At 49.6% G+C, this 60,948-nt stretch overlaps 2 protein-coding genes across 2 annotated transcripts; both read right to left on the reverse strand.

Annotated features, from left to right (window-relative positions):
- Positions 1-14,226: 14,226 nt before the first annotated feature.
- Positions 14,227-18,413, reverse strand: LOC132529294 (plasma serine protease inhibitor-like). The gene is made up of 4 exons (XM_060165623.1): positions 17,807-18,413; positions 16,198-16,468; positions 15,691-15,838; positions 14,227-14,415 (listed from the first exon to the last, which is right to left on the reverse strand). The coding sequence occupies exons 1-4, from the start codon at positions 18,411-18,413 to the stop codon at positions 14,227-14,229; spliced, it is 1,215 nt and encodes a 404-aa protein (XP_060021606.1).
- Positions 18,414-30,131: 11,718 nt separating this feature from the next.
- On the reverse strand, positions 30,132-56,056 carry SERPINA4 (serpin family A member 4). The gene is given in 6 exon segments (XM_060155864.1): positions 30,132-30,216; positions 30,218-30,312; positions 31,118-31,297; positions 32,162-32,436; positions 36,299-36,961; positions 55,960-56,056. Coding segments are annotated over 6 exon segments (1,395 nt in total).
- Between the last annotated feature and the right edge of the window lie 4,892 nt (positions 56,057-60,948).

Consider the following 60,948-nt stretch of genomic DNA (forward strand, 5'->3'; position numbering starts at 1 on the left):
AGACTGGCAAGAGTGGACATTCTTGTCTTGTTCCTGATCTTAGAGGAAATGCTTTCAGTTTTTCACCATTGAGAATGATGTTTGCTGTGGCTTTGTCATATATGACCTTTAATATGTTGAGGTAGGTTCACTCTAAGTCCATTTTCTGGAAAGTTTTTATCATAAATGGGTTTTGAATTTTGTCAAAACACTTTTTCTGCATCTCTTGTGATGATCATATGCGTTTTATTCTTCAATTTGTTGATGTGGTGTATCACATTGATCGATTTGCAAATATTGAAAATCCTTGCATCCCTGGGAGAAATTCCACTGATCATGGTGTATGATCCCATTAATGTGTTGTTGGATTTGGTTTGCTATTATTTTGTTGAGGTTTTATGTGTCTATGTTCATCAGTGATATTCGCCGGTAATTTTCTTTTTTTGTGATATCGTTGTCTGGTTTTGGTATCAGGGTGATGGTGGCCTCATAGAATGAGTTTGGGGGTGTTCCTTCCTCTGCAAATTTTTGGAAGAGTTTGAGAAGGGTAGATGTTAACTCTTCTCTAAATGTTTGGTAGAATTCCCCTGTGAAGCCATCTGGTCCTGGACTTTTCTTTGTTGGAAGAATTTTAATCACACTTTCAATATCAGTGCTTGTGATTGGTCCATTCATATTTTCTATTTCTTCCTGGTTCAGTCTTAGAAGGTTGTACTTTTCTAAGAATTTGTCCATTTCTTCCAGGTTGTCCATTTTATTGGTTTATAGTTGCTTGTAGTAGTCTTTTATGATCTTTTGTATTTCTGTGATGTCCGTCGTAACTTTTCCTTTTCTATTTCTAATTTTATTTATTTGAGTCTTCTCCCTTTTTTTCTTGATGAGCCTGGCTAAAGGTTTATCAATTTTGTTTATCTTCTCAAAGAACCAGCTTTTAGTTTCATTGATCTTTACTATTGTTTTCTTTGTCTCTATTTCATTTATTTCTGTTTTGATCTTTATGGTTTCTTTCCTTCTACTAACTTTGGGTTTTGTTTGTTCTTCTTTCTCTAGTTGCTTTAGGTGTAAGATAGGTTGTTTATTTGAGATTTTTCTTGTTTCTTGAGGTAAGATTGCATTGCTATTAACTTCCCTCTTAGAACTGATTTTGCTGCATCCCATAGGCTTTGGATCATCGTGTTTTCATTGTCATTTGTCTCTAGGTATTTTTTTATTTCCTCTTTGATTTCTTCAGTGATACATTGGTTATTTAGTAATATATTTTTTAGCCTCCATGTGTTTGTATTTTCTACCATTTTTTTCCCTGTAATTGATTTCTAATCTCATAGTGTTGTGGTCAGAAAAGATGATTGATAGATTTCAATTTTCTTAAATTTACCAAGGCTTGATTTGTGACCCAAGATGTGATCTATCCTGGAGAATGTTCCATGTGCACTTGAGAAGAAAGTGTATTCTGCTGCTTTCGGATGGAATGTCCTATAATTATCAATCAAGTCTATCAGGTCTAATGTGTCATTTAAGACTTGTGTTTCCTTATTAATTTTCTGTCTGGATGATCTGTCCATTGGTGTAAGTGGGTTGTTAAAGTCCCACACTATTATTGTGTTACTGTCGATTTCCCTGTTATGGCTGTTAGCATTTGCCTTATATATTGAGGTGCTCCTATGTTGGGTGCATAAATATTTATAATTGTTATGTCTTTTTTTTTAATTGAACCCTTGATCATTATGTAGTGTCCATCCTTGTCTCTTGTAACAGTCTTTATTTTAAAGTCTATTTTGTCTGATATGAGTATTGCTACTCCAACTTTCTTTTGATTTCTATTTGCATGCAATATTTTTTTCATCCCCTCACTTTCTGTCTGTATGTGTCCCTAAGTCTGAAGTGGGTCTCTTTTATAAAGCATATATACAGGTCTGTTGTTTTTGTTTCCACTCAGCCATTCTATGTCTTTTGGTTGGTGCATTTAACCCATTTATATTTAAGGTAATTATCGATATGTATGTTCCTATTGTCGTTTTCTTAATTGTTTGGGGTTTGTTATTGTAGGTCTTTTTTCTTCCCTTCCTCTTTTGTTCTCTTCTCTTGTGTTTCCCGCCTAGAGAAGTTCCTTTAGCATTTGTTGTGAAGCTGGTTTGGTAGTGCTGAATTCTCTTAGTTTTTGCTTAACTGTAAGGTTTATGATTTCTCTGTCAAATCTGAAGGAGAGCCTTACTGAGTAGAGTATTCTTGGTTGTAGGTTCTTCCCTTTCATCACTTTAAATATATCATGCCACTCCCTTCTGGCTTGCAGAGTTTCTGCTGAAAAATCAGCTGATAACCTTAAAGGGAGTCTCTTGTATGTTATATGTTGCTTTTCCCTTGTTGCTTTTAATACTTTCTCTTTGTATTTAATTTTTGTTAGTTTGATCAATATGTGTCTCAGCATGTTCCTCCTTGGGTTTACCTGTATGGGACTTTCTGTGTTTCCTGGACTTGGGTGACTATTTCCATTCCTATGTTAGGGAAGTTTTTGACTATAATCTCTTCAACTATTTTCTCAGACACTTTCTCTTTTTCTTCTTCTTCTGGGACCCCTACAGTTTGAATGTTGGTGCATTTAATGTTGTCCCAGAGATCTCTGAGAATGTCCTGATTTCTTTTCATTCTTTTTTCTTTATTCTGTTCCACAGCAGAGATTTCCACCATTCTGTCTTCAAGGTCACTTATCCATTCTTCTGCCTTAGCTATTCTGCTATTGATTCCTTCTGCTGTATTTTTCATTTCAGTTATTGTACTGTTCATCTCTGTTTGCTTGTTCTTTAGTTCTTTTACATCTTTGTTAAACATTTCTTGTATCTTCTCAACCCGTGCCTCCATTCCTTTTCTGAGATCTTAGATCATCTTTACTATCATTACTCTGAATTCTTCTTCAGGTAGATTGCTTATTTCCTCTTCATTTATTTGCTCTTGTAGGCTTTTACCTTGCTCCTTCATCTGTGACATATTTTTTTTGCTGTCTCATTTTTTCTTTCCTTTTTTTTATGAGTGGGATTGTGTTCTTGTCTTACTGGTTGTTTGGCCTCAGGCTTTCAACACTGGAGTTTGTAGTCTGTTGGGTAGAGCTAGGTCTTTGTGCTGAGATGAGGACCTCCAGGAGACCTCACTCCAGTGAATATTCCCTGGGGTCTGAGGTTCACTGCTAGCCCAGTGTTTGGACTCAGAGCTCCCACTGAAGGGGCTTTGCCCTGACTCCTGGCTCGTGAACCAAGATCCTGCAAGCCACATGGGGTGGCAAAAAAAGAAAGAAAAAGGAGAACAATTACAAAGAATAAAAATAAAATTAGGGCTTCCCTGGTGGCACAGTGGTTGAGAGTCCACCTGCCGATGCAGGGGATACAGGTTCATGTCCCGGTCCGGGAAGATCCCACATGCCATGGAGTGGCTAGGCCCGTGAGCCGTGGCTGCTGAGCCTGCCCGTCTGGAGCCTGTGCTCCGCAGTGGGAGAGGCCACAATGGTGAGAGGCCTGTGTACCGCAAAAAATAAATAAATAAATAAAATAAAATTAGACTAGGAAACTAACAGATATGTTAGAAAGAATATAAAAATAAAAATATAGATGAAACAACAACCAGAAGGCAAAACAGAACCACAATAGTAAAAACAGAGGAGAAGAAAAAAAAAAGGTGGAAAATGTCTTGACTGTGGACTGTGGGGCCTCGGCAGGGGCAAGGTTTGGGTGGTGGGTGGGGCCTATGCTTAGGACCCACATGGCTGGAAAAGGCCCTGGGGAGGTGGGATTGGGGCTTAGGCTCAAAGCAACAGAAAGGGCCCAGGCATACCTCTGGTCTCAGAGGGTGGGGGACCCCACCTGAGAACCGAGCAGGCTTCCTGGGCCCGAGTGGGTGGGACAAATGCCCTCTGCTCCTCTCCCACTCCTCTGGTCCTGGAGGGCCCCTCCCACCTGCCTCTCCTATTCTCCCCCAGCCTCCCTCCTACGTCCCCAGTACCAACACAACCTAGAGGGGGCCTCTGAGGGTGTAGGACACAGCTGAGAGCCAGGCAGACTTCCAGGGCTGATTGAGCATGGGAAACGCTTGGCACACTCCCCCTTATCCAAGCCCCCGAGGGTCCCTCCAGGCTTAGGAACCCCTCCTCCCATCTCAGCCAACCCCAGTGGTGCCTGTCCTGTCCAACTTCCACTTCTCCTCTCCCTTCAGTCCCTCCATGTCCTACTGGTTTGTTTAGGGGTTCTTCCTATCTCCTTGGGTGTCGAGGTCACCCACCAGCATCTGGCAGCCACCCTAGTTGTGGGGAGATGTGAACTCTGCATCTTCCCACACCACCATCTTGACCTCATGCATTTTTAATTGACTCAACTGTGAGGGCAGTGATTTTGCTGGATTCTGGGGATACAGTAAGCTGGTCATTTTAGAGGTACATCCACAAATTCTTTGATAATCCTGCCTTCAAGAGATGGAGTTTAATTACCCTCTCCTTGAGCTGGAGTGGACTTAGTGGCTTGTTGCTAATGAAAGGAATGTGAATGAAAGGATGTGGTATCATTTCTGAGACTGGGTTATAAAAAGATGCTACTTCTATCTTGGCTTCTCTCTCTCTCTCTCTCTCTCTCTCTCTCTCTCTCTCTCTCTCACACACACACACACACACACACACACACACACACACACACACACACACATGCAGACTCTAGCGGAAGCCATGTCTGAAGCAGCCCTGTGAATAGACCCAAAGGCAAAGAGCTGAGGCCTCTTGCCAACAGCCATGTGAGTGAGTCTGGATGTGGAATTCCAGCCCCGGGCAGGTGTGCACAGTATCACAAGAGACCCTAAATCAAAACCACCCATCTCAGCCCCTCCCAGATTCCAGACCCTCAGAAACTGTGAGATAATAAATGTTTTGTTGTCCCAAGCTGTAAACTTTTAGAATGATTTATTATACAGCGGAGATTAACCCAGATCCACTTCACCTGCCCACTTGGCTCTCAGGATAGGGAAAGACAGTAAACCGGGACATTTGAGTATTATGGAAGAAAGCAGACACAGCATGGTGTGTGTCATACAGCTGATGCCTCAGTAAATGGGTGTTCCCTCAGCCTTTCCTCTTTTTAAACATGTTTACCCGTTCTTCCTTCACCACACAGAGGCCTGGTCATAATGAGGATGTAATCACAGGTGATCTAATCTTTATGTTAAGAACTCAAATTCTCACAAATACCTTCTGAGGGAGGTACAGTTATTCTGTTTTACATATGAGGAAATTGAGGTAGAGAGAGATGAAGCGAATTCCCAAGGTTGCAAGGCAGTAAGTGCCTAGCGGGGATTCCGCACCAGAACAGCTGGCTTTGGGGCCCACAGCGTTGTCCTCTCCAGGAAACACAGGCCTACACCTGACTGCCCTGTTCCCAGCCTGACTTCAGAGACACCACATGCAGCCCATGGGAAGGTGGAGGCATCCTGACTCTGCTCTGGGCCAGCCCATGGAAAGATCTGGCACCTGGTCCAGAAAACGTGTGTAATGGATCAGGATCCTAAGGTGTCTTCCTGGGACAGACCACACTATGTCCTCCACCTGCCTCTGGTTTGTAGAAAAACTTTAGCCTCCTAGGCCTTCCCCGAGTTCCAAAGAATAAATTTAATCAGAGAAGTGAGAAAATGCAGAAGCAAAGGAAAACAGTCAAGCAAGACAAAATAACCATAGTTTAGCCGTTAAACAAAATCAAGGATCTTTAGTTCCTCCTCAAGGGCTATAGATAATATTCTGAGCCATATCCTTTGAGTTATTTTGCAGATACTGAAACTCCAGCAGGTGGAAGCTGCCCATTAGCACATAGACCCCAGACCAGTTGAACCAGAAGGTTGATGATGTTGACTCCAAATTACCTCACCACCAACCAATCAGAAGAATGTCCATGAGCTGATCACGTACCCCACAACCCTCTCCCCTCCCCTTGTCTTTAAAAACATTTCCCTGAAAGCCATCAGGGAGTTTCTGGTCTTTTGAGCACTAGCTGCCTTACTCCTTGCTTGGCGCCTGCAATAAACGCTGCACTTTCCTTTACCACAACCTGGTGTCAGACTGGTTCATTGCCCATGGGCGAGCAGACCCAAGTTTGGTTCAGTAACACAAGGACAGTAATAGTTTCTGACTTTAGGGACCCTGGAGCATGAAGTCACCTGCAGGCTGCGGGACTCTTGGCTAATGTGGGTGCTGTTGACCAGAAGCCCTCGCATGCACTCCACTTCCTCCTGTACCCCCTCGGCAGCCTGGTCTGGCCTGAGACCCTCTCCTATATCACAGGGCTCTCCACTCTCCTTCACAGGTGGTTTCCTGTCACATCGATCACCTCCTGCCTCTTACCTGGGGTGCTGTAGCTCTCTCCATGTTTCAGAGATTTCTGGTAACCAGAATTTTGACATAGCTCCTCCTTGGCTTCTCTCTTTGGTGATCTATCCCACTGACTATGCCCTAAATAACCCCCCACCCCACAGTTCTCTGCTCCCCATCTCAGTGAACAGTGCCTCTATCTTCCCAGCTCAGCCAGGAACCTGGAGTCATCCTCCCTCCTCCAGCCTCCCCTTTAGTGAGGGGCGAGATCTCCCACTTCCACATCCCTGGAAACCACTTCTTATTCTCCATCTCTGCTGCCCACACTCTGGTCCCAGCTCCTGGCACTGCTCCCTGTGTGAGTGACCACTGGGTTGTCTGCACTCCTCCCCGCCTGCTCCTTCCCAGTCTGTTTTCTGCAAGGTCCCCAGAACATCTTTAGGGATACAGGCTCTTCAGGGCACTCTTGTGTTTGAAGTCTCCACCTCCAACCCCAGGCCTCCCTTCCAACCTCTGGTCCAGCAGCACCCACGTGGTCTGGACCTGCCCACCTCTGCAGCTGGGACACCAGCACCAGGTCCCCAAGCACATTCCTGAGTGTAGAGCTGTCCCTGCAGAGCCCACAGGTCCCTCAACTCATGCCAGGAGAAGGGAGGGTTTCAACTCCCTTTATAAACAAGGGGACCTCTGAGAACATTCTGTCTCAGGCTTCAGTTGGATGCAATCACCCATGAGTCAACCACTTTGTTATACCTAGGGCTGCACAGCATGTGGCAGGAAGCCCTCCCTGGTGCTTCTTGGTGGAATAGTCCCTCCTCTGACGCCTCCAAACCCGTTCCTACTCCCCTTACAGCAAGAGCCTTTGCCTGCTGTCCCCATGAGGTGACTTCCCCTCAGCTCTGCAGGGAGCACTGTTGGCTTTTGGCTGTGGGGATGGCTGCTTCTCGCTCACCCTTGTTCCCTACAGACAGAGCTGCCAGATTTGGCAAACGAATTCCTGGGACCTATCCCACAATTCCTGGGACATACTTATGCTAAAAAACGATTCATTATCTGGAATTCATATTTATCTGGGTGTCCTATATGTTATTAGCAGCCCCACCTGCACGATGCCCTCGGGTAGGGGTCCAGGGCTCAAGGAATAGGGGGTCTTAGGCAGTGGCCTGAGGACTTGCAGAGGCATAGAGTCTTCGGCGGCCTCCCACTTGGCCCCTTCGTTCACTCACCCAACATTTGTTGAGGGCACTTTGGGTCAAGGCCCGTGCCAGGCACCGGGGTGAACCCTCAGGGATTTCCTGGTGTGTGAGAGACACAGAAACATAGAGAGATGATAACTATACAGTGTGGGAAGTGGTGGAGGGAGGGAGGGGTGTGGGGGGGGGACCAGAAATGGTCTGGGGGAGTCAGGAAATCTCCACCACGGAGGGACCTCTGGGCAGGGTCCTGAGGATGTGCCTGGGTTTGTGTTTATTACCAGCTGTGGCTCGACAAGGACTAGCTGGAGAAATGCCTAATACTAAAGAGTGTCTGGGCCCTAGGGGTGTGGCGTGGAAGAGTCTTCAGGCCCTGAAGCCGGATGGTGGCAGCAGCACGGAGGATGGGGCTCAGGTTCCCTGCGGCCCGAGCCGCATCGGAGACCCCGTGGTCTTCTGTCTGCCTGTGCATCCGAATCCTGAGGGGGGGTCGTCACACATGCTGATTCTTCGGGTAAGGGCCAGGAATAGGCATTTCTAACAAGCTCCCTGGGTGATGCTGGTCACAGTCTGAGAAATGCTGCTGTAGGGTCAGGGCCCCTTCCCCTGTCTGGTTTCCTCCAAGCCTTCAAACAGCCCCGTTACCATCACCCCATCGGGCAGTGGGGGAAATGGACACATGTGTTTGCTCAGCACACCTGGGAGCAGAGGCCGGGCCCTTGTCCCATACTCCTTTACCCCACGCCCACCAAACCCATCTTCCCAACCCCCAGCCCAACCCACCCCCACCCCGCTCGGGTCCCTTAACATCTGTGAAGGAAATGTACCTGTTGATCAAAGCCACGAATGGTTCATAGCAGCCTCTCTGGGAGACTGATGGAGAAGCAGGAGCACAGAGAGGGGAAGACTCTGAGCACCATCCCTCCCGCCCCACCCTGCCCAGGTACACAACGAATGCTCTGGTACAACCAGAGGCTGCAGCTGTAGTAGCTGCTGAGAAGCCACCCATCTCCAGAAGGCTGTGTGCACCCACGTGTGCACATATGGGTGAGTTAGCAATGCGGGCGTGTGTAGGAGCATTTCGTTATCTGTACTCTGCGTCTTCACAGAAAATCACCATCAGGAATGGCATGTGGTCTCTCGTACTGGATTCTCCCAAGTAGCCAAAGCGCTTTTGCGTCTGTAGATGTTGCCACCTCGGGACCACCTCGTTCCCACCTCGTTCCTTGGGGATTGGTGGCAGATAGCCACTTTGGGGTGCAGCTCTCTAGGAAACAGGAGAAGGTCACTGACGTCACCCACTTGCCATCCCAGCCCCTTGCACAGGTGCCTCTCTGCCTCTTCATTAACTGAGACGATGTATGCAGAGGGCTTAGAAGAGTGCCAGGCACGCAGTAGGTGGCATCCAAGTGCTACCCAGTGTTAGGAGTGCCTCCCCCGCCCCCAGCACCCTGCTCAGCCTAACAGGTGCTGGTGAAGAGCGAGCCTCCCAGGCTCCAGCCACCTGTGTCCCGTCAGTTCCGTGAACAGGACACACTCTCCCACCTCTGGGTCTTCTTCACTCACGTTGTGCGCAAGTAACGTTCGCTCCGTTCACTCCTGCTTGTCCCTCAGCTCTTGGCTTCAATGCCACCACCCCAGAGCTCCCTCTGGAGCCCCAGCTGTAGAAAGTCCTTGGCTATCTCTCTTAGCGCCCTGTTCTCCTCCTTAACTGGTCTCCTGATTCTGCCTTCACAACCCTAACCCCACACCTATGCTCTTCCCTACTTTTTTTTTTAACGTTTCACTAAAAAAAGTCAACTTTCTAATTTGAAACAATTTTAGATATACAGAAAAGTCGTAATGACGGTGCAGAGAGCTCCTGCGACATAAGCATCTTACAGAGCCACGGTACATTTCTGAAAACTAAGGAGTGAGCCTTTTTACTGTATAGAGTCATTTGGATTTCACTTTTTCCACTAATGTCCCTTTTCTTCTCCAGGATCCCATCCAAGAAACCACATTACACTTAGTTTCCAGGTCTCCTTAGTTTTACCTGGCCTGTGACAGTTTCTCAGGAGTCTTAATTTGTCCCAGCTGCCATAACAAAGTACCACAGGCCGAGTGGCTTGTACGTGGTGGAAATCTACTCTTTACAGTTTTGAAGGCTGGGCATCCAGGCTGGAGATCCGGGAACCAGCATGGCCAGGTGAGGGCTCTCTTCTGCTTGTGTCCACACATGGGAAGAAGCAAGAGAAAGCTCTGGGGTCTCTTTTTTTCTTTTTTTGTTTGTTTTAATTTTTTTTTCTTATTAGTCATCCATTTTATACACATCAGTGTATACATGTCAATCCCAATCTCCCAATTCATCACACCACAACCCTCACCTCTGGGGTCTCTTTTTTTTTTTTTTTCTGGTATGCGGGCCTCTCACTGTTGTGGTCTCTCCCGTTGTGGAGCACAGGCTCCGGACATGCAGGCTCAGCAGCCATGGCTCATGGGCCCAGCCACTCCATGGCATGTGGGATCTTCCCGGATCAGGGCATGAACCCACGTCCCCTGCATCGGCAGGCGGACTCTCAACCACTGCACCACCAGGGAAGCCCATCTGGGGTCTCTTTTAAGGGCACTAATCCCGTTCATGAAGGCTCCATCCTCATGACCTAGTCACCTCCCCATGACACCACCTTCTAATACCATCACACTGGGGGTGAGGATTTCAACATGTGAATTTTGAGGGAACACAAACCTTCAGTTCATAGCATCAGGCTTTCCTTGTTTTGCATAATCTTGGCACTTTTGAAGAGTACTGCTCGTCAGGTATTTTGTTGAATGTCCCTCAGTTGGGGTCTGTATGCTATTTTCTCATGATCAGAGTGAGGTTATGTGTTTGGCAGAAGATCCCACTGAGGCAATGCTCCCTTCTCATCACCCCATATCAGAAGAAACAAGATGATAACACAACATACCACTGGTGAAGTTGACCTTGACCACACAGTCAAGGTATTTCACCCAAGGTCGTGGATGTCAGGTCTCTCCACCTAGCACTACTATTCTTTACTTCCTGCTCTAATTGTCAAACTCACACTCCATAGCACTTGCCATCAACTGACATGCGATGTATTTTACTTTTCTTTTTTATTCTTTGTTATTTTTTTTGTTATGGTCACTCCATACTAGAATATAGTTCCTCCAGAGCAGAGATCTTTGTTGTTTTCTTCATTTATCTCCAGCACCTAGAGCAGTGCCAGGGGATATTCAATAAACATCTGTGGACAAAAGAATTACCCTCATCAGAGTTTGTAATTCTGCTCATTTGTTTGTATACCTGGTTATTGCCTAAGCCCGCATCTGCTGGGCTCAACATTACACCCTTTTACTAGCTCCTTGCCTGATTCCCTGTAGGCACCCCATGAGCAATGGCCTTTGGATGAAAGGGCTAAATAAACAAGTGTAGTCTGGGCAAGGCTGTTTAATGGGGCATGAAGTGCTTCCTCTGGAGACCAAGTTCGTTCTTTTTGGTGTGGGTTTCTGCAGGGAGAGGTGGAGGAAGGAGTCCTGGGCCCTAGCCCTGTTCCTCCACTTTCTGGCAGCAGTGGAGTCCACACAGGGAGGGCCTCAGAGTGCACGTGGTCAGAGAGGGAAATGAAAGTGGGTTCCTAAGAACACGAATGAACTTGGCAACAGCTTCCAAGAAACTCAAAGGTGGGGTGACTGCTATGGGTCGGATTGTGTCCCCCTAAATTCCTATGTTGAAGTCCTAACCCCCAGTACTGCAGAACGTGACTGGAATCGGAGATGGCATCTTTAAAGAGATGATTAAGTTAAAATTAGGGTGGGCCCCAATCCAATATGACTGGTGGAGATTGGGAGATGAGAAGATTTGGACACAGACATACACACACCCAGGGAAGCCCATGTGAGGACACAGAGAGAAGACGGTCATCTACAAACACAAAAGAGAGCCCTCAGAAGGAACCAGCCCTGATGACACCTTGATCTCAGACTTCCAGCCTCCAGGACTGTAAGATAATACATTTATGTTGTTAAGCCACTCCGTCTGTGGGACTTTGTTATGGCAGCCCTAGTAAATGAATATGGCGGCTAAGAAAGGGGGTCCTGAGGGGGACAGCCATGCCTATAATGTGGGCTCTGACAGACCTGGTACTTTATCTCATCTGATGAATGAGGTCTATCCCAGGGAGGGGCAGGCGGGGCTGATGGAGAAGCAGGTGTGGATGGGTGTGAGCGCCCCCTAGGGGGATGAGTGAAGCATCTATGGTATGCACAGATGGGAGAGTGAGGGGCAGGAAGAGGTCCAGGGAATGATTTAGGTGTGGCGTGGATGGCCAAACTACCCTGAAATCAGGAGGAGAAAGGAGACAAAACCTGGGCCTCATGTGCAGAGTCCCTGTCACTGGACCGCAAGCACTGTCCCCTCTTTCCTCCTTGCTCTCCTTCCCACTCCCTGCCCTGGTCCAGGCTGAAGTCTCCACAATTTCCCATCCACACTGTAGCTCACTCAGCCTCATGCTCTCTCCAGCTGTTCCCTTGGCCTGGAAGTCCCAGCTCTGTTCCCAAGTCTGCTGTCTGTGAAGCCCTACATGCTCTTCAAGATCAGCTCAGAGTCACTTCTTCAGCAAAACCTTCCCTGAGACCTCAGAAGTTAACTCTCTTTCTCTCTCTCTGAGTTGCTCTATCAGTTTGTTCAGCCCAGGATCGTGTGACAATTGACTTACATGACCTGCCGTGACTCCCAGCTCAGAGCTTCCTTCCATGATACCCCAAATCGGCTGCCCTGAGCCCGGCCCGATCCCCACACGGGAGCTGTTTTGTGACTGTTTGCTGAGTGAACTTTAGATAGCGCTGGACCTTGGCCTTACACACATGGCACAGCCAGAACCTCCCCCTGACCTTGGACTGGCTGAGTAAACTCTGAGAAAAATATTTGCCAAAAAAGACCAGGTGTTGCGAAAGGAAAAGGCACAGAGGAGCGGGTCTGGCTCCATGAGGAGGCCCCATCCTCCAGAGCTTCCCAAGCCCAAAGCAAAAACGCAGACAAGGCGTCTGGCTCTGGTTGCAGCCATCTACCCTGCCGCCGGCCGACATCTGTGCCATCTGGGTCCCCGAGCCTGGGCCTTACACTGTCACCAGCAGGGGGGCTCTGGGCAAGCACTTATGTTGCCCTCTGTGAAATGAGGACGCTGAGGTTGACCTTACAGGGTTGCTGAAGGATTAACGACATCACAGATGCAAAGTATCCCCACTGCTGGCATATAGTAGATGCTCAGTACTTTGAGGGGTGGTCAGAGCTTGGGGTTCTGACCCCGTTAGTTCTAAGGGGCACCCACACAGTCCAGTCTCTGGGGTCAGAGTGCTGGCCGCAGGTTCATGGAAAGCAAGCTTTGGGCATGTAAGGTGGGGCGACAGGCACTCAGGGGTCAGACTTGGGGGCAGCTAATTAGGGGAAAGTCTGAGACTGAGTGAAGGACTCATTCACTCATTCATTCATTGATTCTTGAAAGGGTCCAATCCCCTTTATTTGATAGACAAGGAAGCATGGTGGGTTTCGTGAAGGAGGAGAGTGAGCCTACCTGGATGACAAGGGAGCTGGTGCCCGGATGCACTTGACCTGGGCTTCTGTTTCTGGCTCATGTCTCCTCTGCGGCAGAGCCCGGGGCTGAGAGGGTGGTCCAGGGGCCACACTCCTGGGGTCAAATCCTGCCTCCACCACCAAGGAGCTGTGAGACTAGGTATATTACCTGTTCTCTACAAGCTTCACCGTCCCTATCTGTAAAGTGGGGATAAGAGGAGTGCCTGCCTGGTACAGGATATTGTGAGGGGTAAGTGCAACCATTCAGATTAAGCTCCTAGCATCAGTCCTGGAACATAAGTTATTAATGTTGCTGTTCCCAGAGCTACTTCCAGAAGGACAATGACACCCAGTGTTTGCAAAATGCTTTATTGTTATTGCTGACACTAAAATCCACAGTTAGTCATCAGGGTCTTCAACTGATACTCTAGTATTTGCAACAGGCCTCCATTCTCCCACCCCCAGCCAAGCCCACGAGGTTGTAAATGTACCCACAGTACGGTACAAACCTGGGATGGCCGTGTCCACCCTGCCGTCCACCTGCTTTCCTTAAAAGATGGGTGGCACTTGGATGCATTGAAATCACCTGATTTGTGGGGAACGTTCTACACTTTTTATATGATTTCAAGGATCCTCCAGTCCTTGACCTGACCCTTCATCGTATACGTGGGGAAACCGAAGTCCAGAGAGTGACAGTATTACCCAATGTCACACAGCTGGGACAGAAGCCCCACTTCATACCCCCATTCCAGTGTCCTTTCCAAACCATGGCAAACTGGTAGCTGGTATTACAGACAGGTGGGGAACTAGGCTTGGGAATATGCTTCCTGGTGGAAATATCTACTGGAACAATCCTGGATTGGATTCTGAGCTTCTCTCTGCCACTGGCATGCTGTGTGGCTTCTCTGGATCTCAGTGCTAGTCTCCATGGATGAAAGCTGAGAGCAAAACCAAATGTTCTCCAAAGCACCCGTCTTGCAATCGTGTGGAAAGAAGCAATCATCAGTATTTCAATGTTATTGTTATTATTATTATTTGTGGAAGCCTCATTAGTCAATTAAACCTGTGTATATCACCAGCTCCCAGCAGATACATGGCCATAGTGCACCCTCATCTTCCACTATGGAAGCCCGTGCCTTTCAGGAGAAATCCCCATCTCAAGGGCGAGTCACTTTGCCGAGGAAAAGGATGTGTTTGTTGTTCTCCACAATGAGCATCAGAAAGGGCCTGTTGAATACTACCTTTTGAGAGCTCATCCGGGCAGATCTGAACATGAAGATTGTCCCCGTGGCTGCAGCCGCTTGGGTTCCCGACTCGTCCACCTCCACCATGGCTTTGTGAACCATCTGCAGGGGAGACATCAGGCGTCACCGAGCCACCAGGGGCTGGGAGATGCCATCAGGGGGAAACGGACAAGTTTCTGCCAGCAGCATCACTGTGAAAGTTTCTGTGCTCCTGAGCCATGAAGCAGATAGGAGATGATGTGATTGAACAACTACTGCGCACCACGGCTTACAGGTGAGCGCATGCGTGTCTTTCATTGAATTCTCACTGCATCTAGCAGCAAGGGTGTGACTCTCCAAGTTTATAGAGAGAAAGGAGGCTCAGAGAGGTCGAGTAATTGCTGGAGGACACTAGCTCCTTCACACACCAGCTGGTGAGTGAAGGAGCTAGCATCCAATTCTTAGTTTTGATTGCTTCAGACAAGACACCTTCCCCCAAGGCACGGTGCTGGGTAGGGTTTCCCATTGTTCAGAGGACAAGATGCAAAGTGAAACCTTTGCTTCCTGAGGGAAAAGAGGAGAGAGAGAGAGAAAGGATTTGGAATGAGGAATGGGATGGAATAGGATAGGATAGGATAGGATAGGATAGGATAGGATAGGATAGGATAAGATAGGATAGGATAGGATAGGATAAGATAGGATAGGATAAGGTAGGATAGGATAGGATAAGATAGGGTAGGATAAGGTAGGATAGGATAAGATAAGATAGGATAAGGTAGGATAGGATAGGATAAGATAGGGTAGGATAAGATAGGATAGGATAGGATAAGGTAGGATAGGATAGGATAAGATAGGGTAGGATAAGGTAGGATAGGATAAGATAAGATAGGATAAGGTAGGATAGGATAGGATAAGATAGGGTAGGATAAGATAGGATAGGATAGGATAGGATAGGATAAGATAGGATAGGATAGGATAAGATAGGTAGGATAAGATAGGATAGGATAGGATAGGATAAGATAGGATAGGATAGAATAGGATAAGATAGGATAGGATAAGATAGGATAGGATAAGATAGGATAGGATAGGATAGGATAGGATAAGATAGGATAGGATAGGATAGGATAAGGTAGGATAGGATAGGATAGGATAGGATAGGATAAGATAGGATAGGATAGGATAGGATAAGATAGGGTAGGATAAGATAGGATAGGATAAGATAGGATAGGATAGGATAGGATAGGATAGGATAGGATAGGATAGGATAAGATAGGATAGGATAGGATACGATACGATACGATAGGATAGGATACGATAGGATAGGATACGATAGGATAGGATAAGATAGGATAGGATAGGAATTTCTGAAAGCAGGTGCTCAGGAGCTTCTGGGCTCACCTCAGACACCTGGATGCTGGAATGGTTGGAGATGCCGGTCAGGTCAGCATAGGAGGTGAAGACATCTCTGATCCCCAGCTTGGGGAGGACTTTCTCCAGCTGATAGGAGCCCTCAATGGAGAACTTGGGTAGGTGAAGCTCAAGCTGTCTGGAAAGAGAAGACCTTTCTTGGACTCTCCCAGAGCACTGGCTGCCTGAGCTCACATTCCTGCCATCTCCTCTTGGTTTCATAATGCTCCTCCAGCACGTTGCCTACAATGGAACCCATCCTACTCTACACTTGGACCTGGGCTGCCCCCAGAGGTCACTGCCCACTCTGACAGCCCTGCCAGAAAACCCAGCTTCCAGCCCTGGTCCCTCTATCTGGGTCAGGCCAGAGGGCTGGGACTTCACATGATGCCTCTGGGCTGGGAGGCGGCTCCCAGGCCAGGTGAGTTCTCCCACCACTGCCGTGTGGCCCTGCAGGTGTGCAGCAGCAGGCTGGCCCTGGAATAGTGTGAAGAATACCTCTTCATGGGCATCCTGAGCCACTTCCTCAGTGTTTTCTCTGTCAGGCCATTTTCCACCTGTCCCATCCCGCCCTCGCGGGGGAGAATGAAGAAGGCGGTGGCGTTCCCTTGGTAGGGGACCCCTACCACCCTGCAGGAGAGGTTTCGGTCCAGGAGGTAGTAAAACTGATCCTCTCGTTTCATCATGGGTACCCGCACCACCGTCTCCGAGGTCACGTGGAAGTCCTGCTCGTGGGTGCTTTTGCGGTTGAAGCTTGTCTCCCACTTAGCTAAAGATTAAAATGGAAAAGGAATTAAACATTCTCAGCTGCCAATGAAAAGTGTGCAGACACCAAACCTACCAAACAGACAGCATCCTCTCTGGAGCAGTCTTATGGGCAGAAGTGACTGCCAAACCTCTTGAATATAAAGACAAGCCACTTCCAAATTCGGGGGACAGGCTTGAACTTTTTGTGGGGCTTTATTTCCACATTTGCAAAACAAGGAGGTTGGTTTTCGTGTCTTCAGAGACCCTTCACCCCTAATGTCGTTTGTCTGAATCTCTGATGTTTCTACTCAAGGTCAAACATCCCAGTGAAAAGGGTAACTAATATGTACGGCTGACAAAGCTACACTATATCTGGGTGAGCTATTCTCTTTTTCTGTCTTTTCCCAATATTTGATCTCAATCTGGGTTTGGGAGAAAGGTTGGAAAGGTTCCTGCAAAAACATGATTTTTCCTGCTGAGAAGTCTGTGATTATGCTTCTTGCTTTGTCTGCTTGGGACATTTTGTTCAAAGTGGGACAAGTAATTGTTTCCATTTTCTTACTAGTGATCAAATATAGATCCCTCCCGCACACCCCACTTAGATTATTTCACAGCTGTCCTCTGCAGCCTAGCCCTGGACCAGGGGACAAGAAATCTTAGAGCCCAAGCCTGATACTCACCATCTGTGACCACGGGAAGAGGGGGGCTTGGTTAACAGTTTAACTATTTTCCTCTATCCTTTTCCCTCCCTGCCCCTCCCCCATCCCCAGCAGGCCCCGCGCAGGGTGCTCAGCGGCTCAGTATCTAGAAGGAGAAGCAGGTGTACAAGCTGAGATGAGTAGGGATATTGACAAGCAATGCCAGGGAGATAAAGATGGGGGGGTCAGCTCTTGGGGAGGGGGGAGAGGACTGTTCAGGGGAACAGGCTCTTGTCCCAGGATTTCTCGCTTGAGGAAACAGCCCCTAGGAGGATATGGGTACAAGAGAGCATCTGGGAAATGCCCTCTCAGGCCCTTCTAAGGCCCACAGTCCTGCCCTGAGTAGCCATGCTGTCAGTTTCTCTGGCATCGTGGCCTTGAAAAACTCATGCTTCAGAGCCTCTGTGGAAGCTGTTGCTTTAAGTGCCCCCAGGGGCACGAACAGGAACCAGCTCTTCCCCAGTGGAGGAAACAGCATCCGGGGTCTTTCACTCCACCTTATGCAGTAAGAAGACACTGTCTCACCCAGCTGCTGTTGGCTTCAGTCTATCAACAGGGATCAGAAAAGAATAAATCCACTCCCACTCTTTCATGTGTGCGGGAATTGGCTTGGTTTTGTTTTTTGACAAAAGCATCTTAAAAGAGAAAGCTCAGGGCCTTACCTTTAAAGAAAATGTAATTCACTATGACCATGACCTCAGTGCCATCCAGGCCCTTAACCAAGTCCACAATCTTGCCTTTCGTTTGCTTTGCCACGTAATCATTGATCTGCTTCTGGGCCCCTTCAGGGTCCTCAAAGTCGGTGGGGAAAGTGTCTGCCAGGTACAGCGTCCTTATGGCGCCCAGGAAGGCCTCCTCCATGGGCACCGCGGGCTTGGTGAACAGGGCGTTGCCGAGGCTCAGCTGGAGGCCGTCTCTGGGCCGCTCAAGCTCCCACAGCAGCCGCTGGGAGGCGCTGTGGAGCTCCTCCTCCTGGCCCTCCTGGGGGCTGAGGCCCAGGCCCGCCAGGACCTGCGCCTTCGTGTTGCACCGCGCCCCCAGGGAGAGCATGGCCAGGCTCACGGAGATGCTCAGAGGGGAGAAGAAGATGTTCTGGTCGGGGGCAGCTGCGGCCAAGGCCCTGTAGAGGTCGAAGACAAAGTCCCGGCTGCCAGGGGCCACCGTGGCGACTGCGGGCGACAGCTCCTGAACTCTCTTCTTCTGGGGTCGGCGCAGGGCGGCCATCCGCGGGCTCAGGAGTACCAGGCACAGGAGTAAAGGGAGCCGCATCGTGGCTGCCCAGGCCTGAAAGGGAGGGTGGGCAGGTCACAAGCAAGGCTGCCATTCCGGGAGGCGGCACCATCAACCAGCAGCCTCAAAGGGCGATGCTGAACCGGAGAGGCTGCGAGTGAGCGTTTAGGTAGCGCGGGAGGGACTGCAGCACAGAGACTCGAGGACATGGGCATCGGTGGGTGGGGAGAGCAGGCACCAGGCGGAGGAGAGAGATCCCACGTGGGGACTGGCCCCCAAGGCGAGAAGCCTCCCTCACCCACGTTGAGGTACGCGTCACAGGGGGATGGGCCGTGGGGCGGAGGGTTCTCCCGTGTTTGGCCGGGTTAGCGTCCCTGAGGTTACCGGGACCTGGCAGCCTGTTTCCATACATGGCCCCTAACCCTCACTTCCTTCCCTGGGTGTAGCATTTGCAAGACCTCGTGTCCTTGTCTGAGCTCAGGGCCTTGAGCCGTGGCCCCTGCCACACTGCTGGATTCGTCCCTGTGCTTTTGGAGCACCTACTCCGTGGCGTGGTGGCTAGCGTACCAGCCTCCTGTGGTTCATCAGTGAACTTCCCCAGGGGCTTCCCCAGGGGCTGCTCCAGGACCCCTCAAAGCCATCCTTGTCTGTCATCAGAGGCACCTTCCCCCCTTGAGGAAATTCCGCCCTCTTAACGTGAGCCCCCCAACTTCCCTTCTCGTCTGTGATGGGCTGAATTGTGTCCCCCAAATCCATTCATTGAAGTCCTAACCCGCTGTACCTCAGAATGTGACTGTATTTGGAGACAGGGCCTTTCAAGAAGTAATTAAGTTAAAATGAGGTCGAGCGGGCCCTGATGCAATGTGGCTGGTGTCCTCATAAGAAGAGGGCACTAGGACACAGACACACACAGACTGAGGGGCGACCACGTGAGGAATGTGAGGGCACAGGGAGGAGGAGACATTCACGTACAAGCCAAGGAGAGAAGCCCTAGGAGGAACCAGCCCTGCTGACCTTGGACTTCCAGCCTCCAGGACTGTGAGACCATAAATGTGTGTTGTCTGAGCCCCCAGGCATATCTTCTTCCGTGTCTTCCCCAGGTGAGGAGGCCCTCAGTTTCCTTTTGTCTGTCTACAGCCTCTCAGGTGGGCCCTGGGGGCTCCTGCATCATTCTGGCCTTGTCCTCCGCCCACAGTCTCTCGCATGACCACCTTCCTAGACCCCTCCTCTGCATCCAGAAATCCTTCCTGTGCCCGGGCCTCCTAAAGCCCTCCTTCCACCCCCGTGAACAGTGCAGAGACTCTGCAGCCCAGCAGCTGGGGTTCAAGTCCCAGTCCCACTGCTTCCTCCAAAGTGTGATGTGGCACAAGTGGGTTACACCCACGCCAGTGCCCCACCTGTACAATGGAGGTCGTGACCGAACCTCCACCAGGGGCTGGGGCTTTAATGACCCACATACGTAACGTGCTTGGAGCAGTGCCCGGTGCAGACATGCTGTTCAGGTGTGAGTTGCGGTGTGGCAGCGACTGGCCAGAGCCCCACCCGAGACCCCCGTTTCCCCAGCTGTACCGTGGGGTACATGCTTTCACACACACACTCTCGTGGCAGCCTGGTGGCGGCTGGACAACTAATTCCCACGGTGGCCTGACTGACCCCTGATGAGACCTCACGCTTGGCGTGCATCCCCCGGTGGACACCGTGTCATCAGGTGCCCCAGGCCCAGGGCGAGCACAGACACAGAGTCACAGACCCATGCAAAACCAAACTGCAAAGAGCCCCAAAGAGCTGCATGGGACGTGGCTGGCGTGGGGGACACCAGGGAGCTTGGGGATCGGCCGTCCTGGCCGTCTTTGTCTGAATGAAATTGACGGACTCAAGCAAGTCATGCTCACCACCCTAGCCTCCCAACTGCACCTGAGCCCACAAAGGAACTTCATTTAGACTATTCTGTCTGCAGAACCTCCAGTTACCCTGAACCAAATATAGCGGCCCGAGCAGTCCCCGTGCCCGTGGGAGGCCCGAGTGCATCGCCAGCACCCGCCACTGCTGGGTGCTGCGCTGTCTGGACATATATCAACTGCTATAGCCTCACACCCGCCCACGGAGGCAGGTTCTGTCACTGGCTCCATTTTACAGACGGGTCATCTGAGGCTCAGAGAGGATGACTTGCTTGCTAGTAGTGGCAAAGCTACTAGGGTTCAGACCTAGTTCTGACCCTCACAGCTCATGCTCTGAACCGCCACACCATTTAGCTCCCCCAGATCCCTGGTCCCCCTCCTCTGTATCACAGCCTCCGGATCCTGTATTCTTGGCCTCCACGGTCACCACCGATAGCCTCTACTCTGCAGAGAATTAAGAAACAGGCTTCCCATGCTGACACTCCCTTTTTGTTCCCACTTTGAGACTTGCCTTCACGGAGGTCTGTAAAGGACATGGGTGGGTGGTGTGATCTCTTTGTCCTTTAGCGTGCGGAGTGTTAGAATCATCAATGTAGCAGGAAGCTGCTGAAGAAGCAGCTCAGCTCACCAACCCCCCAGCTCCCAGACACAGATTAACACCGAGCTGATAATTACCCTAAAAGAAATACTTTCAAAGAATAGCTACAGACCACAGAGGAGTTTTCTGCTTGGACGGAGCCCAGGGGCAGCTGGCGGGGGAGCAGGAGTGAGAGTTCCAGTCTCCCATCCTCCCACCCCTGCAGCCTGGTGACCTTGAGCCAGGCCCTTCCCCTCTCAGGCTTCAGTTTCTTCATAAAAACCTAGAGGTCTGGTGCCGTGGCTCCACCACTGCCTGACCCCCGTGAAACACCAGCGATCTGATGGGCCAGAGCCACTTCTCTGAACGCCCCATGAGTCCCCGTAGAGAGCAAGGGCTCAGCTTCCCTCTGGCTCCCCTGGGCTGCAGGTTTGGGACCCAGAAAACCTTGCTCCAAGTAGCTCTCTCTCTCTCCCTCTTATTGAATCCACTGTTTATTAAGGACCTGTTAGACACTCTATAAATATTACTGTATTTCATCTTTACCAAAAGTGTTATTAGCCCCATTTTACAGCCAAATAAACTGAGGCTTAGCAAAATGGAAAAGCTTGTCCCAGCCAGTGAGTGATGGAACCAGGTTAGAATCCAGATTCTTCTGACTGGTGTACACGCTGCCTCTCGGCTGCCTTTTATGGCTCTGAGGAATGACACATTGTTCCCCCTCCTCTGTGGCTGCTGGTGAGTATCCCTGGGTCTCCCCCAACCTGTTCACACGAATTAGCTCATTTACACTCCTCCACAGCAACATGGAGTTGGTGTCCTTGTCACAACTGTATGGAAGAGGAGACAGAGGGTCAGAGAGGTTACTTCTGAGAAAATGGAGGCCCGGGGTGCTCATTTCAGGTTTCCTAGTTTCTAAGCCCAGTCTTTGCCATTACACTCCTGGGCCTCTGGTACAAACATACAGCTTACAGAGTTTTGTGCCAACTTTGAGCCAGTGGAGAGTCTGCTCCAGGCTCTGTGAGTCTGGCTCTCAGGACACCAGCTCCCGCGGCGGGCCGGCAGAGCCTGGCCTGGCTGACCCTCTCCTGGGCCCCTGACGCCAGTGTGTCTGCAGAGATGCTCCCGCGTGTCAGAGGGAAGAGAGCAGATCGATCAACTTTATCTGGCATCCCAGGCCAAAGGGACTTGCGGCGACAGAGGGTGGGCATGGAGTAGGCAGGCCCTGGGCAGTCCGTCCCCTGGTCCCCCACCATCCAGACCCAGAATCTGCTGGCGTGTATTCCAAATGTTAGGCAACAAAGTCCCACTGAGGTAGACTTTGGACTCAGCCATGGGAGGTGTGCAGCTCAGAAGGGTCTGTCCACTATCTGCTAATTACGCAAGGAGATAGATACAAGATGTGGAGCCCAGGCAGAGAGCAAAAGACAAAATCACAACTTCCCCTGGATCCTATAGACCAGGGGGCAGAGCTTCCTGGAATCAGTGACCTGGGGGACTTTCCTAAGATGGGGACTCCCTCCCCATCTCCAGACTATCAGCAAGGCTTGCCAGTTTCTAGCTCCGAATCTGCCTGCCTCTCCCAATTTTCCCTGCCACCATCCTAATGGAAGCCTTTTTTTTTTTTCTTTCACCTGGACCCCACTTCTCCTGGGCCTGAGAGCCATTCTACATACATAAGTACATTCTGAAAGAATCCCCTTCAATCACAAACATGGTCAAGCCACTCCCCTGCCTAAGAACATTCTTGCTGCCCAGTGGCTTGGTAGAACCAAACTCTGATTTGCACGATACCCCATGAGGATGCGTGCAGTCGGGCTCTGTCTTGCTGTCCCCAGCCTCACGTGACCAGCTCTGTCTCCCAGGGCACACTTCTTCTTTTTCAATTCCTAACACAGAAGCCCCATCCCAGCCATGGGCGCTTGCACACTCTGCTCTCCCTCCTGGAGCCCCTTCTCCACCTTTCTCACAAGGACCAGTTTCTCCCTGAGTCCAGGCCTCTACTTAACTGTCACTTCTTGGTGGTACCTTGTCCACACGTGACCACGCCCTCTCCGCCGTTATTCTCTATAACAGCCCCTTTGATTGTTTCTCTCATGGCTCCATCAGCTACAGAAGTGCAATTACGTATGCGTGTGCTGTTGACCCCTCTTGTTCCGGCCTCTCCCCCACTAGAACATGTGCTTGTAAGAGAGGACCCGCATCTGTGCTGGTCCCGCCGTGACACTTTCAGTCAAGGGGTGATGCTCAGACACCCCTGTGAATGAATGGATGAGTGGATGGATGAATGGACCCTGTCTCCTTCTCTGTAGTTCGGAGGTGTTAGACCACACGCTGGCCACCGAGTCGTGGGAATGAGCCAGGCTGGGCGTCCCGGGCTGAGCCCTCGTGGCCCTGGGGCTAACATGCCAGCTGACCTTGAATAACTCAGCTGACCTTGAATAGCTCAGCTTCAGTTTCCTTTCTCTTTCTTTTTTAAAACCACTTTATTGAGGCTGGACTGACACCCCAAAACCTGTACATATTTAATGTAGACAACTCGATGAGTTTGGAGAGAAGTACACATCCATGAAACCATCACCACCATCAACGCCTGCACACATCCATCACCTCCCAAAGTTCCCTCCCGCCCCCTTTATTCTTCAAGCTGCAGTTTCTGGATCTGTCAATAAGGATGTTGGCCCGGGGGAGCAGTTTCCCTTTTATTGTTGCATTTCATGCCAAAAGCCCCATCCTTAGAAAAACTGAAAATTTCACTCACTTCCCATCCACATTTTGTTTATCTAACAAACGGCAAAATGGCATCTGGAGCTCTAACAACCACTCTGGGTAGCAGCCTCTGGGCAGGGCAGCCTTATCTCAGGGAAACAGATTATATTTGAACATTTTTCCTGGTTTCTAAAGGTCCAAGGTTCCAGGCACAAAAACCAGTAGAAGCTATGGTTGATCGAGCACGTCCTGGGTACCAGGCATTTTGTCCCCGTTCAGGGTTTCTCAGCGCTGCTGGCATTTGGAGACAGATCATCCTCTGTGGTGGGGGCTGACCTGTGCATTGCGGGGTGTTCAGCAGCATCCCTGGCCTCTACTCTCTGGAAGCCAATAGCAACCCCCGCGCCCCAGTTATGACAACTAAAAATGCCTCCACACATACCAGATGTGCTCTTCACAGTCACACCGTGCAAGGAGTGCAATAATTTGCATCTTATCCACGAGGAAGCTGAGGCTCGGCCAGATTTAGTGCCATCCCCAAGACCACACAGCAAGGGGCGGGGTGTCCCCCACTTCTCTGCTCCAGAGGCCCTGGCTCCCTCCCCACCACTGTGTCCTGCTCACCCTGGGGCACCTCCAAAGTTTCTAAGCCCTCCAAATCCCATAACCCCAGAGTCCATTCCTCGCCCCTGAGCCCACGGCCCTCCATCCACTGTGCCTGTACTTACTCTGTCCAGTGGCCGAGCGTGCACACAGCAGAGGCGACGGTCGGTTGGGCTCGGTAAAGAGCGGAGGGCTGGCTGGACTGGAGCCAGCATCTGTCACTGACTAGAGCAGGGCCCTGACTCCGCCCCTCCCGTGGCCCCGCCCCAGCCAGCCTCGCCCTGTCCTATCCTGGCAGGGCTTCTAGGCCTACCAAGCCAAAGCCATCTGAGCTCTGACCAGGGCCATCTCGTCATTGCCCCGAAAGCCCTACACCAGCCACCATCTGCCAGCAATGGCACGAGCATCCCAGGCAGACCAGGATGGACAGGTGACCAGCTGCCGGCTGGTCCAGATGCAGGGAAAGAGACATCCTCTCAAACCTCCTCCCTTCCTCCGGGCTGATCCTTTTGTTTCCTGGAGCCAATTTGCTGCAGATCTGGAGGAGTGAGGACCCAAGCTCTTCAAAGTCTTGTGCGCTTACTAGATTCATGGACCCCCGTCGCCAGATCCCGGTGGAAATTAGATGGATTGAGAGGGTCTCACAATGGCTGAGATGAGGGATCACTGTATCCACCCCTCTTATTGCACTCATAACTGAACCGAGGCTCAGAGAGATGACGGAACTTTTCAGAGATGTGCATCAGTTAGGGACAGAGCAGGGCTGAGTGCCCAGGTCACTGGCTCCAAGGCCAGGGCTCTTTGCTAAGCAAAGGTCTGTCTCCAGGATTTCTGTGGGCTCACTTGGACTGTCCTTTTCTACCTTGAAATTGGGGCTTCAAAACTCAGCCCCACACTTTCAAGAACATTTCCAAGTGCTAGGGTGTTGGCTCAACCCTTGTTTCATTTCCAAGGTCCCCATGCCTGGGGCTTCCTAATACCGGGGTATCCAGTGTGTGGCCATGACCCAGAGGTTGTGTGGGTGACTGTCGCGTGTGGAGTTGGTGGAGGAAACAGAGGGCCAGGCATCACCCAGAGGAAGCGATCCTGGCGCTCAGCAACCAGGGTCGCTCCACAACCTCTGAGATGTCCCCCTTCTCGCTCCCTGATTCCGGGCCCAGTTATGGCCCATTACGTCTTTTAGTCCTTACAACCACCCTGCAAAGGGCATAATACTGAACTTTATCTCAACCTAGAGATAAGCACAGTCACTACCAGGCATCAGGTGCTTGCTTTGTGCTCCCTGCCCTTGCAACGCGCTAGATGAGGGGCACCAGCATCCCCATGGAATCCATGAGAAGACGGAAGCTGAGAGAGGTTAGGTGATCAGCCCAAAAGTCCACAGCTAATAGGGAGAGGCATTAACAAGGAGGAGCTAGGTCCCTTCTGTCCAGGTTTTGCTTTCTGTCCATTGTGCCATGTGACATAAGCAAGAATCCTTCATCTCATAGTCTAGAGATTCCCAAACTATGTTCTATAGGGAGGGAATCAGTGTTACCTACCTATAGTAGGATGGATAGCAGTCCCCCAAAGATATCCACATCCTAATACTCAGAACCTGTGAATGTGACCTTATATAACAAAAGGGATTTGCAGATGTGATTGAGTTAAGGATCTTGAAATGGGGGGGGGGTATTATGGATTTCCCAGGTGGGTCCTAAACGTAACCACAAGGGTCCTTCCTTATGAGAGAGAGAGAGAAAGAGAGAGAGGAGAGAGTGAGAGAGAGGGGTGGGAGATCAGAGTCAGAGGAGGCGATGTGATCAGGAAAGCAGGAGGAGAAAAACAATGTGATGAGAGGCCGTGGGCCAAAGCACTCCAGAAGCAAACCCTGCCAACATCTTGATGTTGGCCCAGGAACCTGTTTGGACTTCTGACCTCCAGAACTGTAAGAGAATACATTTGTTTGCTTTAAGCCACTAAGTGTGTCATAATTGGTTACAGCAGCAACAGGAAACTAGTATAATACTCCCAAACAGGTTCCCGAGGAAACCATGTGGGAAAGATGGGACTAAGCAGAAGCTGAAGGACTTCTCCAGCCCGTGTGCCTGTCCGTGGAGACAGCCCACGTACCATGTCCCAGTCCTTACATTTTAAGGACTATCTTGAGAACTTGGGGAACGGGGCAAACCCTGACTGCCTATTGTCACTCGGAAGGGTTCTGAAGGAATGGGGGCTGGGAATGGGTCCATTTGGAGAAGTTTTGAGGGTGTCTCAGGGCATGGATTAGTCTGCTCTGGCTGTCAGAACAAAATACTACAAACTGAAAGGCTTAAATGGCGGAAATGTGTTTCTCACAGTTCTGGAGGCTGGAAGCCCAAGATCAAGGTGATGTCAGGGTTAATTTCTGGTTAGATCTGTCTTCCTGGCTTGTAGATGGTGCCTTCTTGCTGAATCCTCACACAGCCTCTTTTGTGTACATATGGGGGGACAGAGAAAGAGGGGGAGAGAGAAAGAGAGGGAGGAGAAGCAAGCTCTGGTGTCTCTTCCTCTTATAAGGATACTAGTTCAGTGGGATTAGGGCCCCATCCTTATGACCTCATTGAACTTCGATTACTTCCCTAAAGGCCCTTTCTCCAAATACAATCAGGTTGGGGGTTCAGGCTTCAATATATGAAGTTTCAGAGGACACAATTCAGTCCATGACAACTGGGGTGAGAGAGTAAGATGGGCCAGTGGCCAGAATATGGGAATTTAAAGGACCTGGTAAGTCATGCTAGATTTATTTTTCCATTGACATCAAGAGCAACAAAGAGCACAATTCCCAATAGGCGAGCTTCACCCTGGGCAGAGTTGGGTTCTGTCACTGCCCTGAGTGTGTGTGTGACAATGTGGAACAGAAATGCCTTTCAGTGGGGGCTCTTACTATTCCGCCTGCCTGGTCCCCACCACCGTCAGCTCACTTTACCTGTTCAGGTGACCTGCCAGCTCTGGCAGGCATGTGAAGTTGTGACCTTGCTTTAGAGGAGAGTTGTGATAAAATATAAAATGAAATAACAATAGTGAACATTTGTGGAACAGCAAAGATGTGTGCTTTACATACAGAACCTCATCCAGAATCTACAGTAGGCTTACGTGTTAGGTAGCATCATCTCCATTTTACAGGTGAGGGAACTGAGGCACAGAGGGATGGCCCAAGTCCCACACCGTGTCATGGGTTCAACTGTGTCCCCCCAGAATTGAAGACTTAACCACCAGTATCTCAGCATGTGACCTTATTTGGAAATAGGGTCATTGCTGCTGTAATTAGTTCAGATGAGGTCATACTGAACTAGGGTGGGTGCTCAATCCAATAAGACTGATGTCCTTATAAAAGGGGGAAATCTGGACAGAGACACACACACAGGGAGAACGCCATGTGAATATGAAGGCAGAGATCTAGAAGCCAAGGAACACCAAAGATGGCCAGCAAACCCCCAGAATCCAGGGGAGAGGCCTGGGACAGATGCTCCCTCACAGCCTCAGAAGGAGTCAACTCTGCCATCACCTTGATCTTGGTCTTCTGGCCTCCAGAAGAGTGGAACGGTACATTTCTGTTGTTAAACCACTCAGATGTGGTCCTCTGTTAGAGCAAAACTAATACACTAACCAACTAGTATACTCAGTGATTGGTAGGTTCCAGGTCCAAACACAGGCATTCTGACTCCAAAGTCCAGGTTCTACGCTCAGATGCTCTGTGGCCTCTTGGTAACTCCTGGAAAGAGCTTGTCACTGTGCCTCGCTCATTGCAGGTGCACAGAGCTTGGAATCCATTAGTCTCAGACCTGCTCTGTCTCAGAAAAGGACTCCTCACCTTCCCAGGCAGCCAGGGATGAAGCAGACACCCTCCTGCCCTTCACATGTTCACACGTTCACACGCTCAGTCAGAGCTAGGGGCTCCCAGGCCTGTATCTTCCGCGGATCCCACGTGCATCCACCACCCCGCCGCCCACTGCTACAGCTGCTGTGGGATTACACGCCCACTTACAGGTGCAGAAACTGAGATCTGGAGAGGTAAGAGCTAGCCCCTCAGCACAGGTAACGGAGAAGCTGGGGCTGCAGGCTTTCTGTCTCACCCCAAATTTCAAGTGCCTCTTCCTCCACTGCGGACATCCCTCTGGCTTCCTGGCTCGTGGCCAATCTCCACTCAGTAACTCTTTGTTGAGTGAGAGAATGAATAACTAAATGAACCCATGATGCTTCTCTCCACACCTGCTTACAAGGGCCATGAAATTCGTCCCTCCACTGGCACCTGGGTCCCCCAGGCTCCACGATGACACTCCTCATGACACTCACTTGCCTCCCTCTGCCCTCCCATCACAAAGTACAAAAAAGATTTCGCCTTTCCTGCCAGAGGAGAATGACAGAAATCGCTAGCATACCCACCCGGTCCCAAAGAAGTGAGTGTGCCTCCCAAGAGGTAAATCATAGGTCACACACAGCCCCGTAGATCTCTTTTTTTAATGCTCCAAAAGGGCATTTTGAAATCTGAGAAGCTGGACTAAATATTTACCCAATCAATTCTGGGGATGTGTCAGGGGGTGGTGATGCAGAACAAATAGCTCGAGGACCTTGCTCAGGGCACAGCCTTTTCCATTCATTCATTCATTCATTCATTCAATCACCAACTATTGGTTGGGCCTCAGCCACATGCCAGACCATACGATCAGCGCTGAGGCCAGTTACTGGGGTGAGTGAAGAGAATGCAGGGTGAACAGGGTCCTGCCTCTGAGATGTTCCTTCTAAGAGGGACGAGGGTTGGCCGGGATGCGGGGAAGAGATTAATGTCAGCCAATCATGTCTGATGGTAGGATGACAGTCTGCCTTAGGGAGGGGAGGAGGCATTTGTTGGAAATCCTGGTAGACTCTCAGGGATGGGGAAGGGAGAATTCTGGGAGATAGGGATCTGTGGGGACCAGAGGCCCGAAGGTGGGAAGCTATGGGCAACCTGGAAAGACAGCAAGAGTTTCCGTGGCTGCAGTCATTGGGTACATGAGAGCAAGAGGAGGGGCTGGGGCAGGAGAGGCAGGCAGGGACCAGATCAGGGAGGACCTTGACTGCAGTTAGAGGAGTTTGAATTTTATCCTGTAGGCAATAGGGAGCCATTGAGTCCTTCTGAGCAGGGGAGGGATGAGCTCAAGCAAAATAAGAAGGCATCACCCTCAAGGCTAAACTGGGGGGTGACTGCCCCCCTTTTCTCCCCTTTTTCACACCAGGGCTTGACTTTCACACATCACCCCAGCGGTGTCATTGCCATAGTAACCCTAGGCCTGCATCTTCTTGCAGGCTTGTCTGGGACTCTTAAATCCACCCACCCCCCACCTCTGCAGGGGCAGACTGGGGAGTGCGTCAGCCTGGGCCTGACTTTATTTCTGGCTGTTAAAAAACAGAATCCAACATCCCAGCGGGCGCAGGGGGAAATGGACCAGTTAAACCAGGGGGCGGCAAGGAGGGTGTGCGTTCCTCCGAGCCTTGGAGGGCGCTAGGTGCTGAGTACTTGCAGGTCCTTGACCCTGTAGCCTGGAACTGGTGTGATTAACCCTGGGCTGGTCTTGCTGAGCGATGTCCTCCTGTGGGACCTCCCATCTGTCAGTGACTCCTGAGGCTGCCCCGTCCAGCTCAGAGCCATGTTGCAGAGGCAGACTCCTCAGAGCCATCATGTCGTTTAATCCGTACAACTACCCTCAGTGGTGGTGGTGGGGGTTCTGCCACTTTCCGGGGTGGAAACCTGTTCAAAGAGGTTAGATGATCTCTGTGAGGTGTCATAGCCCTGAGGAGCTGGGTGGCAGTCCACACCAGTCTGGTACCACCCACATCCCTCACCTTCACCAACAACTTCTGCCCTGGATCCTCAGCAGCTCCTGCGTCCCCCACTCCAAATCCAGAGCTGCTCAAACTCAGCCCTCCAGGCCAAGTCCTCCTGCTTGTAACAGACAAGCCAGCCCTGGAGGGCTATGGCTTCGTGGAGTTGACAACCTTTCCCAGAAAGAGGATGCTCTGGGTGTTGGTGGAAAAGATCTCCACAAGGAAGGACTTGGTGATTGTCCCGGGACCAGAAGGTGACAACGCCGCTGGTGGCTGCTGCAGCCTGGGTGCCAACCTCATCCACCACCAGGATGGCTTTGTGGAAACTCTGGGAAGGAAATCACAGAAGGAAATCACCTCTGAGAGAGCATGAGCTGGGGCTTAGGGAAGACTAGGGGAACTAGAGACCACTGAAGATCAAAGCCACTTGTTGGGATATCACAGCAAGAATGTCTATACTGGGGGGGAGGTATTGAGCTGGATGACCTCTTATTTATAAATAGCCATTGCAATCATTAACTGAGCACATACTATGTGCCTATGCTCTTTTTAATCTTCATAACCATCCTATGAGGTCAATGTATTATGTCTGTTTTATAGATGAGGAAAATAAATCCAGAGACTGGGTAACCCTTTAAGGTCATAAGAGGCAGAACTGGAATTTGAACTCTCAAGCCCAAGACTCTACCCTCTAGTGCACCTTTGTTATATGTAGCTGAGGTCATAGGTCCCTTTCTCTGGTCTAAGAAATTTATGATACACACACACACACACACACACACACACACACACACACACACACACCTCAGCCTCATCTGTATCCTGCCTCTGTTTCTGTCATTGCATTTGTCACTCTCAGTTGCCATGATCTATGAGGGCGCTGTCTCCTGGACTTGACTGGAAGAGCTCTCTGAGGGCAGGGACCTGATGGACCCTAGATCTGCAGCACCGACCACCACGCCCAGCACATAGTGGGTTGCTTCTTGGGCTCCCTATGCCCGTGGATGATTAAATAAAACTTGGACTCTGAGACTTCACGTGGTGGCAGGGAGAGCACCCATCACCCAGCACCTTCCAAGAGGTGGAGCTTCCCCTCTGAGGTCTCTAGGAGTTGATATCCATTGATGACTTACCTTGGACACCTGCAGGTTTAGCTGTTCAGTGATGCCAGACAAGTCAGCCTGCTACGAGAACAAGTCCGTGATGCCCAGCTTGGGCAAAATCTGATCTAATTTATAGGAGCCAGAAATGGAGAATTTGGGGCTATACAACTTGAGCTTCCTGTAACCTGAAAGAGGCACTGGGTTAAAACACTGGACTCAGGAATTAGCCAAGGGTCCCAGCTGGCTGTGCTCTCCTTGACTGCACTTGCTCACGGCCCACCCTGCATCTGAGTTCCGTGGTCACAAACACCTTTGCCTGTGCCACTCCCTCAGATGAGTGCTGCCAGAGGCTTAAAGCCAGGCTCCTTCTTTGCCCTCAGGGCCTGCCGTCTGCAGGACCTCCTTCCTTTGGGAGTTCGTCTTCGGCAGAGGTTGTTTCCTGCAGACGTGCCAGGTGCCCAGGGAGACGCAAGTCTCCCGATGTGGCAGTTTTGCCTTTGTCTCTGATGAGGCTCCGTGCTTTTCACTTGGTTGGGACCCACTGATTTCTTTGGGTGGAATTCCTCCACCACGTGGCCTGTGTGAATCTTCCATCCACATGTGGCCTTGGCCTGAGGTCTTTTTCTTATGTGTGGCTGGAGACTTTTCCTGCTCATAGTCCCATGGTGACGTGAAAGCTTCCCTGCTATTTCCTGAGGTGGGTGGAAACCTCTCTACATCAGCTCAGTCAACCATCTTGATGGGAAGTCTACCCATTCATTGCACAGGGTGGACCCTCAGAGAGCCAGTGTCACTTCACCCCAGACTTGTGCAGTACGAGGGCTACATCTAGAACCCAGACTCCTAACTCCTAGTCTGGTTCTCTTTTCACTGATGAGAGCGAAATCACATTTTGGGTACAATAAGAGTGTTCCTTATTTAAGGAAACCCAAGGAAAGCCTTGAAGAAAATAAGAATTCTTCCGTAATTTGGCGATCCCCTCCACTCCCATTTGGGGCACTGGCTTTCACTGGAAGGGTCCGTGTGAAGGGCAGTGCTGCAGACTCTACACCGCACGATGCCCTGATGGTTTACCTCTTCCGAAGCAGATTACCTCCACCCTGTCAGCATCTCTGGAGTCAAAACCTCTTCCGCCTGCTCCATGTTCCCTCAGTTAGGAAGGATGAAAAGGGCTGTTGTGTTTCCTTTGTAATCCATCTGTAGCACCGAACAGAGCAAGTATCTGTCGTGAAGATACCAGTGGTGCTGGGTATCCTGCAGCATCACAGGCACCTTGACTACTGTATCCTCATCAACATAGAAGTCATGGGGAGAGGTCATCAAGGGGATGGATGGCGTCTCCCACAGAGCTGGAGGAAAGAAGGGAAGAAGGTACAGGGCATCCGTGGACCAACAAGCCGATTCTCCAGCCAGGGAATGCATCGTCACTCAAAACTCACCCTCCACCATCTCAGCAGTTCAGCACCTGACCTGCCTGGGGAATGGATCTGGGGGTTCAGGTAGGTTCTAAAATAAGAGACCCCAGAGGATATCAGCAAGGTTGTTTCCTGTCTTCACCGATTACTCGAAATCATTGGACTTAAATAATTTTGCCAACCTGATGTTCGTATAGTGGTAGCTCAGTGTGGTTTTGACATGCACTTTCTTGGTTTAAAATGAGGTTGAGTAGGACTTCCCTGGTGGCGCAGTGGTTGAGAGTCCGCCTGCTGATACAGGGGACACGGGTTCGTGCCCCGGTCCGGGAAGATCCCACATGCCGCGGAGCGGCTGGGCCCGTGAGCCATGGCCGCTGAGCCTGCGCGTCCGGAGCCTATGCTCCGCCACGGGAGAGGCCATGGCAGTGAGAGGCCCGCGTACCGAAAAAAATAAAAATAAAAAAATAAGACTGAGTAGTCTTTAGTATGTTTATGGATCAACTAGAAGTTCGGGGGATTTTTTTGGGTTTTGGGGTTTTTGTTTTTTTATTTTTTTATTTTATTATTATTATTTTTTAGTTCCGTGCCAGTTCACTTTTTTGCCCACATTTCTATAGGGCTGTTTCTTAGTGATTTGCAGGAGTTCTCTGAACACTAGTTGTCTATCAGTTCTGTGTGTTGCCAATGTGTTCTCTTCCTCTCTGACTTGTCTTTTCACTTTCATAATTGTGTGTTTTGATGATTGAAATTCTTCACTTCATGCAGTGAGCATACCAGGTTTTCCCTTTATGGTTAGATCTCTGTGTCCTGCTTAGGAAAAATTTTCCTGCCTCCAGGTCATGAAGATACTCCCCTATTTCCTCTACAAGGTTTACTCTTACCTTTTGCATTTAGGACTTTACTTCACCTGCAGGGAATGCTTATGATCTGTAGGATGGAGGAGTACAAAATCATTTTTTTCCATGAGGATACTGTCCCAGGACTGCTTTTTCAAAATCTATCCTTTTTCTCAATGCTCTATCATGCAGGCTTTGTCAAATATCCAATGTCCATATATCCATGGAGCCATTTCTGGGTTCCATTCTGGCCTCTCTGTTCTGTCCCATTGGTCTATGCATACCACACAGTCTAAATTAATACAGATTTATAACCAGCATTGCTCTCCAGCAGACAGGTTCTCTCTTTTTAACTATTCTTGGCCCTTTGCTCTCTCATATACACTTTAGAATCAGCTTGTTAACTGGTACCAAAAAGAATCTTTTAAAAACCTGTTGGGATTACTTTAAAATATTTCAATCAATTTGGGTGGGAACCGACATCTTTACCATGTTAAGTCTTCCTATTCATAAATACGGTATATCTATTTTTTATTTGTCGACTTTAATATCTCTCAGTATAATTTTATCTACAGAGATTCTGCATATCTTTGGTTTGTTTTCTTCTAGGTACTTTTCATTTTTTAAGATAAGCCACAGTTGTTCTACTACTGTCACCATGTGACCTAGACTGAGGTCTTGGGGCTACATTTGTGTCCCCAAGAGTGATGGGCAGATGTGTCAGAGGGCAAGATGTCTATTCCTAGAGCACCTCCTTCCCTGTGCCACGATCACTAACACAACTGCAGCGAGGTCTCTTTCAGTAAGAGAGCACCAAAATCTTCATTATTTCTGGCCAGAGCTTTGGGTATGGTGATGGTGTCTATTACACATGTAAATTATATTATATTTTAAATAGAATGGAGTCAATAGAATATTGTGCAGCCACTAAAATGAGATCTAAATAAAGTTTTCAATAGCGTAAAACTACACACACACACACACACACACACACGAGTGCATGTGAAAATTGATAACATCCGAATGAAGTCTATAGATTATCACCAACGTCAGCTTCCTGATTTGCTATTATACTACAGTTACATAAGATGTTATCTAGAGGAACCTGAGTGAAAGGTGCATGGGACCACTCTGTACAACTTTGCAACTCCCTATGAATTTACAGTTATTGCAGAATTTAAAAAAAAAATTTTTAAAGTTTTCAGTGGTGCCTGAAAATTCCACATGTAAAAATGCAAGCAGTGACCAGTTTGGATGGATTATAAGTCTGGGACTGTTCCTCAGAATCTGTTTCCTGTAGATTCAAGGTGGTTACAGCAGGGATTGAGAGGCAGATATGAAGCAGCCATTGCCCGCTGAAGGCAGACGAGACGATGAACAGACCAGAGGGGCTGCGTGCTCCAGCTCTCCTATGCTCTCCGCCAAGTTCATTGTCCAGCTCTACCCTGCTGACCAACAGTGTCTCCAGACCACTGCCAGGTGCTCAACCTGGGCCTCTGCCCAAGCTCTCCCTACATGGAACCACTCTGGTGGCTGGATGTGCCTGGCATGTAGATTTCCTGATAAGTTCCAACTTGTCCACAAGCTCCAGCGACTTGTTCTCTGTCCCTCCAACTCCCTCTTCCTCCGGACCTTCACTTCCCCAGTCCTTCCCACAAACATGCCAGGACTAATTCCTCTCACACCCCGCTTTCCCTCCCCACTCACGGTGACTATGCTTCCTGGATGGCGCCCTAAGTGATACACACTGTACAAAACTGTTCCTACCTGTGATTTCAACTCTATTAACATATGTGTGTGAATGGAAGACTGGAAGCAATTAGGCTAACATGTTAATGTTGGTTCCCTCAGGAAGGTAGGATTCTGGGCAATTTCTAGTTTTTCTTTTATACTTATATGTATTTTTAAAGGTCTTCAAAATTGTTATCATTAGAATAATTACAAATACTCTATTTATTGAGCGTATATAATGATCAGGGGTTGTCAAACTTCTTCTGCAAAGGGCAAGAAAGTAAATATTTTACGCTTTACAGGTTATTCTGTCTCAGTAGCAACTGCTAGCCTCTGTCCCGTGAAAGCAGCCAGAGATAATACATAAATGAATGGGCGTGGCTGTGTGCCAATAAAACTTTATTTACAAAAACAGGTGGCCTTCAGGTTTGGCCAGGAGCTGTAGTTTGCTGATCCCTTCAGGCCCTTTTCTAAGGAGTATTCAAATATGTGACATCATTTGATTCTCAGAAAAAAAACTTTGAAGCAGGGACTCTTCTATCCTTATAAGAGTCCTTCACGCAAACAACCTGCCCTGTTTGTACTGTTGGTAAGTGGCAGAGCTGGATATGAATCCAGCAGTTCAACTTGTCACCATTGGGTAGAATGCATTTCATACATTGCTGTTATTTTTTTAAAAAAATAAGAAAATAGGGCTTCCCTGGTGGCGCAGTGGTTGAGGGTCCGCCTGCCGATTCAGGGACACGGGTTCGTGCCCTGGTCTGGGAAGATCCCACATGCCGCGGAGCGGCTGGGCCCGTGAGCCATGGCCGCTGAGCCTGCGCGTCTGGAGCCTGTGCTCCGCAACAAGAGAGGCCACAATAGTGAGAGGCCTGCGCACCGCGATGAAGAGTGGCCCCTGCTTGCCGCAACTAGAGAAAGTCCTTGCACAGAAACGAAGACCCAACACAGCCAAAAATAAATAAATAAAAAATAAAAATAAAGGAATTCCCTTAAAAAATTTTAAAAAAAATAAGAAAATATGTCTAAAGGTATGAAGGGGTGGAAATCAATACTACCCAAACTTAAATATCTGAGGCTCTAACATTAAATTCTCAGAAGGCTGCTCAAACCTATCAGACCCAATCCATCCACTTTCTGTTCTGAGGGAGTTTCTTTCTGATATGTGATCCTTCAACGAATTAGGGGGAAAGGGAAGATGTAGGATCCACCAACGAATTGACTCTTACCTTTGAAGTAAATGTAATTCACCGGCACCATCGTGGTATCCGCGCTGAGCTCGTTGACCAAATCCACAATCTTCCCTCGAGTTTCCTCCCTGACTTGGTTGTTGATAAGCTGGGTTGTGCCCCCAGAGTCGTCGAAGTTGGTGTGGAAGAGTTTGGACTCCTAGAAGGTCACGGAGTCTTTAAGGAATCTCGGAAGGAGCGGCAGCTCCAGGCTCAACAACAGGGTGCTGTCCACACGTATCTCCAGCCCGTCGGCCGGGAGGTGGAGAGTGTGCAGAAGGTTCTGGAAGCCCCTGTGCATGTCAGATACTGACACCTCTGTGAGATTGAAGCCGAGACCCTCGAGGATCTGGGTCTGGCTGTGCTAGCGGACCCCCAGGGACAGCATGGCGTAGGCGGCGGAGATGCTCAGCAGGGAGAAGACGTTGCTCCCGTAGGGTTGGGAAGCCATCAGGTGGTAGAAGCGGAGAGCAAAGGCAGTATTGCCTGCAGTGACCTTGAGGCTGGGGGAGCCCTCACCTGTGCCCGGAGCCTCCTGATGGGGGCAGTGGATGTGACCCTGGCCGTGATGCTCGGGATGCCGCTGACCTCGAGAAAGGACCAGTAGTCCAGCCAGACGGAGGAGTAGGCAGTCGGTAAGACGCACCTTCTGTGCTCTCGGGTCTACAGGAGGGAAGAATGTGCCCAGGAAACTCCCCAGCAGAATGCCCAACCCCACTGAGATGCCAGGCAGAAGGCAGGGCCCCAGGGATCTAAGCGATACTCTCAACTCCTGCAAATGAGCTTGCAGGGGAGTAGCAAACACCCAGTACCTTCACGTGTGCGGTGCCACGACACTGCAGCAGGGCTGCAGATTTACAAAGCAGCTCATTGCCCACCATCCCATTTCCTTTCCCATCTCTGTGAGCTCTGCACGGCACTGGACTCCATTCTCATTACAGAGAAGGGGAAACAGAGACTCCAAAAGTGACTTAACCAAGTCACCAAACTAGTAAATATCTGAGCTAGAGCACAGGTCTCCGGACTCTCAGCCTGGGGTGCCTTGCACCATCTGAGTTTATTTCCTTAGCCCAGTGACCCATCACGTCAAAGGTGCTCATCACCAAAGGCTATGTTAGCGACTACCCCACAGACATCCGTGGTGTGTTTTACACTTTGCAAAATCGCTTTCATGCCATTTTGTTTGACCCTCTTATCCAGGTAGAGGTCAATAGAGCTGGTATTCTTGTCACCACTCTGTACAGATGAGATCACTGATGCTCAACACATGATGTGTCCAAAGTCTCAGGGACAGAATTGGTCCCTTTCCCTAATGAACTTAACCTGCCCCAAACAGGATGCTCAATTTTCTCCACCAAATCTTCTCTCTGCCCCATCAAATGGCCCTACCATTACCTAGTTCTCAGCCCCAAACCCAGTTGTCACCCCTAACATGCATCTGGCCTTGCATCCATCCCACCCCATTCAATCCCTCAGTCCCTCTTGACACTCATTCAACTCTCCATCATTTTTCACCCAGACCAGAGGTCAGGAAACTTTTCCTATAAAGAGCCAGATAGTGAATATCTTTGGCTGTGGGGACCATACAGTCACTATTACATCTACTGAACTTTGCTGTGCTCGCTGGAGAGTGACCATAACAAGGAACACCCCCCCCCAACATGGCTTCCTACCAACCTATAACAACCACTCCTCATCCCCTCTCACACACTTCTCTCCGGCTTTGCGGTGAGATTACCCAGAAGCTCTGACAGGAGCTCTCCAAAAGCAACTGGAGCCAGAAGACCTGGGTCCCCAGCTGTACGTGGCCTTGTGGGAGGCTTTTCTGGATCTGAGCACCAGTTCCCTGCCCAGTGCAGCAAGGAGGTTGGTGCAATCATAGGTAGGTGTCTTTCTAGCCTTTGTCACCTCTAATTAGGGTGACCAATTGTTCCAGTTTGCCCAGGACTTTCCTACTTTTAGCGCTGAAAGTCTTGTCCCAGAACTCCCAGTCCTAAGCAAACCGGGACGGTTGGTCATCCTCCTTTTAGTCTCTACTGTGACCCTCGTAGGGTTACTCACAGCACAGTCAATCCTGGAGTGGCCCCTGGGTGCCTGTCTGAGCTCTAGATGTGGCTTGGATGTATCAAGCCCAGGAGGATTGGAGAAACCTCTCTGCACCACCTCCCACCTCCCTGATTAGGTAATTATTAATGAACCGACCCATGGGTACAGTGTGGAGTCTCAATAGAGAGAGAAACCCCACTGCAAGTTGGCTCACCTCCTCCCAGGAGAACCCCCTTTCCCTCCCGGGGGGACCAAGAGAGTTCACCCCTTCCTGTTTGTGTTATTGTTGAGGTTCACCTGATACTTGCTTTTCCTGCGGCTCAAGGGAACCCCTTAGTGGGCCTGGTCTCCACTCTGACCCTCAATTGCAATGTGAACTTAAGTACTACCATCCCCCTCTCTGGGTTTCTGTTGCCCCGCACCACCATTTCAGCCATATCCCTGCCCCTGCAAATAAAGAGTTGGGCCAGACCAGGGGCAGCAAACTCCAGCGCCTTCACAAACTCGGGAAGGCAGCTTCCAGGGTGACATGGTGGGAAACAGTGGGCACGCGGAACTGGTATCAGCTCTCTGTGGCCAGACAAGACCCATATAGAGGCTAGATCCTTCCCAGGGCTTCCAGTGTGCAATCCTGGACTACGTGATTTCTGAGAAGCCTGCCAGCTTTATAGCGGCATGGTTCTGTGATGGAACCTCCTAAGATGTCACATGCCTAGACTGCAAGGACGGCGCATCCCAGGAGCAAAGGCGGGAACAGATGCCTCCTTGGTCCAGGAATCCAATCGCTCATTTCCTCTCTAATCACGGAGCTGAAGCTGCTCTCTTGTAAGTAATCAGGGAGGCTCAGCACCCTTGGATCATTCTGGGAAAGCTGCAGGCAGGGGTGATGTTTTGCTGTTTCTCAGGCCATATGGCTCAAGGAGGAGAAGACTTCAGCTGATCTCTGAATCCACTCTTTCCTTCATTCATTCATTCAATCAATCATCCAGCTCCTTGCTGAGCTCCTGCTATGGTGAACGGCATTGTTACATTCTCATTGGCTGGATACACACACTGTAGGATATAGTCGTGAAGGGTAAGTTCAGGAGTTAGGATTGACTGTACAGGGAATTACTCTGGCCGCAGGTGGGGACAGAGGTTAGGAAGGGTGTCCTGGGGAAGGGACATCAGAGCTGCGACAGATGAGGAGTCCCCAAGTTAAAGGAGAGGGGTTAGAGCAGGGAACAGTGTTCCAGATAGGGGAACAGCATGAAAAAATGTTCTGCAGAAGAATGAATCATGGAATAATGATGGGTGCAAAGACCCCAGTGTGCCTGAGGTGGGAGAGGATGGGAGAGGCAGCATCTGGGACACACAGGTGCACAAGACATCACCTTGACCTTAGGGGGCAGGAGACGAGGTGTGACCAAGAGCAGCAACAGTATGAGGCAGCCCTAGGCACGGCCATATGCCTTAGAGCAAGGGATTGGAAGGGGGAGACAGGGCAGGCTTCATGGAGGAGGGGGCATTTAGGTTGATCCTGGTTTGGTCTGATTCAAAGGCATTAGACTCCTCTCTCTGACTGTGCAGAGCAGTATCATCTTAGCCATGAGGATTTCCTATCTGATCCTGAGCAGGTGATTCCAGAAGGTGAAAGTCATTCTGAACTAAGAGGGAAGGGAGGGGTTGAGGATCTCTTCTCTTCAAGGGCCAGCTGAGTCTTTCAAACTCTGTCTCCCTCCCTCCCATGTCTCCAGCCCCCACCAGGACCTTCTGTGAGCACTGCTGGTTCTGTGCAGGTCTAACCAAAGGCAGGTAGAACACGCAATCTAGACTTTGAGCCCCTCCGGACCCGTCAGCTCAGAGCCACCTGGGTCTCAGCATTTAGGGTTGTTAAGGACAGTGAGGTAAAGGAGGATGGGGCTTTATGAAAGATGGTGCAGATGTAGGGATTTGCAGCAGGCTGTCGTGATGGGGACCCACACCACTTTCTGACACTTGGTGGCTGACCGCTTCTAAGCCGCATCCCTCCTTCTCCCCCTTCTGCCCCATGTCTGGGCGAGAAAGCCCACTGGTAGTTCAATCCTCACCCCAGCCCCTCCCACCAGCCACTGTAAAAACCCCAAGCCGGCCTCCCATCCCTGCATTCTAGGGCCATTTTTGGACCAGCTTGGGAGCCTGCCTTGTCCTCCCCAGCAAGTCTCATTATGTGAACAATAAACCTCCCCACGCCCTCTGGGTGTACGTGTGGTGTCATCAGTCTTGACCTTCAAAACAAATTTTAGGTGGGGGTTTATTATGGCATGAATTATGTGCCCCCCAATCATATGTGCCCCAGAATGTGACCATATTTGGAGATAGAGGTCTTAAAGAGGTAATTAAGGGCTTCCCTGGTGGCGCAGTGGTTGAGAGTCCGCCTGCAGATGCAGGGGACACGGGTTCGTGTCCCGGTCCGAGAAGATCCCACATGCCGTGGAGCGGCTGGGCCCATGAGCCATGGCCGCTGAGCTTGCGCGTCTGGAGCCTGTGCTCCACAACGGGAGAGGCCACGGCAGTGAGAGGCCCGCATACTGAAAATAAAAAGAGGTAATTAAGTTAATATGAGGTCATGAGAGTGGGGCCCTAATCCAATATGACTGGTGTCCTTATAAGAAGAGATTAGAGAACCTACTCTATAGCACAGGGAACTCTACTCAGTGATCTGCGGTGACCTAAGTGAGAAGGAAATCTAAAAAAGAGGGGATATATGTATATGTATAACTGACTCACTTTACTGTATGTCAGAAACTAACACAACACTGTAAAGCAACTATACTCCCAATAAATAAATAAATAATAAAAGAAGGTGAGGCTAGGACACACACGTACAGAGGCAGAAAACCATGTGAAGACACAGGCTGTAAGCCCAGGAGCGAGGCCTTGAGCACAATCATCCTTCATGGCCCTCAGAAGGAACCAACCCTGTTGACACCTTGATCTGAGACTTTTAGCCTCCAGAACCACAAGACAAAAAGTGTCTGTTGTTTAAGCCACCTCTGTAGTCTGGGCGCTTTGTTACGGCAGCTGAGCCGACTAAGACAGGCTTCATCCTGCCTCTGGTTCTCAACAAACTCCTGTCTCTAGGATTTGCCCCCAGGGCCATAGCCAGACCTCTGCCTCTGTCCCCCGATCGGAGCTGGTGGCATAACTGTGACTGCAGTTTTGGCCGAGCCTAGAAAGGCCTAAACCATGTGTCTGAGCCCTGGAGTTGTCCTTCCTGTAGTTCACTTGCTCTACATTCCGCTGGCTTCCATGAAGTTCTCCAACAGCCTTACCATCTTTCCAATAAATTCTACTTTTTGATTTGTCTAAGCAATCCAAAGTGTCCTAAGACTCTTTGCAAGCAAAAGGAGTATAACTGGTACAATTGTTAACATATTTTAATGGGGTTTCCCTGGTGGCGCAGTGGTTGGGAGTCCACTTGCCGATGCAGGGGACGCGGGTTCGTGCCCTGGTCCGGGAAGATCCCACATGCCGCGGAGCGGCTGGGCCCGTGAGCCGTGGCCGCTGAGCCTGCGCGTCCAGAGCCTGTGCTCCGCAGCGGGAGAGGCCACAACAGTGAGAGGCCCGTGTACCGCAAAAAAAAAACAACAACACATATTTTAATGAATAACAAGATGCTGATCTCTTAAGTTGGGCTGATCTTCTCCCTCAATTTTGTCCTTAGGAAGAGTTTACACAGGGTTTACTGAGCAGTAAGCCCTTCCTTTGTATTAGCCCATCATTTGGCTTAGACATGGGGTAAATAATTGCAGTCCTCAAGTTAATGGCACTGGGTGAGGCCCTAGCTCACGTGCCCTGCAGTATGCCTTTATCCAGGTCCTTTAAACAGGGCCTGGGAAGGGATCAGTCCCCGTGATGGATTAAATATGGCTGCACGGTCTGTGCTGCCCCTTCCATCAGGAGGTGGAGTCTATTTCCCCTCCCTCCCTTTGAGTCAGGGCTTCCCCTGTGACTTGTCTTAATCCTTTGGGGCATAAGTGATGCTGTATAAACTCCTGAGGCTGAGCCTTGATATCAGCAACTTCTGCTTTCACGTGCTGGTACGTTCTTTCTTGGAAGCCAGCTGCCATGTAAGGAGGCTGACCTGGAGCTCCCATGCTGTAAGGAAGCCCAAGCTAACCAAATGGGCAGGCGGTGGGGGAGAGAGAGAAGGGGGGAGGTGTCACATGAAGGAGCATTGAGGCAGCAGACGCGTGGATGAAGCCTCCAGGGACCTCTTTACCCAGCCCAACCACAGTCTGAACACAGCCAAGCGAATGACCCCAGCCAGCACCCTGTAGAGCAGAAGAACCACTTGGCCAAACCCTGCCTGAATTTCCCACCCATCTAACCCCGGTAAAAGTGAGAAAGTGATTGTTGTTTCCAACCACTGAGGTTTGGGGTGGTTTGTTACATAACAATGGATCTTCCAAACAGTCCCAAACTTCGGGTTTTCCTAGAGCAGTTCTTTTTCCTTTTTCTTTTAGAAGAACTCTGAAGCACAGGTCACCTGACAGACACTAAGTAGCAGGACACCACACGGGACAGGTGATCTTCTCAAGGGTGAGGAAGGCGGGAGAGGAGGCACAAGTCCATTCACAGAGTCATCAGTCATTTACTGAGAACCTACTATGTGCCTGGCCCTGTGCAGGGCTCTGGGAGTTGAGCCTTGGGGAGCACAAAGTCCCCGCCCTCATGGAACTTACATCCTAGTCCAGGGGATGGACAGGAAACAAATAAACACATAATAGAATTTCAGATCAGTGCTGAAAGGAGCATGGGGAGAAGAGGAGATACAGACTGATTGTGTCACAGGGAAGAGGCAAATCTGACTACATGCTGGATCGGTTTCTTTTACTTTAACCCTTGCTTCCCGTTGCTTTTGTTCACTAAAAGGATACTGTCTACATAATGGCCTGCCTTGAGGAAACCTGCCCCTCTGCCTGAATGTTAAACCAAAGTGCCTTTGTTCAGGGAAACATCTGGACCCTGTCCACCTGTGGATGGCTGCAAGAAAGAAAACACATCCCCTCCCTGAGGCTGGCCATTCCAGGGGATCTTTGCAAAACTTATGGCCTTTTTACTTTACTTTCTCATCTCCTCCCCATCTCTGTGCTATAAAAGAAACTGGCATCCAGACCCCGATAAGATGGTTATTTAGAGACATTAGTCTGGCATTTTCTTGGTCTGCCGGCTTTCTGAATAAAGTCGTATTCTTGGCCTCAACACCTCGTCTCCGATTCATCGGCCTGTTGTGCGGTGAGCAGAGCGAGCTTGGACTCAGTAACAACTGGGGCTGGGCAGTCCACCCTGAGGAAGTGGCATTTGAGCCCAGACCTGCATGAAGAGAACAGACAAGGACGAGCATGCAGACAAGTGTGGCCGGTGTCCAGGCCGAGGGGCAAGTGCGATGCCCAAATCAAACAGGATGTCACCGACGGGGCAGGTGTCAGGGCATCTGGGCAACCCCAGGGGGCCTCTGAATCCACAGCTCCCGCTGCCACAGACACCTTCTCAAAAAGAAAGTTGAGTCGCCCTTCCTCATTCCTCAATCACCATAGAAACCCTGCCAGAGGGAACCGGAGCAGGGGGAGGAGAAACCGGCGAGGGAGACCAACCTACCAACGTCCCACAGATGTACAGGCAGAAGTCAGATGCATCAGAGACAGTTAGCTGACAATTAACTCTGCATCAGTTGCAGTGACTGCTTTCAGTGCAGGGATGGCTGGGTTGCATGTGCCTGGTGATGGTTGGATCACAGTAAGTTAAAAAAAAAAATACAAGCCTAGAAAGAGGCTGCAGAGTCACTCAGCTGGCAGGCTTCCTGGGCTCTGATTAGTCAGATGCCTGCGAGCCCCCAGCGCTGCTGAGAATGTGCTGATAACATGAACTTGAACAGGGAGGTGTGAAAGTAACAGGCTCCCCCAGCTGAAGGCAGCGAGGGCGGCCGGGTAGCTGGGAACGGGAGTCAGGAGGCTCGGGTTCCAGTTCCTTGATGGTCAGTGGTCTCTGGGTGGCCTTCAGCAGGTCCCTTTCCCTCTCTGGCCTCAGTTTCCCCATGTAAATGAAAGTGGCTGGACCAGTAAGGGCTGCACACTGGACCTTCTCGGGGACCAGGCTGTTAACAGGATAATGAGGCAAGTCACAGGAGCACCGCAGGAAAGCATCAGTGGCCAGGGCCACGTCTGCCACGTAGTAGATGCTCAGTAAATTCGTTGAAGGTCTAGATAGACCTGGTGCCTGATCTAGTGATGGCGCCAAGAGACCTTCTGATTGTCCCAGGGGAGTTGGAAATCTGGATTTCTTTTTTAATGTGAACTATCCCAATTTTAAAATGTGGGCCCCTAATTTAAATGAGTTTTTTTTAATCCATCCATTTCAAACACAACGGTTTCTACCGGTTCAACCTGTTTGCTGCCAGTTTGCAATAACCTTGGTGCTAGCAGATTTTCAAGGCCTTTTCCAGCTCTGCATTCTTCGGAGGAAAATATAATGTTTATGTCACACTTGATTCGTTAAAGGTTTGAGGCTGGCTTAGGGGACCTCCCCAGATTTAAAGTTAAAAGTTAAAAATTAAACAAATCAGACACACCATCAGGAAAAATATAAATGAAGTTGGAATGCTGATCAAAGCAGTGATAAAAAAGAACAAACCTGGAGGGCTTACCCTAGTATTTTGAGATATTATCAAAGTCACAGTGAATTAACAGAAACAGAATGCCACAGCTGGAAAGTCAAAGAAAGTGCTTATTTATGAGCTAGAAGTTTTCACAAGGCTATTTGCTGCTAAGCTTCCTAGAGACCAAAGTCACGAGGGTCACGTTCTCTTACATGGTTTTCACTGCTCATGTGGGCAAGGAAGCTGGTTCTTCATAAAGCAGCCCCTAACTTCTCCCTTGGGAACGTCTCCAGCTCCCTCTGGCTACACACCCTTCCCTTCCTCTTCCTAGGATGCGGAGGAGAAGGGCTGTCAGGATGGCCAGAGCAGGGAGCTCAGGAGCTGCCTCCCTTGGGTCCACTGGGAGAGAAGGAAGAGCTGTGGGCTCAGGCCTGTCTCAGGTCCAGGCTGGGGGAGGATGATAAAAGGGGAGCCTTCAGATTGCTCCAGGTCCAGCCCAGTGCGTCCAGATAAAGATCGGCCTGAGATGCGCAGCCGCAGATGCACTGTTGGTTTGCTCGCTTCCTTAGCTCGTGCCGTTGTCCCACCTGGGTGGCTGTCTCCTGTTCCTGCTGAGCAGGAGCCCCTCCCTTCCCTGATCCCCCCACTGAGCCCCCAATGCCAAGTCAGAGATGTTCCTTCTAGATGCTCCTTCATACCACTGTGGATGCTGAGGTCAAAAATGGCCGAGCACCAGCCATTCACATACTTCAATCTAACACACAGAGCTTCGTGGCCTGCACTTCCCACCCAGCATCAGACTGTCATCCCCCGCATTACAACATTCTTCCAAACACCCAAAATATCGCCTCTTCAGGATCTGCCATCATTTATTTAAGCAATCCCCTGCCGCTGGACATTTCAGTTACTTCTGAATTCCTTTTGATCCTAAGGACATTATGGGGGATGCACATCCTTAGACCTAAATGCACGTCCGTTCCCCATCTCTTCCTTAGGACCGAGTCCTTGAAGCAGGATCTGGGCTGTGATCCTACATTGGTCTCCAAGGCTGCTTAACAAAGCACCGTAAGCTAAGTGGCTTAACCAACAGAAATATTATTCTCTCACAGCTTTGAAGGCAAGAAAATCCAGATTCAGGTGTGGACAGGGCCAAGAAAATGCAGCAGACTCACAGATATAGAGAACAAACTAGCGGTTATCCGTAGGGAAGGGAAAAATAAGGTTAGGGGATTAAGAAGTACAAACTATCATGTATAAAATAAGCTACAAGGATATATTGTACAACACGGGGAATGTAGCCAATATTTTGTGAAATACACATTGAAACTGTCAAAAAATACAATTAGCAGAAACTAACACAACACTGTAAGGCAATTATACTTCAATAAAAAATAATAATAAATAAATAAGAATGTGGAATAGGAACATAGACATCCAGATATTTTAGAGCCAGCTTTCCTTTGTCAAAAAAACAGCACTACATATAAGGGCAAGAAAGGAGAAGTAAGTTCAAGCAGGAAGTCAGATACTCAGACAGAAAAAGCAGCCCCGAGGTAAGGAAGGTAATCCATTTAGTTTTTCCCTTCTTTACGCATTGGCCTTCAGCCAGCTGGGGAGGAGCATGGTGGTAACCTTCACATGGTCCCTGCAGGTACCAGCAACTAATGTTAAACATAACCCCACATCCGAATCTAAAGAAGAGTGGATACATGTATATGTGGAACTGATTCACTTTGCTGTACACCTGAAACTAACACAACATTCTAAGTCAACTATATTCCAATAAAAATTAAAATAAAATAGTCAAACTCAGACAAATAAGTGAATGAACAAATAAATAAATAAAAGTGTTATAAAAACCTTAAAAAAAAAAAGCCAAAAACGTGTGGGCAGGGCCAAGTTTCCTCTAAAGGCTCTAGGGAAGGATCCGTCCATGACTCTTCCAGCCTCTGGAGGCGCCATGCATTCTTTGTCTGTGGCTGCATCCATGTGGCTTCTTCCATATGTCTCTTTGTGTCTCACATGTCACCCTGCCTTTCTCTTATAAGGACACCTGTCACAGGATTTGGGGCCACCTAGATAATCCAGGATGATTTCATCTTGAGATCCTTAATTATATCTACAAAGACTCTTTTTCCAAATAAAGTCGCCTTCACAGGGGCCAGGGCTTAGGACAAGGACATACAATTCACCCCACTCCAGATACTCTTGACCAATTGCCCTCCATGGAGAAGCTCCCCCACTTCCCACACCAGTGACACATACCAGGATCCCCCTTTCTGTCACGTTTTTGCAATGGCCTTGGGGAAACCTTTTGCTTCTCTGAGCCTTGTTTCCCCTCCAGTACCCAGGGATAAAAGTCCCTGGTTTTCAGTGGATCGGAGGAGATCGGGGGCTTTGGGACTGTGCTTTGCCAGCTGGGGTCCGGTGCGGGTGTCTGCCTGTTACTCTTCATCCAAGGCAGCTTGTGCAACTTCAGGGCCCCCTGGGGAGCACGTGGGACCTCACAGCCTGGTGTGTGGAGACCCAGAGGCCCCGGCTGTAAGTGCAGCCCGAGAAGGCAGCCCAGTAGCAGGCGGCCAGGTGCCTGGGAAACAGGTGGGGTGGCTGGAGGTCCTGGCCTCAGGAAACAGGTGACAAGGGCCCGGGCTCAGCATTGAGGTGGGGAAAGTGGTGGGCAACGGCAACCCTCTCTGGGTCGATATTCCCTGAAGTTGAAAACTGAGAGAGTGGAGGAAGCCAGTACAGCTCGCTGCGCTTGAGTCTGGTGATTCTTAACTGACCGGCTTTACTGTGGGACCCAATTCTTTCACTCTCGGCAGGCCTCAAATAAGCTGCCAGGGCTCCTTCCACATGCCAGCCCAGCCCCACCGTGTCAGAGTCACCCAGACACACTCATCCTGACGCTACAGGATCACCCGTGGATTCCAGACCCCGCACTGAAGCTGCCAACACAGCAGCCCGGGTGGACCTGGACATCTGTGTGTTCAATCTCGTCTCCAAGGCAAGGCGATGCCAGCAGGGTCTGGGAGTTGCCGGAGCAGTGGGAAGGGGGTCAGCCCCACTGGGCCATCAAGCAGCTGAGCGAGCTCCCCGAGACGAGAGGATGACCCCCAGGTTTCTCGAAAACCTTGCAGCTGCTCCCAAAGTGGCAGACAAGACAAAGAGAAGCCTGGCACTGTGGCTCTGGGGGGACCTTTATTTTGATACATACTTAGACCTAAACAGTTCAGGCTTTCAATCTCACCCCTTCCTCTGTATGTGCCACAAACGTTGTCTGTACTTGATTACACAGAGGTCTGCATACCCTCTATCTCTAGAATCTCCGTTTCTCTCTATAGACACGGATGATTTATATTCTATTCTAGAATGAGAGTTCTATACGGCATGTTCTAAATTCCATCCTATAATGAGAGTTCTATATACAGTTCTCACTATAGACATGGATGATTTAGATTCTATTCTATAGTGAGAGTTCTATACGACATGTTCTATATTCTATTCTATAATGAAAGTTCTATATAGCGTTCTCCCTATAGACACGGATGATTTACATTCTATTCTATAATGAGAGTTTTATATGGCATGTTCTATATTCCATTCTATGAGAGTTCTATATAGAGTTCTCTCTAAAGACACGGATAATTTACATTCTATTCTGCAATGAGAGTTCTATAGGACATGTTCTAAATTCTATTCTATAATGAGAGTTTTATATAGGGTTCTCTCTATAGACACGGATGATTTACTTTCTATTCTATAATGAGAGTTCTGTACCACATGTTCTAAATTCTATCCTGTAATAAAGGTTCTATATAGAATTCTCTCTATAGACACGGAAGATTCACATTGTATTCTACAGAGAGAGTTCTATACGGCATGTTCTATATTCTATTCTATATAGTGTTCTCTCTATAGACTTGGAAGATTTACATTCTATTCTATAATGAGAGTTCTCTACCACATGTTCTATCTTATAATGAGAGTTCTATATAGAGTTCTTTTTATAGACATGGATGATTTGCATTCTATTCTATAGTGAGAGTTCTATACGACATGCTGTATATTCTATTCTATAATGAGAGTTCTGTATAGAGTTCTTTCTATAGACACAGATGATTTACATTCTATTCTCTAATGAGATTTCAATACGACACGTGTGAGCTCGTCCCCACACTCCCACAGGCAGAGGAGAGAGGATGAAGAACTTATGACTTTGTAGGAACAGAACCCCTAGGTGCTACCATCACTGGGTTTTCCTCCTACAGGAAACCGGCAGGGAAAGGGGCCTCAGGGGGACGCGGCCAGACTTAGGGCTGAGGCCTTTAATGCAGGCCTGATGAGGGGCGGCAGTGGCACTGCAGTCACTCAGAGCCGTGCAAACGCATCTGGCGGGTCACTGCTGTCCACACACACAGGCCTGCAATCTACGGCCAGCGAAGCGGCGACAGCTGACAGAAGCAGCGGTCCCCTCCCCGTCTCCCTCCCCCTCCCCTGGCTCCAAAACACAGCCTCACGTGACAGGAGTCTTGGCAGAGACAGTGGGCAAGCCCCCCACGGGGAAAGAAGGCCATGAGAAGGCCACTGTTCTCCAGGAGGAACTTTCCAGAAGGAAATCGATTTCTCTCTTGGCAGGCCTTAAACTGGGGTCTCTGAGCAGATACCCCAGACCTGCCGAGACTGGAGTCCCCACGTCCTCTGCTGGAAGCGGGAGCAGGGCTTTAATGGGCTCCAGTATCTCACTGGGGGGATTTTTATTTTTTACATCTTTATTGGAGTATAATTGCTTTACAATGGTGTGTTAGTTTCTGCTTTATAACAAAGTGAATCAATTATACATATACATATGTTCCCATATCTCTTCCCCCTTGCGTCTCCCTCCCTCCCACCCTCCCTATCCCACCCCTCTAGGTGGTCACAAAGCACCGAGCTGATCTCCCTGTGCTATGTGGCTGCTTCCCACTAGCTATCTACCTTACGTTTGGTAGTGTATATATGTCCATGCCTCTCTCTCGCTTTGTTACTCCTGCCGTTGTGCCAAGGAGTAAGGAGTGCTGCACGCCCCTGTCCCCCCATCCCACAAAGCTGCCGGCGCTCTTGATGCAGAGGCCGCCGAGGGGATGATGCTTCAGCATGGCTGTCTCCGCAAGGTAGCAGCCCACGCCTCCCAAGTGCTGATGCGCCGGGGCTCCGGGCCATAAAGGAGACATTCCACACTATGGAGGGGAAGCCTCCATCCGCTCTCCCAAGTGGCCCTGGCTCCAGGCAGCCGTGCTGTACAAAGCTTTTGCTGTTACACCTGCCGTCGGGCCTGGCCTTGGCCCTTGCTGTTTGCACGTCCAGGGGGTAGCGACTTCCCCAGCTGGGCCTCAATTTCCACATCTGGAAAATAAGGACGTCCTTCCAACCGCAGAGGGGTTTCTGAGGATCAGCTGGAAGAGGAAGCCGAAAAGAGCTTTGTGAATCTCCAAGGTCTGGCCAAATGCACGGAGGCGGTTTCAGACACCCGGTCAGCCTACTCACTTCAGTAGACAGGCCACGTCCCAATGCACCTCCTTCTTTTCCAGAAGCCACCGCTCTACCCTTCACTGGGTTCTCCTTTCACTGACTGTGTCCTCCTGCCCTTGACGGCATATATGTGGCCGTGTAGTCCTGAGTGCGCCGTCTCCCTCCCCAACCCGCACCTGCCACGCCCTCAGCCCCCTGAGAGTGACCCTACTGTGTGCCATTGAGTTCCCTGCCATGGCTTCAGCTGGGGGTCTCACCCACAGCTCGTTCCCCCTCCCACGGGAGCTAGAAGCCTTGGGGGCCATGGGAAGTGCCCCTGATCTGGCCCTAAGCGCGGCCAGTGACTGGTTGACCAGTGAGGGCCCCTCTCTCAGGGAGGCACGGCACAGAGTGCATTAGCATGGGGTGGTGAGGTTCAGGAGTCCCAAAGCTGCAGAGGAACTGGAGAGGCAGAGGCAGAGTCAGATACAGGAACAGAGGCAGCAAAGGTAGGGAGGAGTTGAGTCACCTTCAGGACAGTGACATTCGCCCCCTCCTGAGAGCCTGGCAGCTGAGTTGATTGTGCCCAAGGGTGGTTCCAGCCCTGAGTGTGAACTGACAGTGTGGCTGCCCAGCCCCTCCCTCTCCCCCCTTACTTCCTCCATATAAGCTCAACTACTGTGTAAGCTTAGTACTGCTGGTATTGCACCCATTTTACAGATGAGGAAACTGAGGTCCTGAGAGGTCAACTACTTTCCCCAGCTCACTCAGGGAGAAAGCAGCAGAGCCAATGTTCAAGTCTGGTCTTTCTAACTCCATATTCTGCATTCCTCAGAAACGCCGGTCGCAGCAATCAACTCGCTTGTCCACTCATCCCAGGGCTGGGTCTGCAGGAATCATCATGTAAATGTGCGCTGCTGCTGCTGGGTTGCTTGCTTCACAAGGAGAGAAAACAACCCTGCTGGCTGGGTTCCAAGCCCCCTCTGATCCTGCGTTATTCCAAACGCATGTCCCATGAAGTCTGGGGCGCTTCTCCAGGCTCCTCGTGTGTGTGTCGGAGTGTATAAGTGTGCACCCAGGCCCAGGGTCTGCCCCAGGAGGCAAGGAACACTCTGGGAAGCTCAGTGCTTGGGTTAGAGCGGAGTTTCTCAACCTGACACTCTTGGCATTTGGGACTGGGGGTAGGTGCTGTCCTGTGCAATGAAGGATGTTTAGCAGCGTCCCTGGTCTGTACCCACTAGGTGCTAGCAGCCCCCGCCACCACCCAGCTGTGACGACCCCAAACCTCTCCAGACATTGCCAAGTGTCCCCTGAGAGGCAAAGTCACCCCATTGAGAAACACAGGGGTAGAGAAGCCCGCAGCTCTTCACCAAGGACCCTGTCAGCCTTGGTGTGTGCTCTAATGTGTGAACCTTATACAAAGCACAAACACGAGTCTTACATTCTCCATTTTCTCTTCCAGCCCTTTCCCCAGGCTAAGCCTCAGGGGCATCCATCTCCCAGGGGTGTTTCCATCTGGCTGATTGCCGGGCAGTTCACCAGGCTCGGCAAGGACAAGGCTTCGAGTCGCCAGCAGATGGCGCAGAAATCCTTCCCAGGCCTCCGTGGATGCCGATTTCTTCTCTGTGTCCTGAGTTAGTCTGAGAATCTGGCGCTGAAAGGGGCTTTAGTGCCCCCGTCCTCAACTTGGGGTGGGGGGGATTTTGCCCCCCAGGAAACCTCTGGTGATATCTGGAGACATTTTGGATTGTCATCGTTGGGGGAGGGATTGCTACTGCCATCTAATGGGTAGAGACCAAAGACGAGGCTGAACACCCTATGATGCACAGGACAGCCTCCCGCGCCAGGAATGATCCAGCCCAGAATGTCAATTGTGCCGAGGTTGAGAAACCCCTGTTTATAGATGGGTAAACAGAGGACACAAAGGGAGAACTTAATTGTATGGTGGCTTCCCAGTATGGTTATAGGATGTAGTGATAAGATGAGATGAAAACCGTGATGAGGGTTTATAAGTACCTATGCTTGAGGGCAGGGGGTCTGATTTCTTTGTCTCTCTCCCTGCATCCAGCAGAAGTGTTCAGGAAAAGTTGACTGAACTGGATTGAATCGGCCACTCCACGTCTGAAGATGGGCAAAACTATAGGTCCATTTTGGCGCTGCCTCCTGATCAGATGTTAACATCTGCCCGGAGCACGGGGTTGAGAGGTGCTGGGCTCAGCAGGTAAGAGTGCTAGGATCGACTAGTCATGTCTGCTATGAGTGCAGAACCAGATAATCAGAAATTCAGCCATTTTTCTTACCCTAGAATAGATGATCAGAAGACTGGGAAGAAAAGATTCCCTTAGAAAGGACTTTTCTTAAAAATCATAAGTCCTCTGAATTGAGTCACTGTAAAACAGATAAACAAACACCAAGATGCATTTAGAGCATCCTAGAAAACATGGAAGAAAATATTAGAACATTGTTTACCTTTTATCGTTTTAATAAAAAAGAAATGAAGCTCTGCTCATTTGTAATACGTGGTTAGCACTGGCTCTCTTACTCAGTTACCTGTCACCCAGGCAACTCCACGTGCAGAGTCCAAGTTACATTGGTAGGGGGAGCACCCCATGGTGTGCAAGGGGCAGTATTGTCCTTGGTCCTTGGTTCAACTTCTGACGATTGGTTCACATTGCAGTTTCTGGCTCAGCGCACTGACAGAGCATACAGACTATATTACCCAGGGGTTATTTAAACTAACCCTCACAACATGAATAACCCACTTAAAGAGATTCCTACAAAGCAGCTATGGATTATGGATAATAAAACCAATTATGCAAAGAGAACTGTACAAACAGGAAGTGGCGGAACTGACATGTGTTGCTGCTGCACACAGTTGTGCAAGTTGTGGACTGCACAAGGGCACTCGGGCAGGAGGCAAGCGGGGGCTGAAATCCATCTATACTCCACTGGCCAGTCCTTCCTCCCAAGTGCAGGGCTGTATCCATCTAGACAGAATGCCTTTTCCCCACCTGCCCAAAGGCTGCTCTGGCCCACTCCTGCTCTGAATACTGGCTTCCCATCGGCCCCAGCACAAGGCGCTCTGAAGGTCAAACCACATCTCATAAGGCACCAGCCAAAGTGCTCCAAAGGCCTCAAAGATCATTTGAAATACGGGTTTACATCCATGAGCGTAACCACTCCAGGCCTCGCCTTGTGACCCTGCTCAATGCTTCTCCAACAGCCAGCCTCTCCTTCTTGCTAGCAGAACCCCAGTTTTATACAGAGCAGCCATGTGCTCTACAAAAAAGCTCCATTCCTAGTTTCCCTTCCTACTAGAGATGATAATTGAGCAGAAATCTGGCTAAAGAGAACTAAAGGGACATCTTCTAATGATTTGGGGAGAATTTTCTTTTCCTAACGTAGGTAATACTCTTCCTCCTTGTGGCTTCCTCCTTCCTCCTTTCTGTAATGCAGATGTGATGACTAGAGGTGTGGCAGCTCTGTTGTGATCTTGAGAGAAAGGACAAAACAGTGGTAAAGACTAGTCCTGAGGTCTGTGAGCTGCTGAAACAAAGCCAAGAACTCTCATCCTTCTGTTGTATGAAAAAACCTTCTAATTTGTTTAAGCTGCTATTTGGTCAAGTCTTGTGTTACTTGCAGCTGAACACAGTTCCAGAAAGTTGACTCCTCAGTAGATGTTATTCCCTGAAATATTAGCTCTGATCGTGTGGAATCATCACAATTAGCCAGCTATGTAAAAACTAAGACCAATCTCTAGATTTTTTCAGCATTGTCTAAACTCATGTATTCAATCTGTCACATTACAAAATGTTATTCATTTTAATAACACATTTTAGAAATCTCTTTAAATATGTTTTATTGAAGTGTAATACACATTTAGAAACAAGCACGTATTATAAGTGTACAGCCCGTTCATTATTCACAGACGGAACCCATCCAAATAGCCAGGATACAGATCAAGAAAGATAATGTGACCAGTTTCTCAGGAGAAGCCCCTTTTTAGATATCTTTCTCAATAATGAAAACAAAAGGTCACATACTGTTGTTGGTCTTAGAAAAATGACTGAACCAGTGCATGGAAAATAATATGGCAACAAACTAAAATGAATTCGTTTGTTAGCAAATACTGTTTAATGAACCAGAGAAAACGTTGCTGAAGATCCGAAGCAGGGATTTGAATCAAACAAATTCCTCCTATGGGTGGTTTGCTCTATAGTTAGATGACAGTACTGAGACTAATATGTCTCAAATTAGGACGTTTGCCAGAGTCTTTTCAATCTAGAAGTTTGCTAGATTCTGTTTTAGCAGTGAAATATACCTAAAAAACTATTATTTTTTTGGTGAAACACCAAAGGAAAGGTTACTGGAGAATATATTTCTTTCAACACTATGTTATGTCTTAAGTCAAAACAATATTTTTATGGGGAAAGAGTGTAGGCACAGGGGCTTCCCTGGTGGCGCCGTGGTTGAGAGTCCGCCTGCTGATGCAGGGGACACGGGTTCGTGCCCCGGTCCGGGAAGATCTCACATACCGCGGAGCGGCTGGGCCCGTGAGCCATGGCCGCTGAGCCTGCGCGTCCGGAGCCTGTGCTCCGCAACGGGAGTGGCCACAACAGTGAGAGGCCCGCGTACCGCAAAAAAAAAAAAAAAGAGTGTAGGCACAGATGCAGCATTTGTTTAGACTAGAAGATACAAAGAATTCAGGGCTATGTTTATACAGGTAGCACCACATGTGAAACTCCTTATATAGGTGAAAGCAAGCTATATTATCAATGTGTGTTATATTATCAAAACACACTTTATGTAGTAAGACAGCCATTTTCAAAGTCTTTATTTGAAAGATATTGTCAATATAATGAGTTTTATAAAATAAACATCTCCGATTGAATCTTTAGGAATCATAAGATAGGGAATTATTTATATTGAAAGCTTTGATACCACACAGAAATGTTCTGCTTATCTTATGTAAGGTACTTGAAAGTATGATTCTTAAAGATGAGCTGCACATTTTTTTTCTTTTACACAGGATAGGTGTTTCAAATGTGTAGACTTTTTCCTCTGCAGTTAAAAATGGGTCTCATTTCGAAGTGGATTTACTTCCAAAACACAATCTGTCTCTTTGATACAAAAAAGGTTTTAATCATGAGTGAGAAAGTAACAGTTTTCAAAAGACAAACGAATAAAAACCAGCCTCATGCTTTGAAAATCTCTTGACAACAGCTGTATGGAAACATTTCTATTGTTATGCAATGTTGCTACTGAAAGCCACGTAAAGGTGTCACCTGCAAATACCCTCATATCTGTAAACCTGAAAACACTTGGCAACAGAATTTTCCAATCTATTTAATGTTTTTTCCCAGCCAAGAGTTTCAGGGATTGTGAACGTGGAGTAGACTGCTGCCCCCTCCCTAAGAAAAGTTGATGTGTTGACTCTGGGCATTCAAGTAAGTGCAGAAGTGATGCATGTCCCTCCTGGGACCAGGTTTCACGAGCAAGCACAGCTCACCCTGCTCTTTTCCCACCTCCACCGAGGCTGGGAGGGAATCTGGGTTCCAGAGTGAAGATGACTTGGAGCAGACCAGCAGCCAGTCCATGACTGACATCGAGCATGGGGCCTGGCAAATGTGGCAGGGGAGGGGTAGTGATCCCATCTGACTGAACCGCAGGGTAAAAATGGCAGAAAAAGAAGAGATGAGGTCAGAAGAGCAGGTCAGGACCATACTGAAAAGGAGAACAAAAGCGACTGGAGAATGGGTTGTGACTGGAGGCCCTGAGCAATCTGGGAAGGGTTGTGCGTCGACGGGCACCAGGCAGGAGCTCCCGCTCACAGAGATGAATAGCGCGTCTTCCCCAACCAGAGCAGAGGAGAAATGAGATGCATCTGAAGCGGGTTCACAGTTGGCAGTGGAGGGGAGGGCTCGGAACTGTGAGGCTGACAGAGCGAAGGTCCGTGAGTTCCTGCAAGTTTATCTGGAGCAGTGAGAACACTAGCTTTGACCCCCTTTACTGGGTATTGGGGTCTGTAACGTATACTTCACAGGCATGATACGGATTATAACATTAGCTTACATTTGCTGAGCATCTCACACCAAGAATAGGGACCATTAAAGTCTTCATTTTTCTATGTGCTCATGATCTTAGGCATCCCTGGTGTAGGTTACAAACATCACCCCTTCCTGCACACATTCGCTTTGCGCATCGATGTGTAGTGCCCTCCGCTCGGATCCCGGGTTCGACCACAAGACTTACTTTGGCCAGCAGACTAAGGTTACTAGTTCTCAGCCCTGGCCTTGCATATTTCCACTTGAGTTCTTTTGCCTCTGTCATCACCAGGAGAAGAAGATACCCAGGCTGGTCTAAGGGAGAATGAGAGATATGTGGAACAGAGCTGCGTCAGCAGCTGGTGCAGCAACCTGGGGGAAGCCAGCTTAGATTAGGTGGCAGTCAACCAACTTCCAGACATGCCAGCAAAGCCCAGAAAAAAATCAACAGCACCCAGTCCCCTAGCTGACTCCATTCATACACACCACCAGTGCCGATCATATACCACTGAAGTTTTATGGCTGTTTGTTACGCAGCATTATTATGGCAATAAATAACTGATCTCAGGACTTCCCTGGTGGTGCAATGATTAAGAATCCGCCTGCCAATGCAGGGGACATGGGTTCGATCCCTGGTCCGGGAAGATCCCACATGACGCAGAGCAACTAAGCCTGTTCACCACAACTACTAAGCCTGCGCTCTAGAGCCTGCGAGCCACAACTACTGAGCCCGTGTGCCACAACTACTGAAGCCCATGTACCTAGAACCCATGTTCCACAGCAAAGAGAAGCCACTGTAGTGAGAAGCCCGCACAGCGCATTGAAGAGTAGCCCCTGTTCGCCACAACTAGAGAAAGCCCGTGTGCAGCAACAAAGACCCAATGCAGCCAAAAAAAAAATTTTTTTTTAATTTACAAAAAAAGATCATGTGTATCAAAAAAAAAAAAGAAGAGCAAGAAGGATGGTGAAAGATGGAGAAGGGCAACCTGTCAGGTGAGTATTGCAACAGCTGATGACAGGTGCTGGCAGCCTGTGGTTGGCTTGGGGGTGTGGTCGCCCCAGAAGATTGGTGGCAGCAGGACCTGGTGATGAGGGACAGGGAGGGGGCAGGGGGACTGCAAGGATCTGGGCTGAGTGCCTGGTGGACAGGCGTGGCATCCCCCGAGGTCATGAACACAGGCAGAGGAGTGCAGTAAGGACTGGGGACAGGGGAGGCCACTTGGGGCCTGAGAGCATTTGGTGAGATGTCCAGGGCAGTTAGACAAAAATAACCCGATAGAACAGCGTTTCCCATGGCTGGCTCCTTGTCCACCTTCAGCACTCGGATCAAACATCTCCTCTTCAGAGAAGCTTTTCCATACGCTCCCTCCATCCAGGGTGGTTACCTCCAAGTCACTCTCTGATCCATTACCTGTCCATTCTCACAGCATTTACAGTATCTTGTTCGTTTATTTGCTTGTTTCTAGTCTCTCTCCCCACAGGTCTTTAAGTCCCACATTGTTTGCTGCCAAATTTCAATTGCTCAGAACGGTGTCTGCACGTGGCCAGGGCTGGATCAAGATTTGCCGAATGAAAGAGCAAACGAAGAAGCCCAGGAGAAGGCCCAGCGCTGCTGGCTGAGTTGGAGTTTGGGTAGAAGATGCTTGGCGGCGATCAACACCTATGAACGGAAGTGAGGGGAGGCAGGATGGAGCAGACGGGAAAGTGGAACTGCATTACCAGCCCCACAAAACTTTGGCCAAGAGGGAACATTGCTCAGTAGAGCTGTCCATCTTGGGCTGAATTGGCTGGACTGTTAAATCCCCATCTTGCTCGGTTAAAGGAGCCGAGAGCTGAGCCCTGTCTGCTGACCACACCCCCGTGGCTGAAGGCAGTGAGACTCCATGTCCACCAGCCTCGGACTGGACAGACAGGTTCATCGGGTCATGGGTGCTCTTGGTGAAAGTAGTGTTGAAACCAGGGCAGTGAGCAAGTGACACGCAGCAAACAGCCCATGAGCCGTGCCCTAGGAAGCGCAGGTCAGGTACGGTGGGAAAGAGAAGGGTGTGGCCTCTTCTAACTGCAAACAACCCCGGAGGCTCTCTGGAGGTGTTGGAATTTGACTTGAAGGATCTATTTGTCGGCAGCTATAGGGAGCTGGATGGGAGGGAGTTTCCAAGAGGCAGTGCAGCCCCGGGATGTTTGGGAGAAGGGATGTGCAGCGTTAGCTGCAGTGCGGACATGTGAAGGGCTAGCAGGAATGCTTCTGGAAAGGTGGGTAGAGGCCAGCGCGTGGGGGAGTGGTGAACTGCAGAAAGCTCAGCTGTGAGGACAAACGCTTACCCGGCGATGGAAGATGCCCTTGCTTTCTCTTCGAAGACCCAGCACCGCAGCAGAGAACCAGACTCCTGCGGGGCTGCTTCGGAAACAGGAGCAGGTCAGCCAGGCAGACTGATGGTGGGAGGTTGGACCCCCTTAGAAAGTGACGTTATGCAACGTCTCCAGAATCAAGTCCTGTTGAGAGAGAAGTTCAAGGGAATGTTGGCTTAGGGCGTCTCCTTAGAAACTGCCGGGAAGGACAGAAAGGAGACAGGACCACAGGCAGCCCAAGAAGTGACAGAGAAAGCTGTTTTCTACCACAGTCCTCTAGAGGCAGAGCGGAGCGTTCATCATCCAAAGAAACCCCTATGGCTGTGGCTGCCACCGTCCAGGGGGGAGATGAGAGCTGCTGGTACACTTTATCCCTTCGATTAGAGACAGAGTGGGGAGGAAAGCCATCGGTGGCGCGTGCCAACCTGGAGATCACCTGATCGTGCTCAGTGCCTCCTGTCCGCACTGCAGGGGGCTCTCCCCGGGCTGCATTCCAGGTCCAGAGGGGCTTCTGCCCGCCTGGACCCCTTGGCCTCCTTCTCCCCTCCTTCTTACTCCCTCCCAGGCGAATCCTGAAGCCCCCAAAATTCCCAAGACTCTGGCCACCCTGATTGTCACCTCAATTCCTTTGCCGCTCGATCACGGAGTTCAGCTGAGGGGTTATATGCCTGTATTCTTTTTCCTTTTATTAAATATCCGGGTTTGGGGACTTAATTATCTAGATCAGCAGACTTTGACATAGCAAACCTAGAGATGAATTTTTAGACCTTTCTCCCACTGGATTCCAGATAAAAGGAGAGGGAGCCATTGTATTTTTCTAGGGAAAACCTACATTTGTGGCAACCTGGGGGAATATTTTAGCATTGTAGCCCCGGAGGCTAACACAGTGCTAGGCCCAGAGGAACAGTCAGTGAAGACTTGGACAAATGAATGAATGAATGGTAGTGGAGGGGAGGCTGAGAGTGGGAATCCCATCTTGGGCACCCCCTGTCCCACTCTAGGAACCCTCTGCTATTTCTCCCACCTGTCTGTCAAAGGCTACCTGGATCCCTTCAGAACCTTTATTCCCAGTTAGGGATAGATGACCGAAAACACATCAAAGCTGAGGGGCTTGAAGATTAAAACATATTTCAAGAAAAAGGGATATAACAGCACTTTTTCTGTCAGCCAGAAATTGTAATTAAATATTTATTAGGATAAGGATTTGTTGAGTGTCTACACTGCCTCCACCACTGTCACTACTACCACCATCACCAACACTACACCACCAGCACCACTATCACTATCACCACCGGATGGCTGGCCACCAGACGCAGGGACCTTCCACAGACTTCTCACCAGCTCCCAGAACCCTGGGGAACCTCATCCCTGGAGTAATCCCTTATATCCCATCATTCACCTTGGTTTTGCTGTCCTGACGGAAGCCCAGCTGATCACAGCAGAAGCCGGTTTGCAGAGAGAGAGAGAATAAAGCTAGCACACAAACCAGTGCAAAGGTCGGAGCAGGTGGAAGCTTCTGGCAGCCTCACGTCACAGCTCTCGCAACCCGGGACTTCTTGAAACGCGGTATCTCCCGCTGACTCAGGTGCTGTGAGCTGAGACATCTCCTACGTTTCTCCTGAATTACGCAGTTGAGGAAACAGAGGCTTTGGGAGCTGCAGGAGTTTGCCAGGGCTGAGGTAACTAGCTAGTAGCTGAGACAGTTCTTCAAACCAGGTCTGTTTGATTCAAAACCCACAGCATGTCTCTGCCACGCTGCCGTCTCACGAGTCCCCGTCCAGTGTCTGACTCAAGTCCTTGGCCTCACGCAGGTTTCCCAACACCCCACGGGTCTGTGCCCTGAGCACACACCTAGTCTGTTCCAGGAGCTGGGGGTGCAGCTGCGGTCAGTGCCAGGTTCTGTTCTCAAGGAGCTGGTATCCAAACACTCGAAGGCCAGCCATGCAGAAGTAGGCAGGCAGATGAAAGAAGACCATTTCAGAAGTGCTGAACGCTATGAATAAACCAATCCAGGGGGATGCGCTTCACACTCAGGGAGACGCGGCAGAGACCACAGCACAGAGAGAACGGCAAGGTCAGAAACTGCCCCCCGCCCGCCCCACCAG

This window comes from Lagenorhynchus albirostris, chromosome 1, assembly GCF_949774975.1.
Source record: "Lagenorhynchus albirostris chromosome 1, mLagAlb1.1, whole genome shotgun sequence".
Classification (NCBI taxonomy): Eukaryota; Metazoa; Chordata; class Mammalia; order Artiodactyla; family Delphinidae; genus Lagenorhynchus; species Lagenorhynchus albirostris.

Bases quoted from the DNA above. Each gene is read 5' to 3' on its own strand.
- LOC132529294 (XM_060165623.1), bottom strand. From the start codon at position 18,413: ATGCGGCTCCCTTTACTCCTGTGCCTGGTACTCCTGAGCCCGCGGATG. The intron at 16,469-17,806 runs GTAAGGCCCTGA...TTTAATCTTTAG, and splicing joins GAATTACATTTTCTTTAAAG to CTAAGTGGGAGACAAGCTTC. The intron at 15,839-16,197 runs GTATTCTTCACA...TTCTCTTTCCAG, and splicing joins CTCAGGATGCCCATGAAGAG to ACAGCTTGAGCTTCACCTAC.